At 48.3% G+C, this 70,286-nt stretch overlaps 2 protein-coding genes, 1 long non-coding RNA gene and 3 other non-coding genes across 9 annotated transcripts in view; all 6 read right to left on the bottom strand.

Moving 5' to 3' along the window:
- Nucleotides 1-2,976, bottom strand: part of RAB42 (RAB42, member RAS oncogene family) — a 3,288-nt gene extending 312 nt beyond the window's left edge. The window contains exons 1-2 of the mRNA XM_054012063.1: nt 2,644-2,976; nt 1-112 (exon numbers count right to left, since the gene is read on the bottom strand). The exon at nt 1-112 is cut by the window's left edge and continues 312 nt beyond it. Coding sequence (XP_053868038.1) covers nt 1-112; nt 2,644-2,891 — 360 coding nt within the window. The 5' untranslated portion in view covers nt 2,892-2,976. The remainder of the gene's footprint in view (nt 113-2,643) is intronic.
- Nucleotides 2,977-14,069: 11,093 nt separating this feature from the next.
- LOC128827695 (uncharacterized) lies at nt 14,070-19,597 on the bottom strand. Of its 4 annotated transcripts, none has more exons than XR_008443041.1 (7): nt 19,535-19,597; nt 17,430-17,525; nt 16,681-16,742; nt 15,957-16,052; nt 15,368-15,503; nt 15,077-15,220; nt 14,070-14,508 (listed from the first exon to the last, which is right to left on the bottom strand). It is a non-coding gene; the product is annotated as an uncharacterized LOC128827695 (long non-coding RNA). The 4 variants fall into 4 exon arrangements; XR_008443039.1 differs by lacking the exon at nt 15,077-15,220 and adding an exon at nt 18,877-18,988 and having other exon boundaries at nt 19,535-19,572; XR_008443040.1 differs by lacking the exons at nt 15,077-15,220; nt 19,535-19,597 and adding exons at nt 18,877-18,988; nt 19,438-19,452.
- Nucleotides 14,630-14,701, bottom strand: LOC128827943 (small nucleolar RNA SNORD99). The gene has a single exon (XR_008443131.1). It is a non-coding gene; the product is annotated as a small nucleolar RNA SNORD99 (small nucleolar RNA).
- Nucleotides 16,189-16,321, bottom strand: LOC128827937 (small nucleolar RNA SNORA44). Its single transcript, XR_008443125.1, has one exon. It is a non-coding gene; the product is annotated as a small nucleolar RNA SNORA44 (small nucleolar RNA).
- Nucleotides 17,119-17,262, bottom strand: LOC128827936 (small nucleolar RNA SNORA16B/SNORA16A family). Its single transcript, XR_008443124.1, has one exon. It is a non-coding gene; the product is annotated as a small nucleolar RNA SNORA16B/SNORA16A family (small nucleolar RNA).
- A 3,662-nt stretch (nt 19,598-23,259) lies between the features above and the next one.
- Nucleotides 23,260-43,459, bottom strand: TRNAU1AP (tRNA selenocysteine 1 associated protein 1). Its single transcript, XM_054011985.1, has 9 exons — nt 43,302-43,459; nt 39,875-39,972; nt 38,608-38,707; nt 37,181-37,233; nt 35,423-35,554; nt 33,197-33,316; nt 30,988-31,150; nt 28,232-28,265; nt 23,260-23,757 (listed from the first exon to the last, which is right to left on the bottom strand). The coding sequence occupies exons 1-9, from the start codon at nt 43,326-43,328 to the stop codon at nt 23,621-23,623; spliced, it is 864 nt and encodes a 287-aa protein (XP_053867960.1). The 5' UTR covers nt 43,329-43,459; the 3' UTR covers nt 23,260-23,620.
- Between the last annotated feature and the right edge of the window lie 26,827 nt (nt 43,460-70,286).

Below are 70,286 nucleotides of genomic sequence, written 5' to 3'. Positions count from 1 at the left end.
GCTGGCCACTTCATGGTACCACTCAATGATGTGCTCGAAGGACTTACGGTTGGTCATGTCGAACACCAGCAGCACTCCCACGGCGTTCCGATAGAAAGACCTGGTGATGCATCTGGGAACACAAACGTAACAATTCAGTGAGCTCTTAACTTTGCTTCTCACCTGCAAATGCCATCCAGGAACTAGGGCTTGTCTTCTAAGGCCCCACTGGCTTTTACTCACTTTGGGCCATGTCACCTTGAATCCCCCACACAGCTGGGGCCCTGCCCTTCTTTGCTGATTGATTGATATAAATATTAGGTTTGGGAGAGGTTCCCCATCCCCACCCCGTTTATCTTTTACATTAGAATTCAGGTCTTGCCTCATTTTATTTTTCTGGAAGACTCTATGGACAACTAGAGACCAAACTGTGGCCCCAGGTCCGCATCTCAGAGGTATTTGGCTACCTAATTCCAATTTATTTCAATAGGAGTTAGACACCTAAATACCTTTTAAGGATCTGGGCCCCAGTGATGGCAAAGAAATAAAACCAGATGAATTAATCAGGGAAGTGATTTTTAGTCAAACTTCGTGAAACTCTTTTTATTGTTAACATCTATTTGACTCAAATGCATTGCACACACTGAAGAGAAAAACACTTTTTGTTAAAGATTAAATGCCCTCACCCCTTGAGTTAAGGGCTGAGAAACCTCCCAGTCCACCTTTCTGGTGCTCCATGGAGCCCTGCGGCAGAACCAGGGAAGACCAGACAGGAGGGTCCTGACACTTCTAATGTAAAACTCAAGCAGGAAAGAAATGTTTCATGCTTTCTTCAGACATCATACAAAGACAAATAAGGGCAGATCCCCACTATTTCATCCATCTTTAAGGACCTATGTTAAGATTTTTTTTTTCTGGGAGCAGAGCTATCAAAGACTGGCCTTATGGCTTGGCTTCTCTCCTATGATACAGCAAAGCGGCCAAGAAGCCAACATCACTGGCTATGTGGGTGAGGAGTCTCCTTGCACAAGAGGAATCCCTGGGTTATGCAAGACTGATGTAGTAGCTCTGTATCGCTGCCCTGCCCACTCCTCAGCATGGCCAGGAAAAGGAGGCCCTGGTTGCAGTGCCTGGGGTCCCTGGCTGGTGTAATTTAGAGCAGCTCTGAAACATCTCTAAATTGTGCCAAGAGCCGAATCACCCCCTGACTGGCTCCTCGATCAGGGAGATGCAGAGCTGGCATAAAACCACCTTTGCGCCCCACATTTGGACCCAAGTCAAGCGCAGCTCATGTAGACCTTAGAGGCGGGGCTAGGGAGGCATACTCTAGATTTTAAAACCACACCCCTCACTGTGTTATGGGAGTGCTTGAATAGTGAGGGTTTTCAAGGCCTCTGGCCCAGGGGAGTTAGGCACCTAAATAGGCCCCTATCCTAGGGCCTCCGCCAGTTGTTTTGTGCTGCATTGGTGTGCACCATGGATCGTGTGTGCCAAAGGGTGTGGAGAACATGCCTGGAGTTCAGAGCTAGTTGCTCATTCACGCCTTAGAGCCAACGTCCCCCCATGACCAGAAACCGCAGCGCATAGCACCGTTATAACTGATATAAACTCCAGCTGTGGCTCCCCAAAGGAGAGCTGATTTCAGTAGGGCTGTTTTCAGCGGGAAGAGCCGTTCACCTGCGTAGATCGGCCAGGCCAGGCCTAGAACTAGTTATGCCGTCTTCAGCCGCTCTGATCTCAAACCCCACAACAAACAAGCCACTCAGCTGATTGGATCCTCTTTCACACACAGAGGAATTGTTTCTCCAGCCTGCAGGAATCACTGAACAAAACCATCCACTCCCCCATACACAGCTCGCAACAAGAGCAAACCCTGCCTTCTAGACTCCAAGATTCCCCTGTGCTGTAAACTTCATCCACTCTCCTTCCCACTGCTCTTTCTCCATTAGAAAGCCAGGTTCCCAGTAAAAAAAATGAGTGGGGGGGTTACTGGCAGCCAAATAAATAGTTGAAATTGACCCTAGGTATAAAAAAACCCACCCAAGTTCTCCTATTGCAATGCAACCCCTCCCCCCCCCCCCCCCCGGGCCTCTCAGTGCAAACACACAAGCGTGACTGGGTGACTTCATCATGTGCATGATCATGCTACAGCATGACATTGACAAAGCTATAAAGAAAAGAAAACTGGAAACAAAAACCAAACAAAATCTTTGCTCGGGCTATGGGGTGCAGGAAAGAGAAAGCACCAGATCAGGGATGATCTATGTGTTGGGGTGAAGGAAACCGGTCTGGGGCTGGTGAGCTGGGTCCCCAGTTATGGGTACCTGTGTCCAGTCTGCGGGGTGGGCAGGCAGGGGAGATGGAGGGTTCTCTGTGTGACTCTCACTCTCTGAAGGGATCTGGTCTCTGCGGACTGGATCTCTGTGGTATATGGGTAGGGGCCGTCTCAGGGATTTCTAAGGTTCTTATCTCAGGGCTGTGCCAATGCCAGGGGGTGTGTGTGTGTGTGTGTGTGTGTGTGTGTGTGTGACTGACTGACTGACTGACTGGAGGGGGGGAATGTGACTCTGGGTGGGAGTGTCTGAGCCCGCAGGGTAATGTAGCTGCAGTGCGCTGGGTGCATGGTGTGAAATGGGGTGAGCTGGGTCTCTGGTCCCTCCTCACCTGAATCTCTCCTGGCCGGCCGTGTCCCAAAGCTGCAGCTTCACCTTGATGCCGGGAGGCAGCTCCATCATCTTGCTGTAGAATTCCACGCCCACAGTGGGGCAGGGAGCCGGGATGAAGGACCCCTCCGCGTAGCGCCTCAGCAGGGAGGACTTGCCCACGGTGGAGTCCCCCAGTAGGATGATCCGGAACTGGTAGTGCCAGTTGCCATTCAAGTGAGAGACTGGAGGGGGTGGCACCAGCTCCATTCCCAGGAGGGGCAGAAGGACTGGGGCTTGGGGGGACTGGAGCAGCCTTTGAATTAAGATGCAGATTCCCCAGAGGAAGCCTTGGGTGAATTGGCCTGGAGGAGGTTACAAACCAAGATTATGGCCTTGAATGACAGGGGAGAGAGACAAAGGAGAGAGAATTTAACCAGAGGTATCCACCCTCATCCCATTTACCTCCTCCCACCCCACCCTCGTGGAGTCCCCTCTGGGAGCAAAGTTCTGCTATGGGGAGAGAGACACTCCCTCATTCCCTTTCCCAGCCTCAGTCCCTATCATCTACCCCCACCCCCAGCCAATAAACAGAAAACGCCTCTGTATCAGATTACTGTCAAGCTCCCAGGGGAGGTGGGGGAGATGCAATTCTAGGAATGTAGCAGTTGCCAGACCAGATCAGACCTGAGGTCCATCTAAGCCAGTGTCCTGTCTCTGACAGTGTCCAGCACCCCCTGCTTCAAAGGGAGGTGCAAGAAACTCCACCGTGGACAGTTATACCCACAGGAGAAGTTTCTTTCTGACCACAGCCAGGTAGTGGTTGGTTTATGCCATGAAACATGAGGGTTTATGTCCCCTCTGCAATGTTTTGTCCAGCCTAATCATAGAATCTCAGGGTTGGAAGAGACCTCAGGAGGTCATCTAGTCCAACCCCCTGCTCAAAGCAGAACCAATCCCCTAATGTGACCTTGGACACTGTAGATAGACATGTTCTTATTAGGGTCTTTCTTTACCTCTTGGGCTAGTCAGTTCCACAGTGTCTCAATTATCCAAATGAATTGAAAAAACACTCCTTGATCTGCATTTGAATAGAGACCATCTCTACTCCTATTCACAAGCAGTGACAGTCCATGTGGCAACTACAGCAATTACTTACAGGGGAAAGTAATGTTAGGAAAGAGTTTGGTTTCCTGGTATTCAATAATGGAAGAACCATGACCATGTGGCTAGCCAGCTCTCCACAGACCCCCAGCAAGTGCCCCATGGAGCCCAGTTTGAGAGATCATTATCCGGCAGGAAGACCAGCAGTGGAATGTTAATGGTCGGTTGGGATTGGTAGTGAGGTTTGCATTACTCATTTCTATTGTTTCAGTCTGTACTGGCTCCCGGCTGTGTCTTCAATAGGTTTTCCCCCTGCCCCCTTAACATTTCCCCCGTTGCTATCACCAGTGCAACTCCATTGCTAGCCGCAATGGGGGGAACTGAAGTGTAGACAGGGAACTGCTCAAAGCTAGTCTACATGGGATGGTGATTAAGATTAATAGATTCCTAGATTCCAAGGCCAGAAGGGACCATTGGAATCATCTAGTCAGACAACGTGTCTGACACAGGCCAGCCGTCCCAAGCACAATCCCACCCGAGCACCTGGATCTGTATTCCAGCCGCACCTGTGCTGCTGTTTTTAGGCGCTTGCTTGGGAGATCAAACCATAAATGCTCTTCCTGGAAGGTTGCAGTGTAACACTTATTGCAAAGACTCCAGAAATCTAACACACCACAGCCAAATACAGAGCGACACAGCAAGCTGCCCCCTAAGGCAGCGAGGCACAACTCACCCCGCTTTGCTCCACACTGCTTTTGATGCAGATCCCAGGCTACCCTCAGAGCCCCCTAACCTGCAAGTAGGAGCAGAAAGGCCCTTCAAATTTAAGGGATAGCTTGTCATTTCAGCACACCACATGCCATCCTGGATCCATTTAAGTCAAAGGGGCATCAACAGGTTCAGCCTCTGGCTTCATTCTCCACAGGAGTTGAAAACAGTTTGGCCTCTAGTCCACAGAAGCAAACTCGATCCCTGGAGGATCTCTCCATGAATGTGACAGCTTGGCCCTGTATATCCAAGCAGCTCCATTGTTTGCCCCCAGGATGGATCAGAAGGGATAGAGAGACCCACGAAGAGGGAATTTTCCTAGTGCACACAGGGTCCTTGACTTAATTAGGAAAGAGATTATCTGTGAAGAAAATCCAAACACAGGGAGCAAAGCAAAGAATGAACCAAATGAACTGATTCAATTGTCTCCAGATAAAAGAGTTCTGAAGACTCTGCAAACAATAGCAGCTTGCTCATTGCCTCCCTGGGGGGGAGAAGGCATGTTATCAGCAATCTGTCCCCGCCACCCCATGGGTCTGGGTAATAAAACATCTTCCTGGGCTAAATGACAGGAGTCAGAGTCAGGAAGGGAAAAAAGTGGGACGGTGGAACAAGGATGTGAACTAATTGAAATGTCTGCACTGTGGCTCTGCTCTCCACAATGGCCGGCTTTTCAAAAGTGCCGAGCACCCTATGCCCTGAGGAATTGGCTGAAATCAGTGGGAGGTCGATGGGTCGATGCTTAAATAACTTTACAGATCTGAGCCAGGTATCTTGTGAAAAACTGGCCTCTGACTGGGTGGGTGCTGAGCATTTTTAAATATCTAATCTAATCTATCTATCCCCATACACCCAGCTATCTACCCCCGTACCCATCTATCTAATCTATCTATCCCCATACACCCAGCTATCTACCCCCATACCCATCTATCTAATCTATCCACCCCCATACACCTATCTAATCTATCTATCCCCATACACCCAGCTATCTACCCCCATACCCATCTATCTAATCTATCCACCCCCATACACCTATCTAATCTATCTATCCCCATACACCCAGCTATCTACCCCCATACCCATCTATCTAATCTATCCACCCCCATACACCTATCTAATCTATCTATCCCCATACACCCAGCTATCTACCCCCATACCCATCTATCTAATCTATCCACCCCCATACACCTATCTAATCTATCTATCCCCATACACCCAGCTATCTACCCCCATACCCATCTATCTAATCTATCCACCCCCATACACCTATCTAATCTATCTATCCTCTATCTATGTATCTATCAACCCCCATACATCCATCTATCTAATATAAATCTATCTATCCCCATACACCTATCTATCTAAATCTATCCCCTTACACCCATCTATCTAATCTATCTACCCCAAACCCATCTATCTAATCTATCTATCCCCATACACCTATCTAATCTATCTATAATCTATCTATGTATCTATCTACCCCCATACCCAACTATCTAATCTAATCTATCCATCCCCATACACCTATCTAATCTATCTATCATCTGTCTATGTATCTATCAACCCCCATACACCCATCTATCTAATCTATCTATCTATCCCCATACACCTATCTATCTAAATCTATCCCCTTACACCCATCTATCTAATCTATCTATCTATCCCCATACACCCAGCTATCTAATCTATCTATCCCCATACACCCAGCTAATCTATCTATCATCTATCTACCCCCATACACCCATCTATCTAATCTTTCTATCCCCATACACCCAGCTAATCTATCTATCATCTATCTATCTACCCCCATACACCCATCTATCTAATCTAAATCTATCTATCTAATTTTAGGGTTTTATCCTGCTCACCATCCGCCTAGAATCTGAGTCTTCCACATTAAAAAAAATAGTAATAGTGGAGTTACTAGTCTCTTGCTCTGCACCCTGCTTGAGGTAAGGTTGGAGTTTTGAGGAGGCCTGGCAGACGGTGATGGGGGACGGCAAGGGGCTGGGAATAGAAGGGGTTGTTTTGGTGGAAAGGCTTTCTCAAAGAGGAAGGTTTTGAAGCAGTTCCTACAAATGGTCAGATGCTGGGGGCGCCTGATCCCCTCTGGAAGTTCATTCCATAGCCGGAGCCGCTCACCTGAGAATGCCTTGTCCCCATCGCTCACATGCTTCATCATCTGGCCCTTTGTTTCATTTGAAGGGAGGATGAGGAGAGGAGATATTTCACCTAGGGGGAGGGATAGCTCAGTGGTTTGAGCATTGGCCTGCTAAACCCAGGGTTGTGAGCTCAATCCTTGAGGGGGCCATTTAAGGATCTGGGGCAAAAATCTGTCTGGGGATTGGTCCCGCTTTGAGCAGGGGGTTGGACTAGATGACCTCCTGAGGTCCCTCCAACCCCGATATTCTATGAAATTAGGGCAGTCAAAGGCAGTCCAACCTGATATTGGTCATGTCGCTCTCTTGCATTTGTTGGCTATGAAACTGCCAGCCCGACTCAGGGGTTTGGCTCAGGGGGGCTTTGACTTTGAGCTCGGAGGGGATCCCCACACACTGCTTTGTGGCTACCACTAAACCCCAAGGTGACCAAACAAATTTAGTGACTTCCTAAGGCAGTAGAAGAGTCATTGCTTCAAATCCCCCTCAGACCCATAGCGAATAAGGCCGCGTCTGCACTTAAGACTGTTGCCACTATAGCAATGTTGGTTGGGATGTGATTTTTTTTTAATGACATTTTTATACCAGTAAAAGCCACAGCGTAGACACAGTTATACTGACAAAATGGCACTTTTGCTGGTGTCAGAGAGTCACCGGGCGATGCTCTGGAACTACTCCCTACGAAGCCAGTCAGGTCTCTGGGGGAGCCTCTCTCTGAGAAGCTTACAGCTTTGACCTTCCTGGGTCTGACCTTGGAGCAGTCAGCATCCCTTTCCACACCGTGCACTTTCCGCAGCGAGTCCATAGAAGCGGGGCTCCTGGGGAAGCCAGAGGGGCCTGCACTCCAATTCCGCAGTCAGACGTGACTCTCAACCAGCCGGTAAAACAGAAGGTTTATTAGTCGACAGGAACACAGCATGGAACAGAGCTTGCTATTACAGACATCAGTGACTTTCAGCCAAGTCCATCTTGGGAATCCTAGGCCAGATGCCGTGGATTCCCCCTCTTCCAGTCCCCCCACGCAGACTGCCAGCCTCCAGCTACCTGACCTTGTTATGTAAAGCCTCCGCTCAAATGCAATTGTAAGATCTGTAACTTGTATCAAAAGTTCTGCAACCTTTTTGCAGACTTTGTAACTTCAGTTATTGTTAGCATAGCCTTTTAAGTTTTGTAACCTTTGCAAGCTCTGTAACCTTTTCAAGTTACCACTTGTATGAACTTCCAAGCTTTGTAATATCCCATCCCTCAGAGAGAGTGTGAACGAGGGAGTGTGAACAAGGGAGTGTATGTGGGACTGGGCGGAGAGGAACTGAAAGGAGAAAGGAGCCCAGAGACAGGAGCCAGGTGTGTCTGATATCATCTGGCCTGAGAAGGCAATCACAAAGTGCTGTAAAGATAGGGTTACCATAGTTTAAGTGTCCAAAAAGAGGACACTCCACGGGCCCCGTCCCCGCCCCAACTCCGCCCCCAGCCCCGTCCCTTCCCCAACTCCGTCCCCTCCCCTGAACGCTTCACCCCCCTGCCCCTCCCACTCCCCTGCTTCCCACGAACATTTGATTCGCGGGAAGCCTGAAGCAGGCAGGCAGCAGGTAAGCTGGGGCTGGGGCGTGAGGGTGCGGCCCAGTTCGGCCCCCTCGGCCAAGCGGCTACCTCTGGCGGCTGGCCCAGGCCAAGAGGCTCTGGCCCCAGCGTCTCCCGCCCAGCTCGGGGGCGCTGTCCCCCAGCCCCGCACCGCCGGCCCCGGCCCTGGCCCCCGGCCGAGCACCGCCGGCCCCGTGGCCTGGCCCCACACCCCCGGCCCCTCCCTATTTTCCCTGACATGTCCGGCTTTTTGGGATTTCCTCCTGGATGGGGATTTGAGGCCCAAAAAGCCGGACATGTCCGGGAAAAGCTGGACGTATGGTAACCCTAGAAGAGAAGAAGAACCTGGAATGCATGCAAGGAACTGGCCTGGGAACGCTTCTCGCTGACGGACACAGAAGGAAAACTCAGTGTATGTGACAGGAACCGCCCCGTTCCAGAGAAAGGAATCAGCCACAGCCACGCACACAAGCAGCTGCTGCTCCTTGACCTGCTCCGCAGCCTGGATTCGTGACCGCAGGCGGACACACCAGATCCACCAGGCTTCGGCTTCTCGGCCTCCATGCTGGCTCCGGTAACTCTCCACCTGTGTAAGCGTGTGGGTGCAGGAGGGTCTGAATGCGGCGAACGGGTGCGTGTCTGAATAAGCTCCATCTCTTTTCTATCTGACCCAACAGCGGCATCGTAATACAACTAATACAAGTGTGACCCCGGGTTGTTTTTTAGGGGAACAGAGGTAACAGACCTCTGACCTCCGACATCCCCCTTGATGCTCCTCCTCCTTCTCTTTGTCTCGCTTCCCGGGCAAAAGGTGTCACCTGGTCGCATCCCCCCCTCCGGGGATTCAGGTTACATAGGTGCAAACAGCTGGGCAGTCTCACTGGTCCTGAGGGCCTCAGCAAAATCACACACCCAGTTCCCACCACCTAAGTATTCGTGCAGTCCACAGGGAAACTAAGGTACACACAGTATTAGTATAACAGTAAGACTCTCATGCAACAGAACAAGATGAATAAAACCCCACTTCGTCACAGCTGGGATAGTTTATTTTGTTCAGGGAACTGGTATAAGCTATGCTGGCGAAAGCACCGCTTTGCGATATATGCTGCATTTTCCCTCTGTGGCCAACCATGTCTAGTGCCGACCAGGCCTAAGGCTGAAGTGGATGCATTCGCCACGGAAGTTTGTAGGAGTGGCACCCAACTTACTCCAGGGCTGTCCTGGGTGCAGGGCCGGCTCTAGGCATCAGCTAAACAAGCAGGTGCTTGGGGCAGCACATTTCTAGGGGCGGCATTCTGGCGCCGGCCATCATAGGCACCGACTCCGTGGCCTGGACAAAAAGTGCCCCCGCCGCCCCAGCTCGCCTCCGCTCTGCCTCCACCTGCTCCCCTGAGCGCGCCGCCCAGGACTGGCTCTAGACACCAGCAAAACAAGCACCTGCTTGGGGGCGGCACATTCCCAGGGGCGGCACAGCAGATGGTAGCAGTTGTGGAGGCAGCTGGGCCCGCATGGCCTCAGCCGTGCAGTGCAGAGCACAGGGCATCTGCAGCACGGGGGCGCCGCTCACCACCTCGGCCAGGTTGTCGTGGCGCACGTCGCCCATGCCGGCCATGTCATGAGCAGGCGCAGTCCCCAGTAGCTCACCCCCTTCACCCGCAGGATGTCCGGGGACTTGGCCGCCAGCACCGACTTGTGGGCTCGGATCCGCCGGCCGGAAACTTCGATCACCAAGCCCGGCTCCTCCGAGACCAACTGCTGCGGGCTCCAGGGCTGCGTTCCAGCCTGTGGACAATAAATACCAGGCGGCGGCCGGGCGATGTCGCCTCCTCCTGCCTCGGACTCGGACACGCGCGTTGTTAATCTCCCACTGGCTCTTCCCCACCCGGCTGCAGGAGGAGGCTGCTCCGGGATCCTGCTGCGGGGCTTTGTCCCCCGCCCCGGGCGAACTGGAGCACAAGGAGGATCTGAAACCGCTGGGAGCTTGCAAAGGGAGAGCGGCGCTTTCCCCACCCCCGCTCTCCTCTTCCCCAGTTGATGTGCTCCCTTCCATGGAGCCGGGCGGCTGCTGGCTGCCCTTGCTTCTCTCCGCTTCCCCCAGAGTTTCCCTGGTGGGAGCAGAGCCTTTTAGGACAGGCTCTAGCAGAGGTTGGGCCTGGCTAATGTACGTACACACACACACACCCCCCACACACACACACCCCTTCGCCTTCCTCTTCTCCCCCGCCCTTGCCTTTTTCCCCTTTCCGGTTTAAGGTTGAACGTTACTGTGGGTTTTCCTTGCTCAACTCTCCTTCTTGGCACCTGGTCAATTTCAGCCTTGTTTCCCAGCCTGGCCTCCTCTCACATGCTGACAGCAGAAAGAGGTGTGGCAGCCGTCCCTCCTTTTCAACTCCACTAATTTCAACATTGGTTAGATATCTGTAACCATCATAAGTTTGCTGCAGCTTGATTGCTCAGACTTTCCGTGAGTGGCATTGACAGATCAATGTATAGCAATAAAGTATCTCACTTCCTGTTCCTTGGGGGAGTTGGATTTTTTTTTTCCTGGAGCAATTTAATTTTCTATGAGCCTTTTTCCTTTTTTTTTTTCTTCAGAGTAAGCGACACATGGTGTTTAACAAGTGAAAGATCACTGAGTTTTAACAGTTTTGATTTACCAGATGTTTGTATCAGCCTGCATGCAACTCCCAAGATCAGTTTGACTAATTGCACTGTTTTATTTCAGCTCAAAGAGGAACTAAAGATTTTCCTTGGAGTTTCTGCTCTGAAATTTGCAGCAACAGTGTCAACTAAACATGCTGATGTGTGATTATATTCTGCGATTATTTCCCCAGTATGCAAACATGTGTAAAAGCCAAAAAAAAAAGGGGAGAGGCCGCCAACATTTTTTTGCTTCGGGCAGCAAAAACCCTAGAGCCGGCCCTGGCGGTTCCTCTACCCCGCTCCGTTACTTCCTGCGCCCCCCCACCCAAGCTCATCTCCGCTCCGCTGCTCCGCCCTCCCTCACCCGGGGGTGCAGGCAGAGCGGAGGTGAGCTAGGGCGGGAGGTCGTGGGGGGGGAATGCAGCACCCCCGGGGGAGGAGGCAGGGCCGGGGATTTGGGGAAGGGGTTCGGAAGGGGCAGAGTTGGGGCGGGGCTGGGAGGCGGCCAAAATTTTTTTTGCTTGGGGCGGCAAAAATCCTAGAGCCGGCCCTGCCTGGGTGCTAGAAGTTGCTTCCATCTGATATGAGCTGTGGGCTCTCCAGCATGTTCCTCGTGAACAAGTGTTCCAGGCTCATAAACATCTCTGACGCTGCTAACGAGCCGCCCTCGCAGGCAGTGGCAATGGAGAGACGGCAATGAGCCATGGAGACTACGCTCCCCCGCTCAGGGTGGGGACACTTTGGTGGGGGTGGGGGAAATCTGCCCTGCTACCGATGTAGCTTATCTGTGGATAAGGGATTTCAGCCTACAGGGCTGGCCTGGCACCCTCTCCCCCTGGCATTGGCCAAGGCACCCCTCCATCAGTCCAGCAAGTTAGATGGGGGGCATCCCCTTTGACTGTGGGTTTTTTTTTCTAGTCCCTTGTCTGTTCATGTACCTATCCTCTGGGCAGCATCCACTGACCCTAGGCTCCTACTCAGATCACTGGGCATTGTCTGGGGATCTCTGCTCAGTGTCACCCTCTGGATCCTTGATTTGACCCTATGACCTGCACCCCCATCCCTTTTGTTCATAATCAGTTTTGTTCTGGGCTCTTCTGTGGCCCCTCCCTCAGCTGAGTGGGCGGGCCTTCTGTAGCCACCCCGCACCAACCAAACAGGCTGGCCCCAGCATGGGCAGTAAGGAATTCATGTTAAATGCTCTCAGTCCCCCAGATTTAACTGCAGAAAGGGCAGGGTACAAAGGAGGGGAACAGACAGGGTTACTTTCCTGTATGTTGGTTTGCAGCTCTCCCCTTTCTGCTCCTTGGGAGCGGGAAGGATGGAGCTGGGGGCGGAGCACCTCATGGAGCGTCTGTAATAGACGCTGTTCTGTCTCCACACCTGCTTCCCGTCACCCGATAGCATCAGGAGCGGTTCTTTTATTACAAAGGCCTTTGCAACGAGGGAAGGCTGAGCAAAGGGCTGACAACGCTGGACCCAGGCTGATCCTTCAAGTACAGCGTGGGGCAGGAGGCTTCCCCGGGAGGCAGTTCTCACGCAACAGATCAACCTTTCCTTTCCTCACACTTCAGCTGAGGCTCTCAACGCACCTGCGTAGGAAATAATAAAGTTAATTCTTAATAAATAATGTTAAATCTTTATCCATTTTGTAGAGATGGTAGCAAGGGCCACCCAATGAGACAGGGCAGAAATGGGAAGTGAACACAAGTCTCCCACTGGAGGCCCATTCCCCCTTCTTTAGCCACAACCCAATTTGTCCCCATTTGATATTTCTAGGCTGAGATTTTTTTTTTGCAGCAAATGGATGCCTGAATCTAGGCTTCCAAATCCATATTTAGGCATCTAAATTCATGGCTTCACTTTGAGTACCACAGGGGCAGCAAAGGGAGGCAAACATGGTCTCCCTGCTGCTTTCAGGGGAGGGAGAACCACAGATCCTGCACCCATGTGTATGGGGCTGGGGGGAAATGCAGCCCTCCCAGACTTCCTTGGGTGAGGAATGCTGATTCCACCCACTCTTTCAGGGTGGAAACTGCCTCAGCAGTATTTTCAGGGAAGAAACCACCTCGACCTCAGGCTTCCTGCAAGGGGCATGTGGCCCCATCTCCAGGATTGTAACAAGGGGAGAGGAGGAAAAATGTGTCTCCTCATGCGCTTTGGGGGAGTGTGTGAAATCCTTCCCACCCACGGTTTAGGTGTTGAGAGGAAAATGCAGCCCACACCCACACTGACAGGCTTGGGAAAGGTGGTAAATGGCCCCCACCCGTGTGGAGGCTTTTACAAACAGACACAACTGGGGTGGGTGTGTAGCGTGGATGAAGAGTGGGTGGGGGTGTTGGTGTTTACCTAGTGATGGACAAAATTTCCTGTCTATTATCTTATCCTAAGGTTTTATTCTGCTGCCCATCACCAGGGTATGTGAGCATGTAAAATCAATAGCAATAGTAAAGCACCCTGTGTGACAATTGGTGGTTGCCTTCTTCCCCACATTCTCATTTCAATGTACCTGCTACTGAAGTAAGGGGCACCAAGGCCAACTACAAGGGCAGAAAAACCTTAATGCAGTTATCTCGACTGTCTACCATTCAGATTACTCTTTAATGGGGGAATGCCTAGCTTACATAAACCTTTTCTTTATTAGATCTCAACATGCTTTACAAAAGAGAAATATTTTAGCTTGGGAAACTGAGGCACAAAGCATAGTGACTTTCCTGGCTCACGTTTCTCAATCCACAGGTTGGCACCCAAAATTGGGTCACCAGACTGTTTCAAAGGGTTGTGTGGGAGCTGGTGTCCCACAGGGCTGGCTGGGATCACTTCCCAGCACCACACAGTGCAACCTCTGGGGTCCCAGCGCTGCTCACCTTTGGCCCAGACGTCATGACAACAGGAATCCACGTGGGCCAAGTTTGAGTGAGTGGTACTGCAATCCCCAGAGCCAGCTTACAACGCCACTCCAGAGCCAAACCCAGCCAGCCCCACAGCACAGGAGCTGCCAATGTGGGGTCAGTGCCAGGCAGGACCCAACCCCCCTGGGGGGACAGGATCTCACCAAAACCACCCCAGGGCTTCCACCTCCAGACTATTTACTGGGTCACAACAGGCCATAACATTTACAAACAGGTCCCGAGGCCAAAAAGGTTGGGAACCACATGTCTAGCTCACCCAGCAGCAGAGCTGAGAACAGAAATCAGACCATAAGCCAGTCAGTTTATTTAATTACCAACTAAGAGTATGAACAGAAAAGTCTGAGGCAAAAGTTTCTTTGACTGTTGCACTTATTTCCTGATGTTTTATTTCCAGATTCCCTATACAGGGGAGTTTTTACTAAGAACGCAAACCCTGGAAAGGACAGTCCTTGTGTTGTGTATTTCTACAGATGCAGTTGAACCTGTAAACAATTTCCCATGATGGGAGAGTAGTGCTAGGTGATTTTCATATGCAAGAGAAGGGATGGGCCCCTGCCCCGTGGAGCTTGCAGACAGAGAGAAGGGAAGAGGAACAGAGATTTTCTATGCAGGACAGCGTTCTCTTTGGGAAGCAGAAACGTCGCTTTTAAGAGGGATTGAAAGTCGGAGGGAACAGTCCAGTCCCAGCTGAAGTTTCTTGGCTCTATGTTCCACTTTGATCTGAAAAATAAATAAAATCAAGGTAGCGATGGAGTGAAGCGTGCAGCCCGACTCGCTGCTAGACCCATCGACACCACGTAGCCATTTTAAACAGAGCCTCCCTGTTCTGTTAACGACGGGTTCCTGGCCTCAGCCCCATATCCGCAGGATTCATCCAACAGTCACCATTTAAAAGGAGTCATCACTGACCAGGCAGAGTTAAGCAGAGGTCTGTCTGTGGTTGTACATTGCACCAGCACTTCCAGTTAGACTCTCAGTTTCTGCAGAAACCAAGCTAGTCACAGAGTGACATTTCTAGCTCTTATAATTGCAGAGAAAAAACCCACCTCCCCCAGTGCCAGAGCCTTCAGCACGTGTCAGGGGAAATCACCCTTCAGTTAAGTATAGCCAGTAAAAAGACTCATCCGGATCATTGTAAAGCAGCCACCAGCTGCTCTGAGTAGAGCAGTCCTACTCCCCGAGCTATGCGGCCAGTTCCTCAACTGGTGGAAACAGTTACATGAACGTCAATAGTGCTAAGCTGTTTTACATCAGCTAAGGATTTGTCCTATGGCTCCCAAGACTGTACCTGGAATCTGTCTACGGATGCATCAGAAGTCCTTGTACTGGTCAGATGGTGACACTTAAGGCCATTTAAGATGCCACAAGTCCCAGGGACATCAACCCCAGGAGGCAAGTGAACGATCCAGGTTTTTGAAGCGGTTGCCATTTCCTATATGGGGTGTGCGTCATGTTTTAATGCCAGTTCAGAGTCAAATCAGATTCCATTGAGTTAGTCACCCTGGAGTGTTGGTCAGGGTTGTCAAACATGAGAATTACTAGCTCAATGGCTCTTTAGCTCGGTTATTTGGAAGCTTACTTTGCCAGTCCATGGGTCTTTCCGGAGTTCCAGCCCCTTGGGAGAGACAATCATGTTCCGCTAGGTGGTAAGACTGACTGGCCAGTCCATTAGTTCCCCTTGGCAGCATCAGCCTCTTCCATTTAGCAAGAGATCCCTGCAAAAGGCAAACATGGAACTGGAATTAGATCAGAAGTGCACAGGCCTTTATGTATAGAAGAATGCACCAAATCAGCAGGAATACAGCCAAAACACCGGCACCTCTGAAATTCAAAGAGGGGAGGGGAAGCATGATCTAATGATCCCTTCTGGCCTTGCTTTACTAGCACACTCCAAAAGAAAGTTGCATTGAGCAGTTTAAGGTATTTACCCATAGCCCTCCCCACCCCCCCTTAAACTATACAGATTTACATTTCATCCAGTGCTTTGCAGATCAGTGGCTGTATTCCAAGCCAGCCCCTCTCAGTGCAGGACTGTTCTAGCAGAGAGAATGAGACCAACTTGCATTTTACTCTGCCTCCTTTTTTGACCATGAGATCGGTGTTCAGATCTGATGGGAAAGGGATCTGGAGGTGAAGGAAACTGCACTTAATGGAGTCGTCAATCTCACCTTGCAGGATAGCTGCTGTGTGCCTACTTCATTCCATCCAGCAGGCGAGAGATCTCAACAACTGCTCAGGTTCTGAAGGGTGCCTCCAGACGGGCCCTAGGAAACAGATTTGCACCATCCTTACAGCCAGTGAAGAACAGGGCTGCAGATGCCAGAGAACTAGGAACTCATGCAACTAAGGGCCTCTAAACAAGAGCACCACATCAAAGAAGCCAGTGCCCTGCAAGTGAAAGCTTATAGGAGAGGCGAGTGACAGCCATCGGCACACGGGGCTTTACTGCCAAAGTCTCTCCTCCTTGTTCTTGCATGTAGTTGGAGACCCTGTGGCTATTTCACGGAGCCACAGCTCTTGGTTTTACATGCACTCATTCAGCGAGGCTCGTTACAGCTGCTGGAGGGATGGGGAGATTAGAGGATAGGTAACGTGGCAAAGGTAGTGGACAAAGCACTGGACTGCGACTCAGGAGACCTGGGTTCTATTCCCACCGCTGGCCAAGCTTGGGCAAGTTCCTGCCACTGTTTGTGCCAGTTTCCATATCTGTAAAACGGGGACAACACCACCAACTTTTATCCTGAAGGTGAGAGAGAAAAGGTCACCAGAACATCAGCTAGTTGCAAACCACAGCAAGTGGTATTTTGCCTTTAATCCCCCACAGACCTGCCTGCTCTGCAACAGATGGTCACTCCTGCTTATGGGCTGAGTAGAGCAACATCTCGCAGTCACCGGCCGGACTCCGCCGCGGGTGAAAGCAGGCAATCTCCAGGACAGGGGCACCAGCTCCTCATCTGAAGAGGGAGGAAAAAAAAACCAACAGCCCATTAGCCCACCACAATCTCAGTCTTATGGGCACTAAGTGCTACTGGAACAGGAAACAGCCTCTTAAGAGGAAGCAAAGCAAAGAATATCCTTCTCTGCTCCCCTTTCAAAAGCACACCTGATAACCACATGGCATTCAACAGCAGGTTCTCTTCCAGAGGATGGGGCCAACCATTTCAGGCTGAATCTATAAACAAGTTTTATGAATGCCAAGGGCCTCTAGAACCACCCCCTTCCCAACACGGAAACCTGAAAATAAACAGTCCTCTGTAGCTAGATAGAGGCCGCTCGCCCATCCCTAGACACCTCCAGGCCAGGCAAAGCCTGTGCATAGACATTCCTAGCGCATGTATTTTCCTGAAATGTTGCTGGACAGTTACAGTGGAACAAACTGAACAGCGACCGTCGAGGAAAACAGGTCACTTTTGGCTCCTTTTTGACCACGTCAGCTACACCAGAGAGACAGACGCAGCTTCGATAGGGCCGTGGGAACGTCAGAGGGCTTCCGGGGGGAGGAAAGGGCAAACAAAGCATGGCCAATCATTGTTGGCTTCCTTAACTATGCTGCTCAGCTTACATGCTGACCAAGAGAAGCCCCCCTCCGCAGCAGCTTTTAAAAGACTCAACAGAACAAGGGTGTACAGCAAGCCACTTACCCTGCGGGGAAAGCAAGTGAGCAATGCCAGGCTCATGCTTCAGTGGCTCCAGCATCTCACGGCTCCGTCCCAGCCCACGCAGATGCCAGGCGAGATCTGGAAGAAAGGAATGGCAGGATCAGAGAAGATAAAAATTGATCTCTAGTAAATAATCCATAGAAAATGGTGAACGATATAACATATGAAAAATATAAATTAATGATAATTTAAGAATATTCAGCTACATAATAGCTTAAATGCAGGCGTATAGTTAAAGTGCACCCTCTTAGGTAGCAAAGAGATGTACCAAATCTAGTGTAAAGGCTCTATTTAGTTTTAGATCAACTTGTTTTAATGGTTATATCAACCCATGAGAATGTGTCTTTCTGTAGAAATTTAACAGAAATACAAATGGAAAAGATTATTAAAATCAATCATTTAAATTGAGGCTTTCCACTTGGTGATTTAAATCACCCCACACCCTGGGCAGGATCTGCACAAGTCTGGGAAGCAGATGCGGTTACAGGCTTCGTGATTTTGCTACACCTGAAATAGTAGAGATTTTGCTTTTATGGGGGTAAGGGGAATCTCTCTTCCACCTCTTAACTGCTTTAGCATTTATACGTCTCCATTTTATGGACCCTCCTCTTCTTCTCCCCTGAAAGACTAAAATGCAGACAGCAACAGAGGGTCCTGTGGCACCTTTAAGACTAACAGAAGTATTGGGAGCATAAGCTTTCGTGGGTAAGAACCTCACTTCTTCAGAGGCAAGTAAGGACCTGTCTCCAGACAAGCCTGTCTAACCTAAACACCACTCCCTATGCCAGCTTCCCCCACTCGCCACGCTGCAGGGACTCAAGTCCGGCATGGGGCCTTCATATCAGTAATGCAGCATTTAACTCCTCCTGGGTTTACTACCAAGCATCAGAGCTAGTTAACAATTGGGCATCAGCCAAAGCGGACTGGCCCCAATTCTGCTTACATCACATTAAAGCCAGTTGAATCACAGTAGTGTAAAACCACTGAGTGCAGAATCGGGCCCTGTATCATTGCCATGCGCAAAACTCACCCACCTAGTGAAACACCTGACTCACTACCACCCCCTTTTCCACGCCGCCAAACACTGGAGGCGCTTCTGGACAAACACTCAGCCCCACACAGCTTCCTGCAACGTTTCATTCCTGGGCACAAAACCACCCCCCCCCACACACAGCTGGGCATCCCTTTAGCGGATCAGCTGCAGCTTTTGCAGGCTAGTGGGCTAGACCCCAGGGCAGTGCTACCTCCGGGCTTGCCACATGATTCATAAAAGTAAAAAATATAGATATTGCTTTCATTACAAATTAAGGAACAAATACAGGAGACCCTTTAAGGCACATAGTGAGGTGCTCTCCTCCATGGCCCCACTCCCACCCACAACAGAGCCTCTCCCAGCTCTGAGCCTCTCTGGATTTATTGCTAAACAGACCTTGAAGTTTTCCCAGCTGTAGAGCCCTTCAAATCCCCGGGGGCATCCGCTTTATATCCGCGCAGGGCTCTGACGGCAAGAGCCAGGCGGGCAGGTTGAGGAAATTGTGGTGCTGGGGTGACCAGACAGCAAGTGTGAAAAATCGGGACGGGGGTGGGGGGTAATAGGAGCCTATATAAGAAAAAGACCCCAAAATCGGGACTGTCCCTATAAAATCGGGACAACTGGTCACCCTATTGGTGCAGACCCTCCACCTGTCCTTTGACCCCCAGCCCAGGGGAAGTGGAGGGACCCAGGGGGTGTTTCGGAGCCGCAGCCCGGCCAGGGTAAGCAGAGCCCTGCAAATCTACAGGCTATTTTTGCGGCTCGGATGCGGATACACATGTTTTGTACCCACGCAGGGCCCTACCCCCTGCCAGAATCAGCGCTTCCCCCTCCCGGCCAGGTGGGAATCCAGCCCGGAGCCGCAGCGAGCCCCATCCCGCGGGGAGGCCCAGGCCGGGACCCTTTGTATTTCCAACCCCTACAAAATATTACAGCCCAGCCCGCCCCCCTAGAAACCTGAGCCGCTCCAGGTCAGCTGGCAGGGGGCAGAGCCCCCAGGCGCCCCCGGGGAAGAGAGGATGGCGGCGGATTGCAAACGCCCCCCGGGCCTTACCCGAGCGCACCCAGCCGGGGACTGCCAAGGAAAAGAGCGAAGCGCTTCCGACACGTGGCTTTTAAGGGTCAGCCCCGCCCGCGGCGATGCTCTGATTGGCTCCTCCGCGAGGCCGTCCTTCAAAGCCTTCTGGGAGCTGTAGTTCAACTCGCTTGCCCGCTTTATTCACCCAGCCTGGCTGGCGACCTGTAACTAGCCCAGGCACAAACAAGCGCCACGTGCAAGGAGCATTGAGGTTGCAAAGTCAGGCGCTGAAAAGTTAGGAAGCTCTGGAGTTGAGGCTGTCTGTGCCATCTGAATTCACCCTCCCCCCCCTTGTGCATATGCAGTAGGATTAGGGTGACCAGACAGCAAATGTGAAAAATCAGGACAGGGGGTAGAGGGTAATAGGAGCCTATGTAAGAAAAAGACCCAAAAATTGGGACCGTCCCTATAAAATCAGGACATCTGGTCACCCTAAGTAGGATACAGACTTTAACTGTACCATCACCTGCGATTTCTTCCACAGGACCCCTGCCTCCTTCGGGTTTTACCGTGGGGTTCTTCACCCTTCAAAAAATCTGGGGGTGATGCAGTACCCCACCACCCTCTCCTCCAAAGCGTGTGTGTATGGGGGAGGGGTGTGTTCCACTCATCTGCCCACGAGACGTTTTCCATACATATCCCTCTTCCAAAAGCACAAGAAAGTGAGGTTGTTCCCAACCCCCGCCTTCTGAAACAATTGGGTGAGATTTCCAGTCTACCACCCTCTGGCAACTTTGGGGAGAAGTCTCCCCCCCCCCAAATACATGGGGACTGAATTCCACCCCAAAAGCATTCCACCTCTCCTTCCCCCAGGGTACCTTGACTGTTGCCGTTTCCCTGGATACAGGGACTGAACCGACACTCATAACTTGAACTCCGTCTGAAAAGTTGGTGAACAGAATTGTCTTCAAAATGTTAAAGGGGAAAAAAGACCACAGGTTCCATGTTGTCCAAAACAGAGAGATTGTTCGCAGGGCCTGGTCACATCACAGCCTAAAGAGGATAGGTATTTGGAGTTCCAAAGGCGGGGGGGGGGGGGGGGGGGGGGCAAAGAAATCACTCACAAATCATGCCATTTACGTTGTGCCTGAACTGAAGGTCACTGTGGTTATTGGGTTAGACCTCCTGATAGGGGTAAGAGCCTCCACTGATATTAATAACATCCTGCTGCCCTTCCTTCTTTACAGAAAGGGTTTTTAAAGGGGTTCCCATGTCATTTTCCTTTATTCTCCTGCAAGCCCCCCACCCAGAGCTGAAAGTAAGCTGGACCAGACCGGCTTCCCCAGGCTGGTGATTTAAAGAGCCCGGGGCTCCCTGCAGCAGCTGGAGCCCAGGGCCCTTTAAATCGCCTCCTGAGCCCTGCTGCCGGAGCCCTGGGGTAGCAGTGGCAGGGCTCTGTCGGCGATTTAAAGGGGCTGGAGCTCCGCTGTGGTAGCGGCGGCCAGAGTCCCGGGCCCTTTAAATCACCCCTGAGCCCTGGGGTTCCCAGCCACCTCTGCAGCTGGTAGCTCCGGGCGTGATTTAAAGGCCCCACCTCTTCCGGTTGAGGCCATGCCCCCTGCTCAGGACTCCCGCGTACCCAGTAAATCCTTTAATTAATTTACTTTCACCCCTGCCCCCGCCCTTGTGACAGCTGACAGGGTACACTAGGACGACAAGATATTAGGTCTGGCTTAGCCATCCATTAGGAAATATTAGATAGGATAGCAGCACTGATCAGCCTTACAACTGTTGCATGGATTGATGTTAATAAAACAGGTATATGTCAGGCGCAGCCTCGGGTCACCTGCAGCCAACAGATTCAATCAGGAGGGCTAAACTATGAAATCAAAGCCCTGGAACATTTTTTTTCCTTCGTGGTAGGGCAGGAGAGAACAACGTTCAGAACGTTATTATTGCAGCTTGTTATATGAACACTCAATCAAAAGCATTAAGCAACAGGCTAGTACAGGCCTCTTTGTGTCACTGCTAAAATTCCATTCTACTGCAGCGAAACCTCGGAAACAAAGGGAGACAGTCTTGCCATGTAACATTGCTGGTCAGTTACATCAGCAGAAAAATGCACTCCGCTTCCTCCCACCTGTCCAACTGTACTAAGCACAAAAGGTATCTCCACAGAACACTCAGCTCCTTACGCCCGGTACAATCTTAGCTCAAGACAATGTCAACATTCAACTGGGCATGTTGACGGTGGGAGTCCTACATCTATACATACACATGCAAAGAATGTAAAGGTCCTATATTTCCCTTACTGTCACTCATTTCAAATACATTGAATACATAAGTTGCAGTTGCCCCATGAAACATCACATCATGTTTACTATGTTTACTATGTTGCACTTGATAAAAAACAGACTGATCTGTATTCTAATTATGGAAAGAGCCTTGTCATAGCAGTGGGTTCGTTGAAGTACATAGCTTTTGCTGCAAATTTCTGCATCAACATGGATAGAGGGGCAATTAAATGCTTCTTAGTCACAATTTTAGTTACCAAAGGCTTTCTTAGACTCATAGACTTTAAGGTCAGAAGAGACCATTATGATCATTTAGTCTGACCTCCTGCACAACGCAGGCCACAGAATCTCACCCACCCACTCCTATATCAAACCTATGTCTGAGCTATTGAAGTCCTCAGATCATGGTTTAAAGACTTCAAGGTGCAGAGAATCTTTCAGCAAGGGTACGCAGAGTGCCAGGCAAAAGAGGAACATTGCTGCTCAGACTTGCTTCTCTTTTTGACAAAACATGGCCCGTTCTCATGGGCAGACTTTCCACTTTGCCCTCTTCCAGGGGTCCCTGATGTAAAACGGTGCTTGTGTATGGGGCCAGACAGCACTATGCCTGTGACTGGAAACCAGGTGCAAGACTAGAGCAAGGCAACAGATGTTTATTGCAGGTAGTTTGTCTGTTCCTATTTTGCGAAGACTTTATGGCACCAAAGCCTGAAAAGGACTTTTAATATACTAGGATGTACATGAGTGCCTTTTTTTCCTGTCACATCTAACGCAACACAGCATTAGCTTAAGTACATTGCTACCCCATCCAGCATATACAACAATTAGAAAACTGTCTTTCATGTGAGTGGCACCTTGGAAGTTACACAATATATTTAATTACATTGCTCTGACCCGTTTCTCGTTCACTATTTTAAATTTTACTTTTACAACATTCATTCAGACAGGACAGGAGAAGTGAAGTCTAGAATCTTACTGGACCATGAAGGCCTGTCCACATCAATAGGACTGTCGTAGACCGAACCACGTTTAAATGGGACTACTGTTAGCAACATCGTAAGTTGTTTCTCTGACCAATGGGGGAGAAATTCCTCACACATACATCAAGACCTAGACAAGCAAAACTGTGCTAATGGCTAGCTAGAGAGCATTAGCCTATGATAGTTTAATACTATACTCGTCCTCTCCACCTCCCAAAAAACCCTCCCTGTTCAGGTTGCTCAAGATCACCGTGCCAGAAGCCTGGTAGCTCTACATTGGCGTATAGATAAAGCGTAGCAAAAGCCTTTGTCTGCATGTTTTTCCCTGCGACCTACAGCCACCTTACCCATTCCACGTTGAGGAGTTGAGACGTTTGAGTGGTGACTGATGGTGATTTTTTAAATAACATATTTACTGAAAGTAGTTTCGTGTGAGTATACGACAATTAAATGGGTAGCAAAACCGAGAGAAGAGCAGGAACCAAAATGCAAAGGATAATTTTACTTAAAAGACCAATTTTTTTTTTATTGTACATTGGAGAAGAGTCTTCCCCCTGTGCCATCTTGTTTAAAGTTTATAAATTACAATTCCCCAAGAAGTATTAAGAGTTCATTTCGAGACCAAAGGAATAAAACTGTTGCCGTTCTAATTTTCACCATGAATAAAAGCTACCACGATGCTCCTCCAATACTCATTGTGTACAGGAAATGCCACAGTCCCCCTGTACTTTGAGTCAGAGACCTGGGTGGAAGAGGGGCCATCCCTTCACTACTGCAGGTTCCAGGTGCAGCGTGGGAGTCTGGTGCCTGCTGGCTTGTCATGTAGAGACAATGCCTCAGCAATGAGGCTATAACATGGCTGGAATCTCTGAAGAGACAGTGTCCAAAGGCTGCCAGTGACAGTCCATCAAGGCATCATAGAGTTCTTCACTCTGTTCCATAAACTGTTTGTTTGCTTCTGTCACGTCCATCTGAGGCATTGGATCTAAAAGAGGAAAGAAACAAGGCATCAGTGGGTCACATACAAACTGTGCTTACAAATAACTAACATGAATCATATTGAAACAAATGCAGAGGCTCACAATACATTCCTGGCACTTGCAAGAGAACTTTCAACCTGAGCATCTGAAAGTGCTTCACAGTCATAGACTTTAAGGACAGAAGAAACTGTCACGATGATTTACTCTGACCTCCTGCACATCACAGACCACAGAACCTCACCCACCCACTCCTGTAATAGACCCACAACTTCTGGCTGAGTTACTGAAGTCCTCAAATCTTGATTTAAAGACAAAATTACAGAGAATCCACCATTTACTCTACTGCAAACCAGAAAGTGACCCATGCCCCATGCTGCTGCTGAAGGCAAAAACCCCCTAGGGTCTCCTGCCTATCTGACCTTGGGAAAATTCCTTCCTGACCCAAAATAGGATGATCAGTTAGACCCTGAGCATGTGGGCGAGACCCACCAGCCAGAAACCTGGGAAAGAATTCTCTGAACCCTCCCATCTAGTGTCCCATCTCCAGCCATTGGAGGTATTTGTGAATAGCTGTTGTGGATGGGCCATATGCCATTGCAGGCAATCTCATTATACCATCCCCTCCATAAACAAGTCTTGAAACAAGTCAGTTTTTTGTCCCCCACTACTCTCCTTTGAAGGCTGTTCCAGAACTTCACTCTTCTGATGGTTAGAAGCTTTAATCTAATTTCAAGCCTAATCTTGCTGATGGCCAGTTTATATCCATTTGTTCTTGTGCCAACACTGGCCCTTAAATTGAATAACCCGTCTCCCTCCCTGCTGTTTATCTCGCTGATGTATTTAGAGAGCAACCATATCTCCCCTCAGCCTTTGCTTTGTTAGGCTGAACAAGCCAAATCCTCAAGTCTCCTCTTGTAAGGTAGGTTTTCCATTCCTCTGATCAGCCAAGTAGCCCTTCTCCGCACATGTTCTAGTTTGAATTCATGGGAGACCAGAATTGCACACAGCATTCCAGAAGAGGTCTCACCGGGCCTTGTATAATGGTAATAACACTTCCCTGTCTCTACTGGAAATACCTCACCTGATGCATCCTAGGATTGCATTAGCCTTTTTCATGGCTGCATCACATTGGTGGCTCATAGTCACCCTGTGGTCTTTCTCTGCCTCTGAGGAACTCCACTAGTAACCTCCCTCCAGTCTGAAAGCTCACCTTTCAGCATGACGCATTGTAGTCTCCCCTTTAACCAGTTCCTTACCCACCTTTTGAGTCTTGGATTAATCCCCATCTTCTCCAATTTAACTAATAATTTACCATATGGAACTGTATCAGATTCTTTACTGAAATCCAGATAGAATAGATCTACTGCATTTCCTTTGTCTAGAAAATCAGTTATCTTCTCAAAGAAAGTGATCAGGCTGGTCTGGCACAATCTACCTTTTGTTAAACCATGGGGTATTTTATCCCAATTACCGTATACCTCCATGTCCTTAACTACTCTTGCTAAATTTGTTCTAAGACCTTGCATAAAACTGCAGTCAAACTAATGGGCCTGCAGTTTCTGGATCACTTCCCCCCCACCCCCTTTCTTAACTATAGATACCATATTTGCAACTCTCCAGTCACAGGACCCCCAAGTTTAGAGTCATTACAAATCCTTGCTATTGGGCCTGCAATTTAATGTGCCAGTTCCTTTTATGATTCTTGGATGGAGATTATCCAGCCCCTCTACCTCCCCCCACAGTTTGGATTTGGCTTCCATCTCAGATTTCTACTTCCATATCCTCATTCCCATTAGTCACCCTGCCACTGTTTCTAAGCTCCTCATTAATCTTATTAAAAACTGAGCCAAAGTATTCATTTAGGTGTTGGGCCATACCTAGATTATCTTTAACCGCTCCCCCAGTTGCAGTGTTTAGCAGTCCCACTTCTCTCCTTGTTTTCTTTTTTATTTATATGACTAAAGGACCTTTTACTATTGGTTTTAATTTCCTTTGCAAGGTCCAGCTCTAACTGGCTTTTGGCAGTTCTCACTTTTTCCTCTATACTGTCTGACCTCCAAGAGGTAGCTTTCCTTACTGATCCATCCCTTCTTCCATTCCTTGTAGGCTTTCTGCTTTCTCTTAATAACCTGCTTGAGATGTTTGTTCATTCAGTTTAGTCAGCAATCCCTCCCTACAAATTTCCTCCCTTTGCTTGGGATGCAGGCTCTAGATAGCTTCTGCAACTTTGACTTAAAGTAATTCCAAGCCTCTTCCACATTCAGATTCTTGGAGTTCTTCAGTCCAGTCCACTTCCCTAATTCATTCCTCTAATTTTTTTAAAGCTTGCCCTTTTGCAATCAAGAACCCTAGTTACAGACTTATTTTTGTTTATCCTTCCATTTAGATTAAACTGAATTGTTTCATGATTAAGGCTACGATTTAATCATGGGTATTTTTAGTAAAAGTCATGGACAAGTCACGGGCAAGAAACAACAAAACCACAGCCCGTGACCTGTCCATGACTTATACCATAAATAGTCCTGATTGAATCTTGGGGGTGGGAGGGACATTGCAGGAGGAGGGGAGCCCATGGCACCAACAGCGGGGGGGAGGAGTGTGTGCGCCCTGGGCTCCCGCTGCCCCCCGGGCCTGCTGCCTAGGGCCGCCAGAGCAGTGGCAGTTGTGGCTGGCCCTGGGTCTGGGGCTGTCCATCAGTGGCTGGTACGGCTGGCTGCAGAGCCGCTCCAGCAGTGGTCGGTGGGACTGTCCCCAGGCCAGCTGCTCGGGCGGCTCTGGGGTCAGCCCCGCTGGCCGCTGCAGGAGTCACAGAGGTCTCAGGAAGTCACGGACAAACACGGAGCCCTATTCATGATCACTCAAGCCAATGTGGTCGTCTACAACCTGTTCTTCTAGGAGGTCCTCGCCGCTTACCAAAACTAAAGCTAAAATGGCATCACTGCTTGTTGGTTCGTGACTATTCGGTAAAGAAATCTGTCAGTTATCACATCCAGGAATATCTGGGCCCTATGATTATTAGTAGTACTTGTCCTCCAATCTATAGCTGGGAAATTAAAGTCTCCTAAAATCACACAATTCCCAGTAAAAAGCAACAGAGGGTTCTGTGGCACCTTTAAGACTAACAGAAGTATTGGGAGCATAAGCTTTCGTGGGTAAGAACCTCACTTCTTCAGATGCAAGACAATTCCCAGTGGTATTTATTTCATTACATTCATCATGAACCGAGCAAGTGTCACAACACCCCTGTGAGGTAGGTCTGAATAGAGTCCCTATTTTACATTTGGAGAAAATGATTGTAAAGCACTTTGAAATTGAACAGCAAAGTGTAATGTGCTGACATTCTATTACCACAAAAAAATGTAAACGTTAAAGGGACCTGTGAGGTTGAGTTAGGCGTGAACTTGGATTGTTAAAACAAGTTTGCAAAAAAACAAATTAAAAAATCCCAGAAATATTTCCACTCTAAAAAACCCAGCCAACCAAAACAAACCTTTTTGTTTGGATTTAATATTCCCCTGTCACATTTGCAACCCAAAGATGACAGTATCAGGTTAGCACAAGCACCAGGAAAGTGCATGAGTCAGAATATGAGGTGAAACTGACTGGTCCATTGAAATGCAAAAAAAAGAAAAAACAGACCATAGAAGTGTAAAAATTAGATTGTAATAATGCTGCATTTTAATCAGATCAGACATGAATAGATCATGTGAGGAATATTTAAAAATATTATTAGATAATATATTTTTGGGGTTTGTATCAAATTCAACATCTAAATACAGGGCAAGTTTAGTCAGCAAGAAAAACCCCCACAACAGAGGTACTCTAATTGGTGCTTTGCTGTATCAATATCAGAGGAGAGGAATTATCTTATATTATGAAATATTTTTAGAAACAAAGAGGGCTTTCCAGTTAAGTGATGTCATACTCATATAGACCCTTGTAAAGGATCTGGCTGTTTGACTTTTATTTTTTATGTATACTTTTAAAAGAGTGAGACATCCTATAAGTTGCATACTCAGCTCATAACTATTAGAGTGAACACCACACAAAAATTGTTGCTGCTTCCTGATTAAATATAAAAGGACAGTGATAACTTGAACAAACAGAATACACAACTGTGATGGTTTTATAACAGAGAAGATTTATTAAAGGAAGGACAACATCTTTTGATCTGCACATGATTTAAGTTCATATTTCCAAGGGTGGAAGGGTATAAGCACTATTCCATACAAGCCTGTCAATGCTAGCGAAGACAATTAGTCTGTGCCAAGACTGGAATAGTAAGTTTGGAATAAGGGTGCAGAGAAAGGGACTTCATAGGGAAGTCTGCACAGTACCTGTCCACACTACCAATCTGAAACTTTCATAAACTCCAAATTCATTCAAAAATACAGATGTGAAATGTCAATCCTTGAAAACTCTGTATCAATATAATGAAAACTGCCAGTTGCAACGCAGATTTAAAATAAAGACACATACCTTCTAATGCATCCTCGCCGACTTCTTCATATGTCTGCAAGGGCAACAAAGATAGCTTCAGGGCAACAAACATATCACTGCATCTGAAAACATCACCTGTTTATTACTGCCGCCCCAGTAGGACGCTCACAAGGGGGCAGATTAAGGCAGAATCCTTAGTCCCCAAGCCCTGGGGTCCAGCCCTAGTAGGCTCGGAGATTCTGTGTAGGTCTAAAAGATGCAGCCCTTCCTGGAATCCTTGCAGTACAGGTCTGTCGCATCTTACGCGCATTTAACATGCGCGATTTCAGCTTTACGCGGTTGGGGGGAGGGGGGAGAAGCCGGTGATTCCACCAGCGCGAGACGTGAATCTGCTGTTCCCACTACAGTACTCAGTCCCCCTGTGCCTCTCCTACTGTGCGCATCTCACCGCGCTGAGTGAGAGTCTCCTGTGCCTGTACTGTTTAAAGATACAGTAGGTATTTTTCGTATAACATGGCCTCTAAACGCAAGCCACCTACTTCATCTGGTGCTCAACCGAAGAAACAGCGATGCGTTCCAACGCTGGAGGAAAAACTGGCTGTGTTGGACTTATTGAGAGACAGTATGTCCATCGCCAATGTGGCACGTAAACACGGCCGCAACAAATCTAGCATCCGTGCCATCAAGATTCGAGAGAGAGAAATTTGTCAAGCCGTGGCATCAAGTGCTCCAGGAACTGCTACGGTGCCGAGCCAAGTGCGTGATAAGACTTTAGTGAAGACTGAAAAGGCATTAAACTTACGGCTGGAAGACATGAACCGTAAACGTGTGCCTATCAATGGCAACATGTTGCGAGAAAAGGCTCTTAGCCTGTAGGCGCTGTTCAAACCTCCTGCCGAAGAGGGACAGCCTTCTGATAAGAAGGAATTCAAAGCCAGCCAAGGTTGGCTTAACAGTTTTAGGAACCGCTTCAACCTCAAAAACATGCAGACTACTGGTGAAGCTGCATCTGCCAATGAGGAGGCAGCAAAAGCCTACCCCGAACAATTAAAGAAAATCATAGAGGAAAGGGGTTATCTTCCGGAACAAGTTTTTAATGCTGACGAGACTGGGCTCTTCTGGAAAAAAATGCCCACCCGCACTTACATTTTGAAATCAGAAAGACAAGCCCCTGGCTTCAAAGCAGCTAAAGACTGTGTGACTGTGTTGCTTTGTGGCAATGCGGCTGGGCATTTAATAAAGCCGGGCTTGCTCTACACGGGTGCAAATCCCTGTGCCCTAAAAGGCAAGAACAAAAATCTCCTGCCTGTGTTCTGGCAATCAAATAAAAAGGCTTGGGTGATGGCAGCATTATTTCTGGATTGGTTCCACAAGTGTTTCATTCTGGAGGTCAAGCAGTACCTTGAAGAGAAAGGACTTGACTTTAAAGTGTTGCTGATCGTAGACAATGCTCCTGGCCACCCTGCGGCACTCCGGTTTGCGCAAATGCATGTTGGCGAAACCTATGGGAAAACTGTGTGAATGATTTTAAGGGTTTCCCGACCATTGACAAAGAAGTGAAGCTCATTGTTCAGGTGGCCAGGCAAGTGGGTGGCAATGGCTTCATCGACATCCTCGAGGAAGAAATTGAGGAATTAATTGAGGGCCATAGAGAAACACTGACTAATGAAGGAGTTAGAGGAACTGATAAAATCGTCTACAGAAGACGATGATGATGATGAACTGGAAGAGCCAGCAACTTGGAATCTTCATAAATGTTCTGAAGTGTTCCAAGCAGCAAAACACTTGAATGATTTAATTTCTGAATACGATCCTGCTATGGAAGGAAGCCTCAAAATCACACGTAGTATTACGGATGATTTGAGACCGTACCAAGAAATGTTGGAGGAGCTCAAGAGACAACAGCGACAGTTGCCAATCACCATCCTTTTAAAGAAAAAACCAGCAGCAGCGCCTACACAATCAACTTCACGAGCTGAACCAGAGCCAACCACTTCGTCTACGACTCGCTCTCCGTCACCCAAGCTTGGCCCATCGTCTCCTGGATCGACATCAAGCCCGGACGACTCAATGACAGTGTTGTCAGGGGAAAAGGAAGACTAATCCTTGGAGTGTGTACAGTACAAGACTAGCAAGAATAGCCAGGATGACTGGTGACTGTTCAGGTTTACAGTACTGCACTGTTTTCATTTTTTATTCTTTCATTCTTCTCTCTGTTGTTATTAAAAATACTGTAAAATTATATTTTGCATATGTAGTCTTTATTACATACTGCACATGGCTGTATACAATACATAGTACTGTACAGGGTTGTAGACACAAAACGGTACTTTTGGCTGATTTAAGGGATTTTCAAGGGTCGTTTTGACTATGCGCGATTTTGGCTTTACGCGCTGACTGCGGAACGAAACCCCAGTGTAAGATGCGACAGACCTGCACTGCATGCTGAGTCCTTGCTCCTGGCACACACCATATACCAGGGCTTGTGGTGGGATCCTTGAAAGGTAGCCTCATGGCTGTCATCCACAGTGCCTATACCTGGGGTATCCTTCCCCCAGCCACAACTGGGGCTTTAAGTGTCCCTTTATAGAGCTCTGACCCCTTTACCCAGCATAAAGGTAAAGCAGCAGGCCACAATACCAGTCAGCTGTTTGCTAGGGGGCTTTGCGTCCTTCTGTGGCAGGAAGATCAAGGACCCAGGAAAACAGGTCTCCCTCTCCTGTTTGTAAAATGCTTTGGGATCTTCTGTGATGAGAGATCATTGAAATATAAAAAAATTAGTGCCACGGCCCTACCTGCATGGTGCTCTGTGTGTATCCGTACTGGGGATAGCTATAGCTATAACTGCCTGTGTTCTGGTCATATCCCCACTGGGCATAGTAGTTCTGATAGTGTTGGTAATACTGGTTATAATTATAGTTGTACATCTGATTGTACTCCACCGTCTTCACACGGTTACTTTAAAAAAATAAAAAGAAAGACGTTACAAACAAGGAAGATTATTTAAGGGAAAAAAAAACAGATGAGTGACATGATTTGATCTACAACATCTTCCAGTACTGTGGCCCCTTTTGTTGGTGATGTTTTGTTTGTTTGTTTTTCCATCCTCAGACCTTTGTAGGAGGGACTGGTTGGTTTTCCATCCCCACTCCTGCCCCCACTATTATTTTAATTATTAGAACACTTTGCTTTCTTACTACTGGATTCACGTAGCGCAATTTTAGAGAGTAGGAGAGGGAACAGCTGAGAATTGAGAGCATCAGGTCTGGAAAGACCTAGTCACTGGAAGCCAGAGTTCAAATCCCTGCAGAGGATTCATCCCTTCATCCATCTGATACAGTAGAGATACACTGAGTACTGTGTAGCATACGGAAGGGTTTAGGGGGTAGTTCTGGGTTTTAAAAACAGGGGCTCCTTTTTCTGTATGTGGGTGCTGAAGACCCCTAAGAGTTTCGCAAAAGAATAGTAGTATACTCTGGTCTGTGACAAAACTTCCCCTCACTACTGGTGTGCAGCAGGCTGTGATATGAATGGTTGCCCCCTTCCTCTCAGAGGTGGGTGCAGTTCTGTGCTGATATGCATACTGTTCATGAAGTACTTTGAGTTGAAAAGGGCCATAGAAATGAAAATTTGTAGTTTTCAAATGATCTGTGAATATGCCAAATTCTCTTTGCTTGCCATACAATGGCAATGCTTTCAGGGTACAGGTTCCTGATTAATATGGTTTGAAATAAATGAGGGGGGCAGAAAAGAGAGAGGACAAATATCCCTTAAAAATGAAAACATTATTTCACATATGAAAATACCCTTAATTAAGAAATTAAAGAGCGTAGAGTAAAAGAGCAAACAAAATCTTAACACCACAGGACAACCCCGTCCCCTGTTCCCCCCCAAGAGTTTGGGGGACATTGAAAAATTGACTGGGGAGCAATTATTTATTATTTGTATTAAGATAATGCCAAGGAGCCTTAATCATGGACTAAGATCACATTGTGCTAAGCGCTGTACAAACACAGAACAAAGATGGTCCCTGCCCCAAAGAGTTTAATACCTACTGAACATTGCTATGGGATTACAAAGAGACCACACGCTGGTTACCTACAAGTCAAATGAGCAAGGTTAGACCATTTCCTATTTTAATGTAAAGGGACATTACCAGGTCAAACATTTTTATTTAAAAAAGAAACAAACCTGAATTTCTTACTGAAGTACCTGATTAAAACAGAGGTTTGAAAATGTAACGTTTAGTCTGGGTTTAATTTTTGCACTTCACTCAGGCCGGACAAAGAAATGAGGCTGGTCATTTTTAATCCGATTAACCTTTATTTCCAGTGTTTCTGGTGAATGTCATTTTTGGGGTGGGGGATTCTGATGCTAGTATCATGTGGCTATCTGATACACTTAAGGGTATTCCCTTGTTTGTTTTGTGATTTTATGGTGTGGGATAGGCACTGAAAGCACTGGATGGGTGCCTAAATAAAAAATAATGAATTTTGGCTTGGTAGATCTGTAGGGGAATGTTTAAATCCAAACCACAAACTTTTCAAAGAGTAAAAATACCAGATCTCCCTATTCATATTACGTTTAAGACATATTCTTCCGAAATGCAGACTATACATTTTAGGCCTAAACTTCCTGACAGTGTCCTCCTATGTGTAGATATGCAGCAAAAATCAAACAGATATGAAAAGCTCAGTTCTCTTTATTGTATACGATTTTCACCACTATAAGACATAGCAATAAAAAAGTCAAACAGTCCAAATCAATGTTTAATGAACTTCAGTACAGTAACTCCAGTTTCAACAGTCACATAATTCACTATAACTGAAATTGATCTTTACATTTGATTTTAAAAACAGATTTTGAAAATTATTTACAAAATCAGAAAGACTTATGCAATTTAAACTACAGAGATTTTGCTCTGTTATTTGCTGCTAAATATGAATATGAACTCTGAACAGGAAAGATAATTACTACAAAACACTCATCTGCTCCCATACTTACGCTTTTGGTATGGCCACACTCAAGCGTACGGGTTTAGAGCCCAATCCCACAGCCCCTTGGCACTCTGTCAGGGCTCTTTTCTGTTCCAGCTCGTCTGTGAATTTCACAAACCCATAACCTCTGCAGAAAGACATGGAATGGTTTGTATCACACTAAAGCAAAAGACATTCCATTTTCAGATGTTTAAGACAAACTCGCATGGGTTTAGGAATACTCTATAACTAATAAAACATGGACTAGTGAAATGTCAACACAAAAGTTGAAAACCTGTCCATGTTTTTTTTTTTTTTTAAGCAGGGATTAAATGATTCCCTATTCCAGTGATTTTCTATTATTTGCAGTGTTAGAGGTATTTCATGCCCTAACAACTGCCGTATTTTCAAAGGCATCAGAACAATAATATACATCTTGTACCAGTGGATTTTTGGGGACCTTTGTGGAACTGGGTGATGTGTTGGAGCTAAAAGTGTGGACAGGGGTGTGGTGCAAGGAAGAAGATGAAAGGTAGGCACCGCTCACAGTTCTTAGGCACCTGTATAGACACTGTGAAGAAGAACCAGGCTTTTGACTTGTGTGATCTCAAGCTGTGGAGATGAAGGGAAGAGGGAGAAGAAAGAATCAGACCAGAAGTTTCTTCCCCATCTGGCAGCAGTACTGGAAAGGGGGAATCAAAGCCAGCCTGTATAGTGTCTCAGTCAGTGCACAGCTAATAAGCAGCCACGGGCATCACTTGTGTCTAAAGCTGGCCCCAATGTGATGTAAAGAGTTTGCTTGTCTACAGGGTGGATTAAGACAGACTTCGCAGTCAAAGCCCATCTACACTCGGGAACTGCTCTACAAAGTTTCTTGTTGTTGCTAACACCTGCGCTGCTCTGCCAGCATTAGCAACACTGGACATATTAATTATATCTGCTCTGGGCAGCCTCACTTGAACAACAATGGCACGCAGCCAGCTGCCCTTCAACACAATGTCACTAACTCCAGTAAAGCTGAACCAGAATTGGCAACAGCCGAAAACGTTTAGAACGTTTTCCTAGCGTAGAAAAGGCTTTAGAGTGGGATCTAGAGGCTGTCGTGAGTCAGAGTAATTCAGCAGCACACAACAGAGTAGTACCAGCTTGCAGGGATGGGCTGGGCTGCCTCTCTGGACATGGCAGAAAGATCAAGGCCTTAGGAGTGACAGGAAAAGAGAGTCTATCCAGGTGGAGAGAGGATGTTGGAAGGGAAAGAAAGCCTGGGCTAGTTAATTAAGCTAAAGCAAACGCCTCTGCAGACACAGTTATAACCCGTTTTCAACAGGTATCGGTTTAGTTTGCTCCCGCAATGGTACGGGGGCAAACTAAACCAATGTAAGTCACGTTTAAAATTGATGTAAGTGTACGCACACAAAGTTGCACTGATCAACTAAATCAGTTTAAAAAAACCAACACATCTTTAATATAAAACCACTGCAATTCTGGGTGTTGTTCAGGCCTTCTTGGAGAAGGGGGGAGGGAGAGGGAGTTTACAATTTAAAATAATCTGACCAGAGCAAAATTCCCCAAGACATAAAACCAGGACACTCACCTTGCTCTAATGACATGTTCTGTTTTTAAATTTGACTGCTGAGCAAAGAACCCTCTTATTGAGAAAGATACAACAGAAAGGAAAATGGTGCATTCAGGATGCCTATTTAATCATATCGAGAGGGCAGACTTCAGATTTCTAGTTTTGATTGGATTATTTCCAGAATCTGAAAATGAGGGTTAAACTACAGCATATTTAGACAGTGAATCACAATTTTGTTTTGTATCTGGCTTCTATAGCATCTAAAACATCCAAAACCATCAGAGTCAGGGGAAGATTTTCAAAAGTATCTACAGAATTTAGGAGCCCAATTCACACTGAAAGTCAAAGGGGACTGGTGTTCATAAATCACTTAGTGCTTTTGAAAATGTCCTAACCGGCAATAAAACATTTTTAATAAAAAATACATACAGATCTAATTCAGAGTAGCAAAAGTATGGTATTGTGAATAGCAGAAAACAGACATACCGAATATTTAAGAGAGACAATTCAGTCTAGTGATCTGGTTTGTTAAGTCCTAAGCAAACCTAATACAACTACTCCTTTTCCCTCACTGCCTTTGGAAAGAGGCAAAGTCTATGAGGTTACAGATGGCCTATTTTCTCCAAAAGATCTCACAACATATGAAGCAAGAGAGAGGAAGGCATAAGGAAAACTTACTTGGAAACTCCAGTCTGGTCCAAAACAACTTTGCCACCTCTACATGACGGATAAACTTTAACAAAAAACTCATATAACATGCCATCGTCCACATCGGGGGTCAGATCTCCCACAAAGAGTGAGTATTCTGGACTAAAGGAGTCAATAAAAAGAGTACATTTTATGAATAGTGATAAAACAAATAGTGTGATATGAACAAGAACAGAAAACTATCCAAAACATCTGATTATTAAGTGGCATGAGTTAAAGGGACTATGAAGATACCAATATTATTTTTAAAAGCCTTTATCTATGTTACTGGTAATTTATATAATATTAAATTTTTTTCCACTACTTATGCTGCTTGTATTTTCCTACTCAGTTGGGGCAGCAAAACCAGATGGCTCCTCCATTTCACTTTTTGCACATACACTAGTTCATGGCACTGTATTTGTGTTTCCAACACTGCAAGAGACCATTTATACCCTCAAAGAAATAAAAAGAAAATTCAGTGAAAATAGATTTAATTTCTCTTCATATTCGGTATTGTAAAACCATTATTTAAAAACAAATTTGTGGTTTAATTCCTTCAAAATAACATTAGGCACATGTATTGCTTTAGATTTTCAAACCATCATTACCCACTTGTAGGTAATAGCTCATCTGTAGATTTGCTAGTTTCCAATGTACTGACCTTTAATTGTAATCTATCAATTATAGGTGCTGATACTGCAAGTGTTTAAGCACAGGTGTGGTGCAACTGAAGTCAGTAAGACTACTTGTGCTTAAAGTTAAGTACATATATCCGTGCTTGCAGAATTGGGGCCATGTTTTGACTCTTGGAATTCTTAAACAATATGGCACAGCATAAATTCCTGGAGATAAAAGACACCTTTTCTTTCCTTCCCATCCTCCCACATGGATGGATGTCAGGTTTGGAATAAGTACAATTTAAAAATTCTTTACAAGTTAGAAAGCCTACAAGTGCTTAAAGCATAGGACAGAGTGAAGAGAGCAAGTTCTTCTGACTGCCACAGACTTATTGCATATCCTTGGGCAAGTCACTTAATCTATCTGTGATTCAGGCTACCCATCTGTAACATAAGGCTAATACCTACTGCATGGGGCGATTGCAAGAATTAATCACACAATTGTTGTTATATGGCTGGAACCCCCTTTCTGACCCCATCTGCCAGCTTTGACCCTCACCTCTGAGTCCCTCCTCAAAATGCACTTCTTCAAAGAGGCTTATGAATCATTCTAAAAATAAAAATGTAACCCCTAAGATGCAAATATCACTCACCTAAGCAACCATATTGTTGTCAACCTTGTACCTATGTACCTCAATCTCTCCCTGTGTTGTTCTCAACTTCAGTTGTGTGAATTCCTCTGGGCAGGAATTCTGTCTTTATTTTGCAAAGTGCCAGGCACATTTATGACATTATATAAACGAGACATACATATTTTTATTATGTGAAGCACCTTGAGATGCATGGAAGTTGCTAAGGCAATGCACTGTATCATTACCCTCTCCACTGTATTTATTTACACTTTAAAGCAGTCTAGTTTCTTAGTTATTGGTTTATTGCCTGGCATTGCCCATCCCGAATGGCAATTAAGATTTAAATTGTATGCTTCTAGTTAAAATTCCCCTACTCTATATCGCTAGGAGCTGATCTGGTCCAGCAATACTGATTGTATGGATTGCACTCTCTGAATACTCTTTTGCAAGGGAGCTCACAAACAAACAAGGACAATGTTTGAATACTAAACACTTACCTGTTGTCGGGCTGTTTTCCATACGTTGCGTAGTTCAGTTTAAATCGCTTTGACTGCAACAAGGATAAATAGAAACTGACAATATGTAAAACCATGGGGGTTCACTTTAGAACATTTTTATAATCATAATTAGAAAAAATAAAAGTGAGTTATAATAGGCTAATTTTAAACCGTTGTCTTAATAATGGCAAGTGTTAAATGCGTAACACTGGTAGGTCTGCAGGCTAAAGCATTAGAGGGCAAGTCCTTCGACAGTGTAAACAGCCTTCAATGGAGCTATGACAATTTACACCAGCTGAGGATCTGCCCCCAGGTCAGGAGGTCTTGCCTCCCATCCCAAGAGATTCTGGCTGCCTTTAGGCTAGCAGAAGACTGGGAGACACACCAGGGCCTTTCATTTTCACATCTCCAGAGAGGAGAAAAAACAAAAGTACCAACAATCACCACTGAATGAGACTTTCCATATTTTGGTGTTTTTAAATAAAATACAGAATACAAATTTAGAGAATTGTAACTTACAGGAATGTTAACCAAGTAGAATCTGACACTCTGGAAACCAAATCTTCAATCATAACAACATTTAAATTAAATAAATAAAAAATAAATTAATGGAGATGTCCTGTCTCCTAGAACTGGAAGGGACCTTGAAAGGTCATCGAGTCCAGCCCCCTGCCTTCACTAGCAGGACCAAGTACTGATTTTGCCCCAGATCCCTAGGTGGCCCCCTCAAGGATTGAACTCTCAATGCTGGGTTTAGCAGGCCAATGCTCAAACCACTGAGCTATCCCTCCCCTGCAAAGTATTTCTAGATACTTTACTTTACTGATACTTTACTCTGTATTTTAGATTTCTTGTGTAGTTTTGATGTGCATTTCCTGTGTAGCTGGACTTGAGTAACTTTTGTTGCTAAAGATCAAGAATGATGTGAGGCTTGAACTTCATGCTTCTCTTGGCAAACCAAAGTTACTCAAAACTCAGTGAAATCTCAGCTCCATTTCAACCCACATAGATGATATAATCTGTGCAAAGTAATCAGCTAGTGTTGTGCTGGTAACAGGTTACATAGGGTAGCATGGCGGGTAGGAATACGTAGCCTGCTTTTTCCTTCCTGTTGCCTGGTTTTTCATCTGTCATGCTTTGACAACATTGCAAAGGATCAGAAATTCACAAATGCAAATATCTGCTGCTACCCAAGTTTTATCCATCCATTCACCCTGAAATAGGTATGTGTCTTAAAAATTAATGAAACCCTTCCAGAGACTTTGCTATAAAGAATGTTAGTAACTGCATACTCATCAGCTCCTAAAGAAAGCAAGAACTCCCAATTTGCTGATTATTCTGCTTATCTCAATTCCTAATTATTGTGGGATCCCTTTTCTCCATCCCTCCCATTCCTGCTCCTCTACTAATTAATTTGGTTTACTTACTGGTGTGGCACCAGGAAGCGGTTTTCCATTGATTTTGTGTAAACACTTCTCTGCAGTAGCCAGATCTGCAAATTCTACAAAGCAGTAGCCTGCTGGAATTCTGAATACAGGGGGAAGGGAGGGAGATAGAGAGAGAGAGAGTTTTAAGATTACAAAATTTAGAATTCATCTGGGCAAAAGTGCAATACTTATGATTCTCTGAAGGATGCAGAGCGGGTGAGGAATTTCCTATAATCACCATTTTGAAATGAGAACATTTTCAAAATGTCATCTTCAGCTTGCATAGAGGAGCGACTAAGCAGCAAATGATCACCAATGAAGTGACAGCCCACAAGGCCATGTCAGCTGTATACTCCAGTTGCAGAGCCAGCAAGGTGGCGGGGGAAGGGAGAAATAATAAATTTAGTACAAACCCCACAAAAATCAAAGGTAATTATTTTTCTCCCCATGTTTGTACTTTTTCATTTAATAAAATACCAATTTCCTGATGCTCACTTTGGAATATGGTAAGACCCTGTTAAATAGAAAGACCTGATGACTATATTCCTGTATAATGTCTCTTTAAACAAAAGCCAACCATTGTAATGATTGTTTTGTTTCTGATATTGACATGGCAAGGATTTGTGAACTTGTTAAAACTTCCTAAATAAACAGATAAAAAAAAACAAATACAAACTTCCCTACTAGAATCTAACAGTTTTAAATGTTGGATTTAAATTACTTGCAAGCAAAGCTTCATAAGGCTGATACTTTATTTAATCTGCATCCACTAGTCTCATTCTAATCTTTATAAGGGAGATCAAAAGAGCCAAGCAAGACTGTGGCTAAACTATAAGTATTTTCTTTATATTTCTCACCTTTGCTAACACTGGCGCGGCTCCACTAGTGGTAGCACTAGTATAGACCGGCCACTAGCATTTTAACTCCCCTATCACATTAGACCTTCATCCTTTACTGTGTAGTGTGCCGGTGGGGTGGATTGCGGTGCCTGCCTGGCACCCACTATCTTCAGCGGTGCTCTATTTGGGCACAGAAGTCCATGCAAACGCAATATAGGATTGGTGCCTAACCCTATTCCGATACCGGCAGCAGCCTCTTCCACGGTTCTTACCAGCGTAGCTGCATTGTTGGTAGCAATGGTGGGAAATGTAAAGGAGAACAATGCTAGCATAGACAAGACCACAATGAGGCCTGTGGTTTGTAAAGGGATAATCTAAATGCAAGAATATATTATTAAAATGAACTGATAGGAAACATAAATGATTACCCTGTCAATCTATTTCGGATGATTTTTACACTCAGAACAAGTTCTCCCATGGTGGCAAAGGCTCTTGAAACGAAGTTCTCATCCATGTATGGCTCCAGCTACAAAGAGAAGGTTGAAGTTAGATTGGGGAGTTGGGGGGATTACACACACATCAGTGTCACCCATATCAGTTAAACCTCCTGGAGAAGCACTTTCCCTATACACTTAAAAAAGGCAGTAAGACCTTTTTAGAAGGGCCAGCATCACCGACAGCATGGGCCAAAACCCCACACCCATAAACCAGCAAGTGTGCACAGAGCCAGTCCCAACAAGATGGTCTGCAAAACAGAACCATTGGGGAACTGAGGGATGAAGGATTTAGGGACACAGAGGCCTTTCAGAGAAGGAACAACCACGGGGAAGAGGTATTTAGGAATAAACCTTGCATAGGATGAGGCGCTGTATGAGGGGCTAGAGGGGTGACAGCATATCTGAGGAGGGTAAGAAGTGACACTATCTATAGGTGTAATGGGGTAGAGAGTAGCACTATCTGTGGGGGTAATGGGGTAAGGGGCACACATAGGGGAGAGTAGGGGTGGCATTGTATCTGTGAGGGTCGGAGATATAGAGGTTGTACAGTATGTGGGGGATGTAGGGGCTGCAGGTTGGGGTGGCACTGCACCTGTGGGGGCTATGCGGGTGGCAGCATAGGGGTGTACTGGGCAGGGCTGGCACTCTGTCTGTGGGGGATATAGAGGTAGGGTGTGGCACTGCAGGTGTAGGGTGATACAGGGTGGCAGCATGAAGGTGTAACAGGCAAGGCTGGCACTGTGTCAATGGGGCAGGGCTGGCTCTGTATCTGTGGGGGGCTACATGGGTGGCAGCATGAGGGTGTAATGGGTAGGGCTGGCCCTGTATCTGTGGGGGGCTACATGGGTGGCAGCATGAGGGTGTAATGGGCAGGGCTGGCACTGTGTCTGTGGGGGATATAGAGGTAGGGCTGGTGCTGTGTCTGTGGGGCAAGGGGGCAGGTCTGGCCCTGTGTCTGTGGGGGATATAGAGACAGGGGGTGGCTCTGTGTCTGGAGCAATGGGGAAGGGCTGGTGCTGTATCTGTGGGGGCTACATGGGTGGCAGCATGAGCATGTAATGGGCAGGACTGGCACTGTGTCTGTGGGGGCAATGGGGCAGGGTGCCGCACGTAGGGGAGGGAAGGCCGGCACCGTCTGTGAGCTAGCAGGGTAGGGATGGCATGGCACGTGTAGGGGATATAGAGGTAGGGGCTGGCACTGCAGATGTGGGGGGTAGAAGGGTGGCACCATGAGGGTGTAATGGGAAGAGCTGGCACTGTGTCTGTAGGGGATATCGAGGTAGGGGCTGGACCTGTGTCTGTGGGGGCAATGGGGCGGGCTGGACCTGTGTCTGTGGGGGCAATGGGGCAGGGCTGGCGCTGTGTCTGTGGGGGCAATGGAGCAGAGATGGTCTGTGGGGGATCTAGAGGTAGGGGCTGGCGCTGTGTCTGTGGGGCAATGGGGCAGGGTGCCGCTTGCAGGGGGCAGGGTTGCGCTGTGACTGTGGGGCAATGGGGCAGGGCTGAACCCGTGTCTGTGGGGGATCTAGAGGTAGGGGCTGGACCCGTGTCTGTGGGGGCAATGGGGCAGGGCGTGTGCTGTGTCTGTGGGGCAATGGGGCAGGGCTGGACCGGTGTCTGTGGGGCGATGGGGCAGGGTGCCGCTCACGGGGGACGCGGGGGAGGCTGGACCCGTGTCTGTGGGGCGATGGGGCAGGGCTGGACCCGTGTCTGGGGGGCGATGGGGCAGGGGGCAGGGCTGGACCCGTGTCTGGGGGGCGATGGGGCAGGGGGCAGGGCTGGACCCGTGTCTGGGGGGCGATGGGGCAGGGGGCAGGGCTGGACCCGTGTCTGGGGGGCGATGGGGCAGGGCTGGACCCGTGTCTGGGGGGCGATGGGGCAGGGGGCAGGGTTGGCGCTGTGTCTGGGGGGCGATGGGGCAGGGCTGGACCCGTGTCTGTGGGGCGAGGGGGCAGGGCTGGACCCGTGTCTGTGGGGGCAATGGGGCAGGGCGTGTGCTGTGTCTGTGGGGCGAGGGGGCAGGGCTGGACCCGTGTCTGTGGGGGCAATGGGGCAGGGTGCCGCTCGCGGGGGACGCGGGGGAGGCTGGACCCGTGTCTGGGGGGCGATGGGGCAGGGCTGGACCCGTGTCTGGGGGGCGATGGGGCAGGGCTGGACCCGTGTCTGGGGGGCGATGGGGCAGGGCTGGACCCGTGTCTGGGGGGCAGGGTGCCGGTGGGGCGGGCGGGGGGAGGCTGGACCCGTGTCTGTGGGGCAGGGGGCAGGGTTGGCGCTGTGTCTGTGGGGCAGGGGGCAGGGCTGGACCCGTGTCTGTGGGGCAGGGGGCAGGGCTGGACCCGTGTCTGTGGGGCGATGGGGCAGGTGCCGGTGGGGTGGACGGAGGGAGGCTGGACCCGTGTCTGTGGGGCAGGGGGCAGGGTTGGCGCTGTGTCTGTGGGGCAGGGGGCAGGGCTGGACCCGTGTCTGTGGGGCAGGGGGCAGGGTTGGCGCTGTGTCTGTGGGGCAGGGGGCAGGGTTGGCGCTGTGTCTGTGGGGCAGGGGGCAGGGCTGGACCCGTGTCTGTGGGGCAGGGGGCAGGGTTGGCGCTGTGTCTGTGGGGCAGGGGGCAGGGCTGGACCCGTGTCTGTGGGGCAGGGGGCAGGGCTGGACCCGTGTCTGTGGGGCAGGGGGCAGGGCTGGACCCGTGTCTGGGGGGCAGGGTGCCGGTGGGGCGGGCGGGGGGAGGCTGGACCCGTGTCTGTGGGGCAGGGGGCAGGGTTGGCGCTGTGTCTGTGGGGCAGGGGGCAGGGCTGGACCCGTGTCTGTGGGGCAGGGGGCAGGGCTGGACCCGTGTCTGTGGGGCGATGGGGCAGGTGCCGGTGGGGCGGACGGAGGGAGGCTGGACCCGTGTCTGTGGGGCAGGGGGCAGGGTTGGCGCTGTGTCTGTGGGGCGATGGGGCAGGTGCCGGTGGGGCGGGCGGGGGGAGGCTGGACCCGTGTCTGTGGGGCAGGGGGCAGGGTTGGCGCTGTGTCTGGGGGGCGATGGGGCAGGTGCCGGTGGGGCGGGCGGGGGGAGGCTGGACCCGTGTCTGTGGGGCGATGGGGCAGGGTTGGCGCTGTGTCTGTGGGGCGATGGGGCAGGTGCCGGTGGGGCGGACGGGGGGAGGCTGGACCCGTGTCTGTGGGGCGATGGGGCAGGTGCCGGTGGGGCGGGCGGGGGCGGCACTCCCTGGGTGCGGGGACACGGGGCTGGCAGGGCGGCGCGTGGGGTGATGGACGCGGCACCAGGCCCGGCCCGCGCGTGGGGTCCGCCCCCCCCCCGGGCTCGCGGCGTCGCCCCCGCCCCCGCCCGCGCCGCAGCCCGGCGCCCCGCACTCACGTCCCCCATCCACAGGCTGGCGGCCATGCTGCTCCCGCAGGCCCCGGGCGGGCTCGGGGGGCCGCGGCTCCGGCTGCCCGCTCGGCCCCGCCGCCGCTTCCGCCGGCGCCGCCTCACGGTGTGTCCGGAGCCCGCTCCGGCCGCCGCGCTTCCCCGCCGCCTCCTCCTGCGGGGCCCGGCCGGGCAGAGAGCGGAGCCGCCGCCAGGCAGGGCCCCGAGCCGCCCACAGCGGCCCCTGCCGGCGGGAGGAGCAACGGCAGCGCGGGGGGACCCGGGCCGGGGGCCGGGGCAGGAGGGGCTGGTGGTGTGGGTAGGATGGGTGGGGGGAGGGGCAGGAGGAGCTGGTGGTGTGGGTAGAAGGGCGGGGTAGGGGAGGAGGAGCTGGGGTAGCTTGGGGGATGGGGCAGGAGAGGCTCGTGGTGTGGGTAGAAGGGCGGGGTAGGGGGAGCTGAGGTAGCTTGGGGGATGGGGCAGGGGGAGCTGGTGGTGTGGGTAGGATGGGTGGGGGGAGGGATAGGAGGAGCTGGGGTAAGGGGTAGCTTGGGGGATGGGGCAGGGGGAGCTGGTGGTGTGGGTAGAAGGGTGGGGGTAGGGGCATGAGGAGTTGGGCTAGCCTGCGGGATGGGGCAGAAGGAACTAGTGGTGGGACTAGGATGGGGTGTAGGAGCTGGGATAAGATGGGCAGGTGGAGGAGGTAGGATGGGGTGGAGCCAGAAGGAGCTGGGGTATGGGGAGCTTGGGGGATGGGGCAGAGGGTAGGATGGGGGCAGGAGGAGCTGGGATAGGATGTGGGGGTAGGAGGAGCTGGGGCTGGGAGAGTAGATGGGAGCGGGACAGAAGGCCCTGGGGCAGAGTGTGGGATAGTGGGGCCAGGGTAGCAGTGGCTGTGTAGTAGGGATTAACACTAGAAGTCAGGGTAAGCCAGCCAGGAGCATGGGGCAGGTAGAGCAGAGAGGTGAGAGGACGTTGAGAGGTAGAGTAAAAATGAGGGCAAAGGGAGCAGAGGCACTAGGACTTCGCTGGGGAAGGAGCAGAATTAGCTGAGGCAGAGAGAAGAGGGAGCGGGGTAAGGAATAGCAGGCCAGGGAGTGCGACAGGAGGGGTTGCGGTTTATTTTTTAAAGTTAATTAAATAATAAGCTGGCAGGCGGCCTGCCTGGCCTGGGAAAGGAATATGCAACCTGTGGCTTCTAGGCACTACTTTGAATCCAGACGAGAGTGGTATTTACATTGTTGCCAACTCCTCTTGCTGTATCTGGTGTTTTTCTTAAAGCCCCAGCTCCTGGATTCACAAGATTACGGAGAGTCTCCACTTTCATTTAAAAAAGAAAGTTTCTAGCCCTCATGATGATTGTGCAGAAGAGCTTGCGCACACGACCAAGTGCAGCCTGAAGGCTACGAAACCAGAAGGCAAATAAAATGAATGTCAAATTCAGTATTTTTAAAAATTTTTCATGAGTTTTGAACGCTTTCAAGCATTCAACACTCATGAGACAGGCCCTCCAGAATAATGAGATCAGCTTCAAAATAATGAGATTTAAAACAATGAATTGTATTATTATTATTAATTTAGTTCTCTTGGGGTAATGCATAGGGAGCCCCTGTCACAGACCAGTGTGCTAGGTGCGGCGTAAGCATAACAGAAAGACAGTGCACACCCAAAAGGGCTTGCAAGCTAATGATACTTTCATGGGTGATTTTTTTTTTCCTTCTGTTTTTTGAGCCTTTAGAGTTTGCTTGGGTCACATTTACAAGCTTTTCTTGCAAAAGCTGGCAATACTCCAGTACAGTAGGAGTGACTGAAATTGGCCAAGTTGGAAGGCTTTTTAGAGGCCTGTTTGGCAATGTTCCCTCTAATTTTTTACATCCATGTGTGGAATTAATGTTGTTATGTGCACCAACATGGAAGTGATGTGTGGTGGGGTGGGGCTGAGGGGTTTGGAGTGTGGGAGGGGGCTCAGGGATGGGGCAGAGGGTTGAGGTGCAGGGGGGTGAGGGCTCTGGGGTGGGGCTGGGGATGAGGGGTTTAGGAGGGGGCTCAGGGTTAGGGCAGATTGTTGGGGCGTGGTGGGGTGCGGTCTCTTGCAGGGGGTGAGGACTCTGGAGTGAAGCTGGGGATGAGGGGTTTGGTATACAGGCTGCCCCGGGATTATGGTGGGGAGAGAGGACTCCTCCCAGCCCTCTCTCGCCGCAGCAGCCAGGGGAGAGGGAATTTAGCTGTTTGTTTGGAGTGAGTTTCTGGGTCTCAGACCAGTTCCTACTGGGGCCAGCATCTGCTTTACAAAATCACCATCATGCTAGGCACAAATTAACCCACCCCTGGTTGGTATGCTCAGCAGAAAGGCCAAAGGCTGAATGGGCAACAGAGGCTGAATTCTCTAGGGGGTGGTTCCCACTAAGTTAAAGATGAGGCACATTGGTGGGATTGTGTGTGTGTGTGCACTCCAGTTTCTGCTGCCTGTGTTCTGTGGCTGCGGAAGGAATTCAGTCTCCAAGCCCCTCAGTTCATCACCTCTTACCGGTGCTGGATCAGTGACAGCATAGTCTCTGCCTCTTCTCCAGTTTGTACCTCCACAGGTCAGGTTCTTGCCAGCAATGTCTTCACCACATTGATTTCCTGAAGGAAATGAGACAGCTGGCTGTTATGGTCCCAGGTACAGTCAATAGCAGCACTGCGATAGCTTTAGTGACAAAATTCCTGGAGGATTTTGGGTGGTTGTAATGTTGTTGTTGTTGTTTTGTTTTGTGGTAGCACCCCACAGCCCTAATCATAGACCAGGATCTCCTTGTGCCAGGTGCTGTACAAATACAGAACAAAAGGATTGTCCTTCCCCTGAAGATCTTACCGTGTAAGTAGTCCTGGCTCCCTCTAGTAGTTGTTTAAATACATGCAACGTGCTCACAGTTAAAGGAATTCTTTTTTAATGGAGGCCTGTGTTTTTGGGGTTGAAGGTTCAGTGTTTGGTCTCTTTTGTCTGTATGTGGCCAAGGTGTGTGAGTTTTTTTAATGGTTTTCCTTCTGCATGTGTAGTTATGTATGTCTGTACATAAGAAACGTAGGTGTATTTAAAAAATTTAAGTGTGCAGTTGTGTACCTCTGGGCATTGTGAACTGCAGTGCTGATGAAGGAGCCAGACTGGCAGCCCTGGAGACTCAAGTCCCATCTTTATGCACAAAACAGACACAGTATGGGCAACATGAATGCCAGCTTTGTCCACACTGTCCCCCAAGGCTCTGCTCTGGAGGGGCCCTCTCTAGGAGTGAGGGGGGAGTTCACTCCTTAGGCTCATCACTGAGATTGCTAACAAGGGGGCCATTTGGTGCCAGCAGTGTGGGTTGTTTTGTGATGTGGGACCCAATTCAGCCCAGATGAAACCAGATGCGTTGGAGTCAATAGGAGATAAGCCTGCTTACGCCAGAACCATACGAGGCCCCTCATCTCTCTGTATGCTTTGTAAACTCCTTATCTACAATGGACAGACAGGTGCGCAGTATTAACTGTAATAGATCAAACCTCTGAACCCTCCTTCTGTGTAATACAAGCCACAGACTGATAGCAGGAGAGAGGAAGAGGTGCCAGTTCTGTTTCCAGACCTCTCCCATTCCGAATAAAGCAGAACTACATGGACATCAATAATCCCAGCTGAGGGTTTGTTGCCAGCTCTGCTCCTGCCAGAACGAGAGAGGGCAGCACAGGCCTGTGTAACTAACAAATGAGGTTGGGTGTCTTCATAACCTAATGTGAACAAACCTCCTCGGGAAACGTTTTTGTGAGTGAATTTTTTAAAAGGCGCTGAAAAGCGATGTGTTTAAACATTTACTGAACCGCTTCTCTGGAGCATTGGCAATCTAGACAACAGCATGGTGGTGGTGCATGAAACCTGCTAGGGACAGAAAGTAACTGTCCAGTCTGGTTTCCCTTGCAAGTTAAAACTTAATGAATTTCCAGCCCCATTGATTTAGCAGGATTTTGCAGTGGGCTAAAGAAATTCCATAAGCTCTGAGTTAGGCAAGGCCCGGCCCTATAACATCAGACTGCAATATTGCCATCCCCGAGTGTTCAAAAATCATGAGTCAGCCCTCGGAAAATTATTATATTGTCTTAAAAAAGAAATTAAAAAATACATTCTGTGTTCTTCTCATTTGCTTTCTGGTTTTTGAGTTTTTATGGTGCATACAGATCACGTTTTCCAGCTTTTCTCTTCAACCAGGAGGGCCAGAAACTTTTGTTGTTGTTTTTAAATGAAAGCTGAGATTCTCATATATTCACAAGACTCCAGGAATTGGGACTTTATGCAGCTTTTATTATAGTGCAAGATGATATAAAATCATGATTGTTTGCAGGACTGGTACTGTTGAGAATATGGCCTCCTATTTAGTAATTTTTTTTAAATTTAATGATGTAAATTTAGTGCTTAAGAATGGTGCTGTTTTGAGAGCCATGGGGTCTGATGTCCTCTAAGAACGGCCATACTGGGTTAGACCAAAGGTACATATAGCCCAGTGTCCTGTCTTCTGACAGTGGCCAATGCCACGTGCTTCATAGGGAATGAACAGAACAGGTAATCATTGAGTGGTCCATCCCCTGTTATCCACTCCCAGCTGCTGGCAACAGAACAGATATAGCATGGAGAGCAAAAGGCAAGCTTCCCCCACACTGTTCTCCTTGATTATCTCAGCTGGAGAAACCACCATCCCTGGAAGTAAAAAGGAAGTTAATCTTAATAATAATATTTAGTTATAATCTAGTGTTTTTCATCCATAAATCTCCAAGGTCTTTACAGTGCTCATTTTACAGATGGAGAACCCTAGCACAGAGAAGTAAAGTAATTTGCCCAGCATCATCAATCAGTGAGTCGGGCAGAACTGGGAACAGATGTTCTGATTCCTGGTGTTATGATCTGCTGAACCACACTGCCTCTTCAAGACCTGCTCAAATTGGTGGCTCTGCTGAGACGGCTACTCAAGGAGTTGCGGGGGTCGTGCCTGCAGACGGGCAACGCACGGAGATCCCCTTCCCCCCAGGAGCCGCTGTCGAACATGCCGGCTGCTTCCAGGAGTGGCATGGGGCCAGGGAAGACGGGGAGCCTGCCTTAGCCCTGCAGCATCACTGCCTGAGGTAAGCGGCACCCAACTGGAGCCCACACCCCAACCACCCGGCCCAGCCCTGAGCCCCCTCCTGCACCCCAACCCCCTCATGCACCCCAACCCCGGCCCCAGTCCCCTCCCAGAGCCAGCACCTCACACCCCCTCCTGTACCCCAATCTCCTGCCCCAGCCCCGAACCCCCTCCTGCATCCAAACTCCCTCTCAGAGGCTGCACCCTGAACCCCCTCCTGTACCCCAACTCCCTGCCTCAGGCTCAGCCCAGAGCCCACACCCTGCACCCCAAGCCGCTGCCCAAGCCCTGAGCCCCCTCCCAGAACCAGCACCCTGAACCCCCTCCTGCATTCAAACTCCTTCCCAGAGCCCGGACTCTGAACCCCCTCCTGTATCCCAACTCACTGCCCCAGGCTCAGCCTGGAGCCCCTCCCATACTCCGAACCCCTCGGCCCCAGCCCAGAGCCCGCAGCACCCCAACCCCCTGTCCCAGCTTGGTGAAAGTGAATGAGGGTAGGGGAGAGCGAGCAACTGGGGGGGGGGATGGAGTGAGTGGGTTGAGGCCTCAGAGAAGGGGTGGGGCGGGGGCGAGGCAAGGGTGTTTGGGTTTATGTGATTACTGTTGTTTTTACATTTTCTTTGAGGTAGATCCTGGGTTGCACTTATATTCAAAAAGTGATCTTGTGCTTAAAAAGGTTGGAGACCACTGGTTTTGATGATAGTTTTTGTAACCTGGACACTTTTCCACTGGGAACTGGACTGAAACCCATCAAAGTCAATTTACACAGCCCACCAAATTACCGATCGTTATTACATCAGCTCACTGATTATTACAGTATGACATTCTGCAAACACTTTAAAAATGTCAGTGATTTACTCTTTGTTGTAATTAGTTGTTGTAAGTGGTTCCAGTATCTTTAAGATTCTTTTGCATTTTTCTTTCCCAATTGGATACAACAGAGCATGCCTTCTCCTGGGATAAGCCACAAAGGGTAGACTGGAATCCGTGAAAGCACAAACAGAAGTCCAGATCCCGTGATCCCATTGACCAGGCAAGAGGTAAGAGTTTTACTGGCCATTCTTCTTCTGATGTGACTGCTATGCATAGAACGAAACTTTGCAATGGAATGAAAACAGTTGTGCCAGAAGAACATTATTACCTTGAGAAGTGATTTGTTTCCCCTTTGCTAAAGATGTGTGGCTTGACAAGGAAGCAGCAGCTCATAATAGAAACAAGTGGGAAATTCTCTATTATTAGACTATTGTGTGTTGGGGTTTGGAGTGGGAGCTAGTCAACAACTGGAACATCTGCATAACTAGTCAGTGTTGGTGGGACACTGGGGACCTCTTACTAATCTTTAAGGGCCTGATCCTGCAAACTGCTGAGATCTTTCAGCGGGCTTTGAGGGAACCCATCGAAAGCATCTCACAGGATTCAGGGGTCCCTAGTAGACATCCAATCATTTCCAGTTCTTCTTGTTAAACAGATGCACCTTCAAGAAGCTTGACTGGATGAAAGATCTAGGGCATGATCCTGTGAGCTGCTGAGCTCCTCGACTCCCGTTGACTTCAGTAGGAGTGGAGGGGTACTCAGCCCCTCCCCAGAGGAGGTCCTGAGTGATCTCTGCTTTTAAAATGAATGGGTTTGTGGGTGAGAATCTGGCCTAGGGATGGTTAATTTTAATTTACTAGTTTTAGCTCTGCATTTGAAATGGACCCAAATAGTTTTCTTATCTGTGATACTGGCAGTTCTTGAGTCAGAGCCTTTCCCATTATTGATCTCTCAGAGGGGCCTTCCCTTAAGCTGGTGGAGTTAGATTAGGGATGGATTTGGACAGGGATGCTTTAAAAATTTTTTGCAGATGCCTGGAGCAAAAGCTGGAGGCTTCTGACATACTGAAAGTAATTTATACATTCAATGAGGAAACTATATGATGAAAATAGGTTCTCTATTATAACATAAAATGATGTCTTAAATTTTGATAGAAAACACTCTTTTTATGATGAAGATAATGTACCTTGATGGGACTAATAAATCTGAGAATTCTTCCCCCACGTGATGTTTTCAAATTAATATAGAAGCTTGGCTTTTTTTTTGGTAACAACTTTAATTCCTATCTCAGCTTCACAGCAGGTAAAAAATTTTCCTGCCCAACTTTCAGCCCCCAGCTCCTAATGGCATATTTCAAAGAAGTTGTTGCAAAACTGCATTACAGATACAGACTTATTGGCCAGTTTTATTATCCACACCCCATTTATTGGGATTCAATATTTTACAATGGTGGAGACATGATAATTTCTCAGACACAGATCTGCCCCTTTGGTAAACAGCATGTATTGCTGCAGACTGCATCTATAATATATATATGTGTGGGGAGGAGGGATAGCTCAGTGGTTTGAGCATTGGCCTGCTTAACCCAGGGTTGTGAGTTCAATCCTTGAGGGGACCAATTAGGGTTCTGGGGCAAAATCAGTACTTGGTCCTGCTAGTGAAGGCAGGGGGCTGGACTCGATGACCTTTCAGGGTCCCTTCCAGCTCTATGAGATAGGTATATCTCCATAGTAGGGGTTTGTGCTGCAATCAAATATGTTCACATTTCACCAACCCTGTGGGTTTGTAAGATTCCTTAAAAGATTAAGGTTTGAATGGGCTACTGAGACTGTACTCTTCCCTTCTCCATCAAGGGGTTCTTCCAGATAGATGCAGGTACAGTATGTACCTGGAAAAGAGAAGACTGAGAGGGGACATGATAGCAGTTTTCAGGTATTTAAAAGGGTGTCATAAGGAGGAGGGAGAAAACTTGTTCACCTTAGCTTCTAAGGATAGAACAAGAAGCAATGGGTTTAAACTGCAACAAGGGAGGTCTAGGTTGGACATTAGGAAAAAGTTCCTAACTGTCAGGGTGGTTAAACACTGGAATAAATTGCCTAGGGAGGTTGTGGAATCTCCATCTCTGGAGATATTTAAGAGTAGGTTAGATAAATGTCTATCAGGGATGGTCTAGACAGTATTTGGTCCTGCCATGTGGGCAGGGGACTGGACTCGATGACCTCTCGAGGTCCCTTCCAGTCCTAGAATCTATGAATCTATGTGTTCGGGATGGCTTCGCTGTCTGAGCTTCAGGCTTGGACTTGGACTAGACAGAACTTCTTCGCTCCAGTCCCAATCCAGTCAACTCAGCCCTTGGTTCCTCCCAGGCAGATAAATTGAGATCCATGCAGACTATTGGCTGATCATCCTCCGTGAGCCTTAGCTACAGCACTACTACAAAAGGAGTCCAAAACATGGCTGGGACTGATATGATTACAGCTGTCTTGATATGGTGTTTCTGTCCCCTTTGTACTTAGAAATGTATCAGGGGGCTTAATTAGAAATAGCTTTTGCAACACTGAATCTGAGTAGGTTCCCAGTGAAGTGAATTTGGGGGTCTTGGTTTAATCCCCAGTGGACATTTAACCACAACACAGAATTGAAACACAGGGTACATTTTGCACTCTGGGTTGTGAGAAGCACAGGATGGGAGTAGAAAGGAGGGTTAATAGGCCAGGATTGTGATGCACTGGCAGAGCAGTGCGTTTGCTGGACTAGTCCGTGTCAGAAATGTGCACTGCTCTGCCTGCCTACGCCTGGTTCTAGCTGTGGTCTCCCACATTCAGGGGGACCAAAACCACCACAGCAGTTGGAGACAAATGATATCACAGTTGTCTGTAGTTTGTAACTGATTTTAAACAAATAATATGTGCAGATAGTTGTGACATACGACATGCTGATAAAAGGGTTAATTTCTAAAGCAGCATTTGAAACCCCTCTAAACACTGTCCTTTGAAAAATCAGCCAGGTGCCACAAGTACTCCTCGTTGTTTTTGCTGAGGCTCTTTGGATGCTGTAATGCTTTCTACCTTGCTGGAGAGCTTTATGGCTGGGTTCTGTGAGAAAGCTCCAGAACACGCTTGTCTTCTCTTTCTTGCTACCTGCTCATATGGCTGAACTGGCTGAAATCAGACAGCTAAGGTGCTACATTTAGGGAAGAAAAACCAAATGCAGAATAGGGGATAATCTAGAAGGAGCTGTGATTGTGGTGGATCACAACCTCAACATGAGTCAACCATGCGATGCTATTGCAAAAAAAGCAAATGCAATTTCTAGTTGCATTCATAGAGGCATAGCGTGCAAGTCAGAGGAGGTGATAGTACTGCTCTACTCGGCGCTGGTTAGGCCTTGGCTGGAGGACTGTGTCCGGTTTTGGTCACCAATGTATAGAAAGGATGTAAGAAACTGGAAAGGATGCAGAGGCGAGCGACAAAGATGATCAAAGGGTTGGAATGCAAGCCATATGAGCAAAGGCTGAAGAAACTGGGTATGTTTAGTTTGGAAAAGAGATCGAGGGGGGCATGATAGCGGTCTTCAAATACTTGAAAGGCTGCCATAAAAAAGCTAGAGAAAACTTGTCCTTTCTTGCCACGGAAGGTAGGACGAGGCATTGGGCTCAAACTACAGCATTGCAGATTTAGATTAAATCTCCAGAAAAACTTCTTAACTATAAGAACAGTAGAACAATGGAACAGACTGCCTAGGGAGGTCGTGGAAGCTCCTTTACTGGAGATTTACAAAGGGAGGCTGGATAGCTACCTGTCTTGGTTGGTTTAAACACAACAAATCCTGCATCTTGGCAGGGGGTTAAACTAGATGACCCTTGCAGTCCCATCTAACCCTATAGTTCTATGATTCTAATTAATCATGTACTCTTTAATAACTGATGCAAGGTGTAATTTTCCAAAGGAGGTTTGGATTCACACTATGGGAATAAGTCAGTTTCTGGAAATAGTGAAATCCTGACCCCTCTTGAATTACGCAGATCAGTATTTGGCTACCTATAGAATGCAATAAAAACCAGGATGGAATTTCAGGGTCCTTATTATACTAACATGATTAAGCTCTGGTCTGCACTACAGATTTATGTCAGTATAACTGTCACACCCCTGAGCGACGTAGTTATACCGACCTAATCCCCGGTGTAGACAGCGTTGTGTCAACGGAAGGGCTTCTCCTGTCGCCTTAGCTACTGCCTCTTGGGGAAGTGGGGTACCTATGCCAACAGGAGAAGCGTAGGTAGCGTCTTCACTAAGCTCTATAGTGGCACACCTGCGCTGGTGCAGCAATGTAAGCGTGCGAATCCACAGGATGAAACGTGCTCTGTTGGCGTTGGGAAAGTGAGTGGCTCACTGTGAAGTTGTAGAGTTCGCCTCTGCAGAAGGAGTTGGTTAGTCAAATGAATTTGGTGGTCACTGTGCCTGGAGACCAAAGCCTACCTGGAAACCCAGGTCAGATAAACAGGAACGTTAATTTGCATGTCTGTAGCGCCTTCCACCCTAGGATTGTTCTCCCTGGCCCTGGAGGGTAAGACAGGAAGTAATAGTCTTAGTTTGCAGCAGGGGAGATTCAGATTAGATATTATGAAAAACTTTGAGTTCTAAGGATAGTTCAGCACTGGAACAGGTTACCTAGGGAATGGAATCCCCATCCTTGGAGGTCTTTAGGAACAGGTTGGTCTAGGTTAGGGTGACCAGATGTCCCGATTTTATAGGGACAGTTCTGATATTTGGGGCTTTTTCTTATATAGGTTCCTATTACCCCCCACCCTCTGTCCTGATTTTTCACACTTGCTATCTAGTCACACTAGTCTAGGTATACTTGGTCCTGCCTAAGCAGGAGGGGATGGACTAGATGACTTCTTGAGGTCCCTTCCAGCCCTACATTTCTATGATTCTATGTGATAATTCATCCTATTGGTACAGAGACGATAAATCAGGCAGTTCCACCCTGCTTCTTTCTTAACACAAAAACAACGGTCATCCAATGAAATTGAAAAGCAGCAAATTCAAAACTGCCAAAGGGAAATATATTTTCATACCGAGAGTTGGCTCCTGCAGATAATGAAGCCCGTGGCAAAACTCCCATTGATACCAGTGACACAGGATCAGGCCTACAGTGCCCAATTTGAACGGATTGCATGGAGACCAAGAGATTAGCAAGATTCAAAAAAGGATTGTACGTTTATATGAATGAGAATATTCAGAGTTATAATAGTGAGGGTTAAAAACGCCAAGAGTTTTGGATCTAAACCCTAATGCTTCAAGGCACAAGCCAACTTTGACTAATGGGGCAAGGGGGGTGGGTAGGAAGAAATTTAACATGTAGCTAGGTTCCCCCAACAGTCTATTGTAGGGTTTTCTTCCTCCAAAATTGGTGGTGCTGGCCACTATAGGAAACAGGATATTGGACAAGGTCAACCTTTGGTCCTGTCTCAAAATTCCTACGTTCCTATTCTGTTACTGGAAACTAAAGAATGATGTTCCCTTTAGAGAAACACTGAAGGAACTTTTTAAACCCACTCCCTTCAAAATCTTCTTAGAACTGTTCCCCGAAACATACATTTTTAGCTGCTCTAATTCAGTAGGAATACTTCTAGCGGCTCCCTGTTTGGTCTGGGAAAAGGTGTCTCTGAGGTTCAAGGCTCAGGATGTTCTTGGTTGCAGAAGTCTTCATGCTAAGTTTACTACATTTCCACATGGTTCACTTTGGGATCACCAGCTGCAAAGAGGCCAGTGTCTGAGCCTGCCTGTAATTTGTGAAATATTTGCGCTGATACCGATGGTTAATTAAAACATCCCCTGAAAATGTGTAGTGCTCGTGTGTGGTCGGGAGCGTATCATGTAGTGCATTTGGAATTTTCCAGAGACAGCAACAGCATTTGAGCTGATGTCTTGAAGGATATTTTTAGAGTATAATCCCAGTCAATAGCAAAATCAGATTTATGGCTATTGGCTTTGATCTAGGATAGTACACAGCTCAATTGAGGATCAATAGACAAATTGACCACAAACTTCTAAAAGACTGTTTTTTATATAAAGGTCTCTATGTATTGGCCTGCAGTATGTTATATATTTTTCCTGTGCACTCTTTACCATCATTATGACTTTATAAAGCTGTTATAACAGCCCAGCCTTGCCGCTGAGAATCAATGTAATGATCTGGAATTGCTTTAAACCATCTTTGCATGGTAATGATGCATCTGTCAGTTGCTGACAGACCTTTGGCTTGGCTGACACTTCCTGCTAATTTGAAGATAAGATGTAAAATTGAAGTCTTGACTACTTGTAATCCGTAAAGATCCCAGAGGCATTTATGCAAGAGTAGGAGGGTTAACCTTGCAGATCTGGGGTAACGTTTTCAAAAGTTAAGGTCATAATAGGTTGAGATGGGAAAGACCTATTGAATGGCTGAGACCATCCCTTTGCCAGTGCAGTGCAACAGATCCATAGCTATCTAAGGCCTTGGCTACACTTGCGAGTTACAGCGCTGTAAAGCCGCCCCCAGCGCTGTAACTCACTCCCCGTCCACACTGGCAAGGCATTTGCAGCGCTGTATCTCTGTGGTTGCAGCGCTGCATGTACTCCACCTCCCCGAGAGGAATAGCGAGTATTGCGCTGCCGCTGCGGCGCCAGCGTGGCCGCCCAATGCGCTGTGAATGGCCTCCAGAATTATTCGGCAGTATCCCACAATGCCTGTTCTAGCCACTCTGGTCATCAGTTCAAACTCTACTGCCCTGGCCTCAGGTAACCAACCATGTAACCCACCCTTTACATTCCCCGGGAATTTTAAAAATCCCCTTCCTGTTTGCTCAGCCCGGCGTGGCGTGGAGTGCTATCAGCGAATCTTTCCAGGTGACTATGCTGCCATGTGCCAAGCGAGCCCCAGCATGGAGCAATGGCGAGTTGCTGGACCTCATCAGTGTTTGGGGGGAGGAAGCTGTCCAGTCCCAGCTGCGCTCCAGCTGTAGGAATTACGATACCTTCGGGAAGGTATCAAAGGACATGATGGAAAGGGGCCATGAGCGGGACGCCCTGCAGTGCAGGATTAAGGTGAAGGAGCTGCGAGTGCCTACCGCAAAGCCCGCGACGCAAACGGCCGCTCGGGTGCTCCCCCCGCGACCTGCCGATTCTACAAAGAGCTGGATGCGATACTTGGGGTTAACCCCACCTCCACTCCGAGCACCACCATGGACGCTTCAGAGCGGGTGGGGGGGGAGGAGGAAGAGGAGGAGGAGGAAAACGGGAGTGATGGTGGTGGGCGGGATGGAGACACCCTGGAATCCCTGGAGCCATACAGCCAGGAGCTCTTCTCGAGCCAGGAGGAAGGTAGCCAGTTGCAGCGGCCGGTACTTGGTGGAGGACAAACAGAAGAGCAGGTTCCCGGTAAGCAGTTTTTTTTTTTCGGGAAGGAATTTTTTCGGTGCGGGCTCTTTGGGAGAGGACGGTTAGGCATGCATGCCTAGACGTGGAATAGTGCATTCATGTGGTTTATCACATTGCGGTAATCGGCCTCGGTAATCTCCTCGAATGTCTCATCCAGAATGTGTGCAATGCGCTTGTGCAGGTTTATCAGGAAAGCCACTGGGGTCCATGTCCCAGCCAGGCTAATGTGTCCGCACCACTGTGCCGCGAGGGGCAGGGGGGCCATTGCTGCACACAGGCAAGCTGTATATGGGCCAAGGCGGAAGCCGCATTGCGGTAGAAGACCCTCCCTTGCTTCCCAGGTCACCCTCAGCAGAGAGATATCGTCCAGACGAACTCCTGTGGAAAATGTTGGGACAGTGTTCAGTGTAGGTGCCCCCTGAAGCTGTTGGCTCTCCCCAAGGCACAGAAACCCAGAGGACAGTGCAGCCCTGAAACAATCAGTCCCCCTTACTCACGGGATATGTGTGCTCTATTTCGGACGGGAAAATCATGCTATTGTGTAGACCCTGTGTGTTTTCTAATCCTTAAGTGCGGGGGGAATCATTACTCTGTCTGGTATAAACAATGCTGCCTCTGTTAAATGTTGCATTTTGCCTATACAGCTGCATCAACCTTGAGACCTCAGCCGTCCCTCTTATCGCCTGCTCAGAGACTGCAAAGACTCAGGAAGAGACCGCGAAAAAGCAAAGAAGACGTGCTGCAAGAAGTGATGCGGCAATCTATTAAAGAGAATGAGAAAGAAAGCAGGATCCGCCAGGAAAACGCAGCGCACCAGCGGCAAAGCACGGAGCACTGGCAGCAAAGCACTGATAGGCTCATAAGCATCCTGGAGCACCAAGCAGATGCTATCCAGGAGCTGGTAGCCATGCAGAAAGAGGATCATACCGCAAACGCCACCCCCCCCCCACAGCCCTTGTCCCAAAACTCTTTCCGTTGTGCCCCACTGTCACCTCCAACTCACTTTCCCCAACTTCCGTGTTCTTCACACCACCAGCTGCCTCCAACACCAGTATCTTCACCACCCAACCCTGAAAACCCCTTACCGTCTGCACTCAACCCCCATCACCATGCAGCATAGCTGCCCTGAAGTGCAGCACTCACTGCACAGCACACCAGCCAGGACACAAGCGAATCTGTGATTGTACCGTTCCCCACTCCACCCCCTTGTTTCTTTTCAATAAATATTTTTTTTTTCTTTTCAATAAATGGATTCTTTGGCTTTGAAAACATTCTTTATTATTGCATAAAGTAAAAGACTCCTTAGCCCAGGAAATAAACAGGCACTGCAAGTCTGCTTGGCAGACACTGATTCCTATTGGAACTACTGCACTTCACTCCCGTGCAGGGCACCAGATATCACTGCTGGTTTTCAGCCTCAAATTGCTCCCTCAAGGCATCACTAATCCTTGCAGCCCCACGCTGGGCCCCTGTAATAGCCCTGCTCTCTGGCTGTGCAAATTCAGCCTCCAGGTGTTGAACCTCAGAGGTCCATGCCTGGGTGAAGCTTTCACCCTTCCCTTCACAAATATTATGGAGGGCACAGCACGCGGATATAACCGCGGGGATGCTGTTTTCAGCCAAGTCCAGCTTCCCATACAGAGATCGCCAGCGGCCCTTTAAATGGCCAAAAGCACACTCCACAGTCATTCGGCACCGGCTCAGCCTGTAGTTGAACCATTCCTTGCTGCTGTCAAGGTTCCCTGTGTAGGGTTTCATGAGCCACAGCATTAACGGGTACGCGGGATCTCCAAGGATCACAATGGGCATTTCAACTTCCCCTACCGTGATCTTCCACCCTGGGAAAAAAGTCCCAGCCTGCATCTTCCTGAACAGCCAAGTGTTCCGAAAGATGCGTGCATCATGCACCTTTCCAAGCCAGCCTGCGTTAATGTCAATGAAACGCCCACGGTGATCCACAAGCGCCTGGAGAACCATAGAGAAATACCCCTTCCGATTAACGTACTCAGATCCTAAGTGGGGTGGTGCCAGAATAGGAATGTACGTCCCATCCATCGCCCCTCCACAGTTAGGGAACCCCATTTGTGCAAAGCCATCCACAATGTCCTGCACGTTACACAGAGTCACGGTTCTTCTGAGTAGGATGCGATTAATGGCCTTGCAAACTTGCATCAACACGATTCCAACGGTCGACTTTCCCATTCCAAACTGGTTTGCGACCGACCGGTAACTGTCTGGAGTTGCCAGCTTCCAGATTGCAATAGCCACCCGCTTCTCCACTGGCAGGGCAGCTCTCAATCTCATGTCCTTGCGCCGCAGGGTGGGGGCGAGCTCCTCACACAGTCCCATGAAAGTGGCTTTTCTCATCTGAAAGTTCTGCAGCCACTGCTCGTCATCCCAGACTTCCATGACGATGTGATCCCACCACTCGGTGCTTGTTTCGCAAGCCCAAAAGCGGCGTTCCACGGTGCTGAGCATGTCCGTGAATGCCACAAGCAATTTCGTGTCGTATGCGTTACACGGCTCGATAGCATCGTTAGACTCCTCACTCTCACTTTGGAGCTTAAGGAATAGTTCGACAACCAAACGTGACGTGCTGGCGAGATAAGTCAGCATACGCCTCAGCAGTTCGGGCTCCATTTCCCGCACACAGATCACGCTGCACAGAAACTGTTGAAAGATGGCGCCAAAGGTGAACGGAAACGAAGGGATTTCTGGGATGCGAAGTGATGCGTCACGGGGCGTTGGGACAGGACCCAGAATGCCCTACACCCACGCCCCCTTCCCACAACCGACGGCGCCAGAATGGAAAAAGGTGCTCTGTGGGATAGCTGCCCATAATGCACCGCTCCCAATAGCGCTGCAATTGCCGCAAATGTGGCCACGACCGTGCGCTGGGCAGCTGTCAGTGTGGACAGACTGCAGCCCTTTCCCTACTCAGCTGCACAAAGTCAGGTTTAACTCACAGCGCTGTACATCTGCAGGCGTAGCCAAGGCCTAAGACTTCACCTTTGTCACTAGGCTGCAAGCCATGGTAATTTCAGCAGGGATAGAACCGAGATCTTGCTTCTCCCGTAGCTCAGACCTCTTGTATTTGAATTGAAGGAGAGCGTTCATTAACTAGTGCCTATGACACATACCTGGGCAGCTCTGATCTGTTCAGTAAAAGGCAGTGACTTGTATACACATGAGCCAGCACATTACAGCAGGAAGACATGTTGGATATTAAGCTGACACTGCATTTGATCCTAGCCAAAGGCCAAGACTTCAAGGGAGGTAAAACTATCATAAACACAGAAAGTGAATTTACAGCCAGAACATTTTAATAAATATAGAGGAGAAAAACTTGTGCAACCCTGTTGGCTCTCACCAGCTCTTGTAAAGATTTTCTTTTTACAATGAGGCTTCATAGCCAAATCAGTGAAGTAAGCTGTGCCCCAGCCAATACAAAAATTAGCACTTAGTTCTGTTGGGGCTGGGGGAAGGTCAGATTAGAGACCCGAACATGCACGGCAGGAGCAAGGAAGTTTATGAGAGTAGAGATGTTTTGGGCATGCTCAGTGCTAGCTGTAATTATTGTATGGAATTTAGACACTGTGGTGATAGGAGGCCGCTGCTGGATGGATTGAGGAAGTGGGCAGGGGAGAAGAAGCAAAGGCAATGAGGTTAGCTTGAGAATATCCATGGAGGTTTAAAGGACAATGGCCAAATTCAACCAGGGTGCTGGGATAATTTTTATAGTGGGGGTGCTGAGAGCCATTGAACCAAACTGTAAACTGTTTATATAATGGAAATCCCTTCAAGCCAGCGAGTGTGGCAGCATCGCCAGCATTCCTAATTCCAGCACCTATGAATTCAGCCCCGATGTAAGTGGCTGAAACTCCATTGGCTTGGCTGCAGTTGCACCTGTTTACATCAGGGATGGTTGTGATGCAAGGAGAGCAATATTGAACTGGGTCCTGGAGTGAGCGGAGAGCCAGTGAGATTAGTTCTTGGTTGCAGGCCTGTCAGCATTGCCATTCATCCAGAGCTGCTCCGTTAGTGATAAATGAACTTTGAAAGTTTCAGGGGTTTAGTTTAGAGAAAATCAGTCAAATGTTTGGATTGCTTCTCTGATTCCAAATGTCTTTGATTAAGGAGTTAGGTTTGGAGTTTTGTGAGCACAGGCTTTCTTGTAAGGAAAAGCAGGCCTGAAGAGAAACCTCAGATCCAAACATCCTTCATCTTCATGGTGTCTTTTCTCCAGATGTGAACCCTGTAGGTCAGGCCCATCTCCATTCATAAGATTTCCAGTAGATCCTGGTTTTGGCTGGGCCAAAACCCCAGTGACAGAACTTCTGTTGAGCCAACTTCAATTCTGGCTAACACCAGCAAAAGCAGAGGGAGGAGAAAGTCAATGAATCAGCTTTGAACCTCAGAACCATAAGGTGTGGGGTTCTGTTGGGTTTGAGTTTCTAAGCAAAGGTTCAGGTTGGTTTTTATTTAACCCCAGCCAGTCTGTCTTATCTTTACTCTCCATTGCATGGCATGCTGGTGATTTTAAACTCTCTGAAGCAGTTTTCTGGTTTTTTGGCTTTGCCAAGAAAGAGCTGTTGCCTACATCAAAAGCAAACAGGGAAAAGTGAGTAATTTCCTCCTTTTGTGTGGTTGAAAAGCTAAAGGTGCCACCTCCTAATTCTCAGCATCCACTGCTGCAGCTGGCACACAACAAGTGGCTTTGATCTCCCCACTCGTCTTTGAACTACTCCCTAACCCAAAATCACTTCCCGTCTCCACTGAGTGGTTTCATTTTCAGAGTTTATGCCAATTAGTTGAACCCTGGGACCTAAAAGAAACACAGGTAAACTACTCATAAGAGTATCTAGTTTCAAAGCTATGGCTCCCCACCCAGTAGCTCTCCCACTTTCCTATTGCATTTCTGTGGTGGAATGTTAACTGCAGGCAATTCAGGATGTATGGAGCAGGGTTTACATTGATTCAGCAGATCAGTGTTAAGAGTGGAATCCAACTCTTTTGCAAAGAATTGCAGGCCTTGGTCAGCCATCTCCTGCCCCTCAAGGTCACAGATGAATCCAGGGGCCTGGCTCGCACTAGGATTTGTCAGATGGGCTCAGGCATTTTTACCACAATATCGTCTATCTCTGCAGCACATGGGAAACATGATCAGAGATATTTAGCAGAACTTCCAAACCAGGGCTTGACATTCTTGATATTTCTAAGGTACAAATCAAGCAGAGAACTTTTCCTAGTGGGAGGGGGAAGGAGACACTTCTTAGGCCTTCTTTGTCCATCACAAAGATGCAAAAAAAGGCACAATCCCCAGTTAAAAGAAAATCTTTTGCAGGCCACCTTTATCCTTAATGTTCCAGTCAAGTTCTGAGTTTGGTAATAACATTCTGCCTCCATGAACTCTCCCTCTCTTGGAGATTCAGTTGTGTACAGGATTCTTTTTCTCTTCCTGTGTGTGTGTGTGTGGGGGGGGGGGGGGGGTGTTGTACTCTGCTAATGGGGACCTGCAGTAGTTTTTTCTAGTGACCTTTTTTGTTCCTTGATGATATAGTAATGGGACTTGAAAGGATTTATTTTTTATTTTTTCCCCTTTCTTGTTTTTCCTTAGAAATATCAGGAACATCAAGTCTGTTCTGCCTTGTTTTTTCTGCAGAACCTTTGGGAGCTCAGGGATGTTTTATTGTGAGTCACTAGTTGGCAAGGTAGGTAGGTAGGGGTGTGTGTGTGTGTGTGTGTGTGTGTGTGTTTTCTTTAACAAAGTCTTCCTTTCTCCAGATTGTTAATTAGTCATTGAGGTCAAGTAGGGGTTAAGAAACAGAGTTTTTAACAGTCTGATTCGCCTTCCCTTTCCCTTTTCACAAATCAGTTGTTACTCTCTTGCCTCTTGTGAGGTCACCGTTTTGCTAGTTTTTCAGCAATCAGAGAATCTTTCAGCCTAGACCAGACCTATATTTCCAATGTGAAAAACAAGCAGAAATCCCTTTACAGGTGACATTTAAGCAGCTCCCGTGTCTTGCGGCTGCATTTCAGTATTGGGTGAAGCGATTTGTGCGTATCTAATGGACAAAACCATCATTAACTTTAAAGCCTGCTCTAGACACAGTATTTTGTATGGGTATCTATATTGGTTAGGGGTGTGATATTTTCTTTTAACCTAACTAGTTATACTGGTCTAGCCCAGCTAGTGTGGACAGAGTTATACCAGTGCAAAGGTGTCTTACACAGCTTAGCTTATTTGCCTTCCCATACAGGCATAAGGCACCCTTATACCAATATAACTGCATCCATACTAGAGGAGGTTGTATTGCTTTATACGGTATAGATTTAGAGCGGTACAACTTTTGTATGCAGAAAAGCCCTAAGTGAAGAGAGGAAGAATAGTCCAGGGACTAGGGCACTAGCTCAGGACTAGGGAGACCAACATTCAATTCCCTGCTCCGCCACAGACTTCCTGTGTGATCTGGGGCAAATCACTGAGCATTTATCGCTCTGTATGAACAATATGAACAGCAGAAAGAGGAAGCGACCACATGACTCTTTCCCTCTGGGACCTGCAGTTCAGCATGGCCAATTTTGCAAGACCCTGCAGTAAAAGGCAACCTTTCCCAGGCTTCTGTTTTCCATGTGAATGGCTCTATCACAGCAGTCTGGTGGGCAGATGCAAAGAAAGGCAAGGAGGGGAATGTTCAGCTTCCTTTCTTCATGCAGTTGGCAGTCTCTAGTAGGTGCAAAAATTCTCCTTGCCCCACTGGGGGCAGCTTCCTGGGAAAAGCAGGAGCCGCCAAAATTAATTAGAGTAACACGCTGCTGCCCATCCCTACTGCAGTTACCATCAATGCCCTCAAGGCTCTATATCTGATCTGGCTCAAGTCTTCTAAGCAGCGCAAGTTCCAAGCCACCATCTGTCAATGTTAACGCTACTCTGCCTCCCTTTCCTTCGGATGATACCTTGGTGAGTGAGTGAAAGGAATGTTGTTTGCTTTGGACTCAATCCCTTCTCCAGGTGGAGGAAATGTGCACTGACAAGACAAGGAAATCTCCTGAACCACAAGGACCTGGAACTTGATACTAGCTTCCTCTGGGCCTTGCCCAGATCTCAGCCTGGGTATTTAAAATTTATTAATAGTAATAGTTAAATGAATAGGGGAATTTCTATCTGCCAAGTTATTTCCTCATGCTGGACTGACCAGGTCATGTTAGATGGTCACATTTTTGTTCTTTAAAGTGCCAGCCGCGGCCCTGAGGATGTTGATAGGTTGAGGCACAACCTTCCTTTCAAACAAACTGGAAGCCAAATGGGGATTTTGTCTGGTGGAAGGTTCTCACAGCTGGGTTTGGACAGACCCCTGTGAGATATGCAAAGAGTAACTCCCAGCTGGGACAGGCTCAGCATGGCTAAGCTCAGACTAGGGGGACTTCTCTTGTGGTCTGCCTGTGGGTCATGAGGATCTCAGAATGATCCTTCGACTAGTGGTGAGTGGGATGAATACACCTGTGCGTGCCCAGAGACACAGACACACGGAGCTGATCCGGCACTGGGTGGAAGGCTGGGCTATTTGCTTAGGTCCTCGTGGTGGACGCTGCCTTCTTTTGAAAATTCTGGCCATGGTCAGTGGCCTCAGGTTGTCGATGGAGGAGCTGGTTCAAAGAAAGGCTGGAGGTGTGCTGAGTTTCACTAGACTTCTGAAGGAATGTGGTTCTTTAATTGTATGTCGACACAGCAAAGAAAAACCCATGGCTGGCCCATGCTAACCAGCTCGGGCTGGGGCTGCAGGACTGTTTCATTGCTGTGTAGGCTTCCAGGCTCAAGAATCCTGCAGGATGGGAGGGTCCCAGAGTCCAAGTGGGCTGAGCTGGGCCAGTCACGGGTTTTTCTGTGCTGTGTAGACATACCCTAACAGGACTTCTCTCATCGCCTTTTGGAAAGGAAGGAGGAGTCTTTAGGGAGGATTCCCCCAGCCAGAATCACTACCTTGCTGCACGGGAATTGGCAACCTGGTAGTAAAAGCCTTTCTAGCCCACATCCAATCTCCCGAGCCATCCCGTTCTCCTCATTTTCAGTGTCTCAGAAATTAGTGCATTAGTTTAACGCTTAAAACCAGGAATGTCTGTGTGAGAGCGAGAGATTGGGGTGGGGAGAAGGACAGATACTGACCGCTGCAGGAGGGGCCCGGGCCGTTGTCGGAGACAGGCGATCCGGTAAGTTGGGGCATTAGTCTGACCCCATGTGGCAATTCCTGCATTGCAGCTGGGTGTTGAACTTCGTGACCTCTCAGAGACAGCCCAGATTCTGCCCATCTCTTCTTGGGAATTGAAGGGCCCGATCCCGCTGAGTTCCTCCTGCAAGATACTGAATCACCGTCCACTTCCATTGCCCCTCGCTGGAGTTGAGAGTGCACAGCACCTCGCAGTATTGAGCCCTCGCTGACATCTAGGCATTAATCCAGGGTGCTTGGGAGAAGGTGTGCTTTGAGTAGCTGAGCGGCGGAAGGAGCATTTGGAAAGAGCTAGAATGGGCTGCACAGCTTATTGTAAGATTGGAACCATAAGATGAATTGTTTCCTGCCTAAGAAAAGAAGAAAGTGAGCACTGGGGCGTCCCCAAAAGATCTGACTGTCTTCACCCGGGCAAGATTTAAATGGGGTGTAGGCGTCAGGCTGGCTCTCTGTTGGAAAGACTTTCCATAGAAACAGGGGCCAGGATTCTGCTTTGCTTAATAACAGTTTATGCTGAAGTCTGTTCTCTGTATACAAAGTAACTTTCTTTTGGCAACAGAGCATGTATGGAGCCACTCTTGTTTCTTTTCCTCTACTATAGTCATTTGCATTTATCCCATTGTTTGGGGGATTTTCCCCTTCCCTTTCCTCAAGGGATAGAACTAAGAATAAGCTTGTCTAGTAATTTTCCTCACTTTAGGATGGGTGTTCGTAATTAGATGGAACAATAACCATTCCTGGGAACAAGCCTAACATGACCGCCCTGCTTATGTGCTACTGTTACCTCCATGTAGAAGAGTCAAGGACTTTACCCTTAACCTGAGCAACGTAAACAATTTCAGTGTTACTTTAAAGAAAGATCCACCCATTCCCTTTATGAGGTGGCTGGAACATGGGCTTCCTTCCTTCCTTTAGGCTCCATGGTATGGAGTGGTGAATCACTGCTTTGCAGAGGAGGCTGGGGACTGGCAGGTCAGAGGCGGCTTTTCTCATGATACGTACAAAGCTCTATGTTGTTGATTTCAGAGAGCATGGGAGAGCAGCTGTGGCTGCCCCCAGAGACTGCGCTTGACCCATAACAAGGCTTCCTTTCTGTTGACATCTTAGCTGACCTTTATTTCATTATTAACTTGTCCTGTCAAGTTAGTAGCCCCAGGGTATGCCGTGACTTCCCCGTGCCTCGCTGACTGGGAGCTTTGCCAGGGATTGAATCACCAGCAGCACTGCCTGCAGCACTGAGTGTTCCTTAGAGCTCAGGTCTTCTCTCCAGATATTGAGATCCTGGTCAGCTGGTGAGATCCACTAAGGTCCAGCCCAAGTGTGATAAGGCTTAGGGCTATAACAATGACAGGGAGTATGCTCACGGGTTAGTTGCTAGCTTGCTAAGATTAGGAGAGAGTAATCAGTGGGATAACGTGACATTGGTGTGCAGTCGAACAACTGTATCACCACAGCCTCACTCATATAGTTGGTGGGTCCACCACCACCAGCCAAATTTGGGGCTTTATCTGTCCTGCAGGTGAGCATGCAGGGATGTGGGACAGGCCTGTACAAACAGGAATTGTCCCTGACAATTTCTACCGGTGCTTGCAGCATTTGACTCACCGTGTCTGTACATCCAGCCTCAGAATTGGTCTGAAATCAATAAGTTAAAATAATTCAATAAAGACAAGTGCAAAGTACTACACTTAGGAAGGAAAAATCAAATGCACCACTACAAAATGGGGAATAACTGGCTAGGTGGTAGTACTGCTGAAAAGGATCTGGGGTGGGGGGGTATGGTGGATCACAAATTGAATATGAGTCAACAATGTGATATAGTTGCAAAAAAGGCTAATATCATTCTGAGGTGTGTTAACAGGAGTGTCGTATGCAAGACCCAGGAGGTAACTGTCCCACTCTGCTCAGCACTGGTGAGGCCTCAGCTGGTGTACCGAATGCAGTTCTGGGTGCCACACCTTAGGAAAGATGTGAATAAATTGGTGAGAGTCCAGAGGAGAGCAAGAAAAATGTTAAAAAGCTTTAAAAAACCTGACCTGTGAGGAAAGGTTAAAGAATGGGCATGTTCAGTCTTTAGAAAAGATGACTGGGGAAGGGGGGACCTGATAACAGTTTTCAAATAGATGACAGACTGTTATAAAGAAGACAATGATCAATTGTTCTCCATGTGCAGTGAAGGCAGCACAAGAAGCAATGGGCTTAACCTGCAGCAAAGGAGATTTAGGTTAAATATTAGGAAAAACTTGACCCAAAAGAGGGGGTTCCTTGAACTTCCTGCGGATGTTTCTATGCATCCTTGCTTGCCCCCTTTGCAGAGAGCAAAGCATTCTCCTCTCACCAGGAAAGCAGCTCCCAGCTTTGTCGTCCTCTGAAAAGGGTCATGTGCTAACCAGTCAATGCCCAGGGATGCCTGCAGCACTGACATTTCCCTCCCAAAAGTGGCTGGGGATTTTTTCCTTCTCTGTTCTGCCATGGCTCTTGCAAAGGTAAGGGATCTTGTCTTGCAAAGCAGACGCTGTCTCTCACCTGGCCCACCCCACCCCTTTTCAGCCGCAAGAGCCCACCCATCACTGCTGGAAACACCTTATCATTGCTGTACGCACATAAAGATTCAGGCTTCTGACTTTTGGTCTTAAATGTCCTGGAACGAGAGGGCATGACTGACAGTTACCTCTGGGTATGGCCTATTCAGGCACATGCAGCCCGCTGGCAACAAAGCAGAGATGGACTTTTCATCACTGTGAATTCCTTTTGTTAGAAGAGAAGAATATTCTGTGCTTAGGTTGCGGTTTTCGTATGAGGATCTGTGACGGGGTGGGGAGACCCTGTCCAGTGTGGGGTGAGTTCACCCCATCCTTTGAGCTGCCCTCTGTCTCTAGGCTGTGAGACTTAAGAGCTGCTGAAGTCCATGGAGTTCTCTTGAACTGCAGGGCTGTAAGGCTCAATGGCTGGAGTCAATGTAATTGCCCTGATCCACAGGGCAGTGGGGTCACGTGACTTAGGTAAGGGGGCAGCCCTTCTCTACAGGGCAGTGAGGCCTAGCGGCCAGAGTCCATAGGGATACCCTGCCTTCACAGAATAGTAAAGCCTCGTGGCCAAGCAGAGTCAATCGAGTTGCCCTCCAGGGCAGGACTTTATGGCCTAGCAGCCGGAGTCAGTAGAATCGCCCTGGGTTTGCCAGGCAGCAAGGCCAAGCGGCCAGAGTCAATCGAGTTGCCCTTCGGGGTGGGGCTGTATGGCCTAGAGGCCAGCTGGGGTGCGTGGGCTGCCACCCAGGGGAGAGTGGTGGGCAGGTGGGGGGCATCCGGGCCCTCCCTGCTCCACCAGGTCCCAGCCCAGGGTCCTGTCAGTGGCGCATGTGTCCGCCACTGGGTCAACAGGGATCCGTCTGCAACACGCTGACCATCATCAGGACAATGGCTAGTCCCCCCGGGCTCCTTCCTGCCGTGTTACTCCTGGTGGCGGTCTGTGCGTCTTCGGGGTCTCCGGGTTCCTCAGCCAGTGCAACTTCCTGTAGCTCAGACCTCCCTGGGGCATCCACAAGTACCTGGGCATCTGCTTGGGTCTCGGCCCCTCTGGCTTTTACAGCCCAGGGCTCCAGCGTTCCCTGGGAATGAGCCGGCGAGGAGCATCTTTCCTCTCCAGCAGTCAGCCCAGACTGAGCTGGGCTGTTCCCTCTTATACTGGTGCTACACCTGGAGCATGCCCAGTAGGGATGTGGGGGGCGTGGCTTCCTCTGCCCACAGTGAGGAGTTAACCCTTCCCCATCCAGTGCAGGATGAGGTCACCCTGTCATGGAGGTCGAAGTACGTTTATAGGATGGTATTACTCCCATTGTACACAGAGGGGAAACTGAGGCACGGAGTGATGCCATGACTTGCCCAGAGCCATATAACAAATCAGTGTCTGAGATGGGAATAAAAAGAACAGGAGTACTTGTGGCACCTTAGAGACTAACAAATTTATTAGAGCATAAGCTTTCGTGGGCTACAGCCCACTTCTTCGGATGCATATACTAAGTCTCTAAGGTGCCACAAGTACTCCTGTTCTTTTTGCGGATACAGACTAACACGGCTGCTACTCTGAAACCTGAGATGGGAATGGATCCCAAGTTGTTTAAACCCAGTCCCCTGCTGCAGACAGCACTGCCTCTCTCCGGGTACATCGATATTGCAGCTGGACTTGTAATTTCCAGCCTGGGTAGACATACACATGCAAGCTTTGATGACTGCTGGTTTTAGCATGCTAGCTTGAAGCTGTGGCTGTGTGGATGGTAGGACGGGCTAGCCACCTGAGTACAATCCTGTCAGAGACCCTAGATACGTACCTGGGTGGTTAGCCCTTGCCTCTGCCGGTATTGCTGTGGCTACACTGTTTTTTAACTTGTTAGCTCGATCAACACTAGCACAAGTATATCTACTCACGCTGGGAAGTACATATCCAGCAGCAGTGGTACACGTACTCTAAGAAAGAAGCTGTTTTATATCTGAAACAAATCACACCAGCAAAGATGGTAGCACAGAGACCAAAGACTTTCATATAGACAAAAGATATATACAGTGCTTCCCATGTATTTATTTGTGTGCCACAAAATTGGAGATCCATGTAAGATGCATATGGCAATATATAAAAGATTTTGACGGTGGTGGGTCTCTACTTAATTTCGAGAGCACATCTGTTCACGTAAAGACCACCATAATCTGGCATTTATTGGCCCACGTTGGAGGTCTCCACCAAATCAGTTCGCACGAGACTCCAGGCAGCCTTGGATGGTAGCCACTGGCAAATGTTCCCGACCTGGACTGGATTTGAAGTGATGACCTTAAAGTGTAAAGTGTTTGAATTCCTCACCACTGAGCTGAGACGTTCTGTCACCTCTGGGTAAGGCATCTTGTACAAAACCTAAATGAACAGCTGCAAAGGAATGCCTTGACCGAGGTGCAAAGTTTTGGGGCCTGATTCTCCTGTCAGTTACACTAGTAACAAATGTGGAACAGCTTCATTGAAATCAGTGGAGTTACACAGGTGTAAGAGGGAAATCAGCCTCCCTGAGTTCCCTAGAAAGACCCCCTGTGTTTTCTTTGTCAGAGGAAGCAGCAGCTGTGGGAATGTGCTCTACCCTCTGCAGGGAGCAAAGAATTGTAACAGCAGGGCAGCCAGAAGAGAAAAGAACATCCAAGTGTCACATCCTCTTCCCAGACAGGATGGGAAGCCCCATTTGTTTCCTCCTTGTAATTGTGCTCCCACCTTGTCGATGCCTTCATGGGCCGTGAAACATAATGGGAAAAGACAAAGGACGAGCATGGGTGAGCCAGAGCTCCCCACATGTACTTGGGATTACTCAGTGCCCCAGCTGTCAAGGAGCTGCCAAATACAGCCTTTCCTCCTGGCACTTTGCAAGTTTGA

This window comes from Malaclemys terrapin, chromosome 22, assembly GCF_027887155.1.
Source record: "Malaclemys terrapin pileata isolate rMalTer1 chromosome 22, rMalTer1.hap1, whole genome shotgun sequence".
Classification (NCBI taxonomy): domain Eukaryota; kingdom Metazoa; phylum Chordata; order Testudines; family Emydidae; genus Malaclemys; species Malaclemys terrapin.
The sequence above is the reverse complement of the archived record's forward strand: the minus strand, read 5'-3'. Positions and strand labels throughout refer to the sequence as shown.

Bases quoted from the DNA above. Each gene is read 5' to 3' on its own strand.
- TRNAU1AP (XM_054011985.1), bottom strand. From the start codon at position 43,328: ATGGCCGCCAGCCTGTGGATGGGGGAC. The intron at 39,973-43,301 runs GTGAGTGCGGGG...TTCTCTTTGTAG, and splicing joins CCAGCCTGTGGATGGGGGAC to CTGGAGCCATACATGGATGA. The intron at 38,708-39,874 runs GTAATCATTTAT...CCCTGTATTCAG, and splicing joins ATCCGAAATAGATTGACAGG to AATTCCAGCAGGCTACTGCT.